This window comes from Tuber melanosporum, assembly GCF_000151645.1.
Source record: "Tuber melanosporum whole genome shotgun sequence assembly, scaffold_15, strain Mel28".
NCBI classification, from domain to species: domain Eukaryota; kingdom Fungi; phylum Ascomycota; class Pezizomycetes; order Pezizales; family Tuberaceae; genus Tuber; species Tuber melanosporum.
Window position 1 is genome coordinate 436,490 of NW_003298808.1, and position 72,089 is coordinate 508,578.

Consider the following 72,089-nt stretch of genomic DNA (forward strand, 5'->3'; position numbering starts at 1 on the left):
CTCTGCCTCACATCACGCCCACCGGAGTCTACTTACCAAATTTATACACTCCTCCATAGGTACGATGTATTCGCTATCTGCAATCCTGGCCACCACAGAATCCCAAAATCTGTGTGCCTGGCCAGGCAAATCAACAATGTTCGGGAGTGGGTCCTCAAAAAGAATGTACCGTAGCATGATGGACTTTGCATACTCTACTATGCCTTACTCAGGATCTGACACCATGTTTCGGCGAGTGTTTCTGGCTATCCAGCACTCTTGCTGTAGTGTGCTCATTTGATCGGCTGGACTAGAGCTCCTTTTGTCAGATGCAGTAGTACTTAAGCTGCTCAGTGGAGATAAAAAACCTGGCACACTAGATGATGGAAATATGGGAGGACTGTAGGGTTTGCCACTAATAATTCGCCCTCAAGGCGCAGGCATCTGCCGCTTATGATCAGCCAGTTGTGATCAAGAGCAAGTGGAAGTTCAGACAGCAGCCGCGGGGTTCTTTCGGTGCTTGGCCACTTGGGACCTGGGAATTCGTCGTGGTATAGGAGTATCTGGAACATCAATATCTTCTGGATCAGATTCGGTGTCTGATTCTGTTGTGTCCGATCCGTGCAAGTATTGGTATTCTTCGCCACTATCGTCGCTTCGATAGTCCATTTCTATATGTTCTTGCACTTCGAGTTCTGTTACGTCTTGGGCATACACTATCGCCTGCATCGTACTCAGTAGTAGGTACTTTGCAGGTTTTCAGAGGTCACTGCTCGCGGTGGGTGGTGGAGAACAGTTCGCTGTGACAACTGATGGTTTAATAGTGGACTAGAAGAGCTGTCCAGTTCGTTGGGCTGTTTTCCTGATCTTGACATCCCCGATCCAATGGTGTTGGGTCCTGCATCACATTGACGCCAGTTTAAATTTCCAACCCTGGGTGTCACCTCGATCATACTCCGAGAAGTGTCTCAACATGACGACTCGTGGTTTGATAGTGTACTCAGTGAACTGTCAGGTTCATTGGGTTGTGTTGCAGGTGTCGACATTCCTGATCCAATGGGGTCAAGTCTGACATTATGCCTACGACTGTGCATATTATCTACTCGCAGAGCGGGCTGACAGTGTGAATCGACCTGTTGCCCTGTATAGTATAATAGGTTAGTGACAGTCAAGTAAGTGAGGATTGAGGATGTAGCCAAACCATATAATTCTCACATGTGCTGAAGATGACGGATTTTTGTCATTGCATTTTGAAAAATTGGACGTGTCAAATCTTATATATCCGTGAGGACGTCCGGTGTCAGGGGTGACGAAATCACATACTATCACTCTGTTTCGATTTCCTTGATTTGACAGCCAAACACTGGCCGATGAAAGTCCAATATTACATCCATGGTCTAAACATACTGTTCTTGAGCATCTCTATCACAGGCCTTGGTCTCAGATATCAAATTTGAGTGGAGATATAGTCTAGGTTAGTGTCTGACTATTGAATGTTCTTTTATGAAAATGCAACAATAGATTCATGGTCCAAACTTGAACATACATTTCTCAATTACAGAACCTGAGCTTTTACATGAAATGAAAGTAGAAACAGTCAAACCCCACTATCCCAGACCCCGATGATGCAGATACCTTGCGGTTCCATATAAAATACTATGAATTCAAAAATTCTTTACTGCAAAACTAGACCCATTGTCCCGGATACCCCATGGTCCTGGATGAATTGTGTGAAATCTGACGATCCGGGATAGCGGGGTGCGACTGAACTTTGGGACAGTTAGGATTAGTGACATTGTTTCGCACTATGACTATTGTAGTTATTCAGTCACACCCTCCTTAAGTCTTACATGACACGAGGCTGTATATGGACTATGCGTACAAGACTCGTCGACTGGAGATAGGGCTTATATTATTCTAGCAGAATGTGGTTAAGAGAATACGAGATGTGGGCGCAAGGGGTGGGTAGAAATGCTTAACGTTAAATAGGAGACCCAAAATCTAAGAATACAGGACGCTAAAGCGGGCAAGGAATCTAAGAATACTAGTATAAGATGCCAACGTGAGCAAAGAAATTAAGAATACAAGACGGCCAAGTGAGCAAAAAAATCTGAGAATATAACAGGCAAAAGCGAGCAAACACTACAGGCACGAGACGGATGGAAATGTGAAACAAGGCGCCAAAGGGAACAAATGCCAGGAGCAATCAAGTACTGTAGATAAAAAAAAAAAACACACTAGACCGAAGATGGAAAAAAAAAAGGTTATACAAGACAGGAAATCAGGCAAATGCTAGTACCAATACACAAGATAAAAAAAAAAAGAAATACCTTGACTGAAGACAGAATGAAAAATTGAGACAAGATGTAAAGGTGAGAAAACACTAGTAGCAATACTGTAATGAGAAAAAGGCCCACAAACTGAAGACTGAAGAAATGTGATAAAGCTGGTATAAAAATGGTAAAATGATGATGTGCAAGGGACTATCAGCAACACCCCGCCTGGTGCTTCTTTCTAGTGCCTTGCCTAAGCGTTCCCTTTGAGGTTGGGGCAACAGGGGAACTAGGAACTAACAAGGTATTAGGTGGTGAAGGTGTCGCGGGAAGGGGGGCTGCGCTAGTGCTAAGCGTGAGGGAGGAACGGGGGAGAGGCAGAACAGGGTCGAGCACAGGGGCCATCGGAGGCGGCGGAAAAGTATTGGGGGTGGTGGGTGTGCACCAGGCAAGATGGACAGTGGCAGGTTCAGTCGCGCCACTTACGGCTCGACTGTCAAAGGTGTTGTTGTTGCCTTGGCCATTGTCAGCTAGTGAAGTGTCAAGCCTGGAGGTTGCAGAGTGTTGGCCCCCGAAGTAGGATGCCAGCCATGGCATGCCCTTGATAACACTCCTCGCCTGTCTTTCTTTTTCTTCATTGGACCCTGCGGAATGTCCTGAGTCTAATTCTGCTTCTCGTCTTCGAGAACGGCCCTGGGGTTCCTGGCGAAGAGGCTCCTCTCTGGGACTTGTGGTGGCATCTGGTCTTGGTTGGTAGATTAGGTGGTGGGTAGAGGTGGACGAGTCTAGGGCTCTAACCCTCGCCGATTGCCGGAGCCTGCCTCGTGTCGGTGCAATAGATGAGTCAGGTGCAGAGGGAGGGACGCAGGTCCAAGATTCACCAGACGTAGTTTTGGATGGGCGGGGCGAAGGTGTACCAACTCATGTTACACGATTATCATCATCGACGATAATCGATCCGGGGGGCTGAAGGCCCCACAGAATCCCCCGCGTCAGCATCCTCATCGATGTCCAGGTTCTCGTTTCCACTGTTCTCGTCCTTGCTTATCTCCTCCTCAGAAATGTTTTCCTGATCGCCGTATCCCCAGACATCCTGATCAAGAAACGGATATTTGCCCCACTCAGGCTCCAGCAACTTCCCCAGGTCATCCCCCCCATCTTGGCATGACTCCAGGAGAAGAAGATCTAGAGTGTCTTGGCCCTCCTGCATGTTTGCCAGCAGCCATGCACGGATGTCATTGTCGTCGTTCAAGAATATCATATCAGCGAAGAGGAGAAGAGCAAGGCACTGGTGATGTAAACTCTGCGCGCCGTCACGAGTTGCACCAATCAGGTATCGTGGGTATTGAATTTCAGACACCACTCTTTGTGCTTTGATTGTGCGGAGTAGGTGGTGCATATCGGGAGACTCCAGAACACCCCAAGCCATGCCTTAGTCTGGGTCGCTTGGCAAACAGGGAATTTTCAGGAAGGCGTGTTCCATGCCCTGTGCCCCCATTCTCCAAACAACATGAATCGTTATCACCTGCGGGCAAAAAGGAGACGTCCAATCCATTTTGACTACGAAAATCTATTATTACGATGATACATGAACTTTGGAGGACAGAATGCGTACTCATACTCTCCAGATACACTCCAACACTCTAGGGATCTGCTTTGCGACGTTCAATCATCCATTGAAGTGTTTTTCCTATGTCTTTTACCAAGATTTGCAAGTGACAGTCAAGCTCGTCAAGGTCAGTTCTCTAGTACATTGATTTTAATAGCTTGAGCTGGGTGGTGAGATGAGGAATTGAACGGGCAAATTGGAGGACGGATGTAAATTCGTCCGGGGTCAGGGTCGCAGGGTCCCAAGCTCTTTCTGTGATGTATGATTTGACCTCGTGGCACCAATTCGTATACTGCACAGAGACCTTTTGAGGGTTGGGAATGCTACACTAGCTTTTTGCATAGGTGATATCACTGTACGGCCCCCTATCAAATGCAAGTTAGCTTGATTTTGTTTTTAAAAAAATGAAAAATAGACCCATCTTTCACTCACTGATAATCTTCTAGCACAGGTGTGAATTCAGGTTTGTGGTGCTTATGACTAGTATAAATGTTAGCTAGGTGTGCCAGGACGTATGGTGAACAGGACAGTTAGGTTTAAAAAGATTACGTATGGCTTTTCAACAGTCACGGCAACTGTGACCGCATGAGACAGAGATTTTCTGCCTGTACTCCCAGGATGATCTCCCATCTGTACATTGGCGGCTCGACGCCTAAGAAATCAAGAGTTAAGATTGGTCCCATTTTTGAACTTGGAGATTGTGTATACTTACTTTGTCACGAGGCCTTTATATCTTCTTGAGGTAGACCATTTGTCATATGCCAGCGTGGGTTTAGGAAAGAACGAAAAAGCAAAGGAAAAATGCCTGGAGGCCGAACTGAAAAAGATGGAAAGGAAAAACGCCTGTAGACCGAATCGAAAAACATGGAAAAGAAAAACACCTGCAGACCAAACCGAAAGGGAAGGAAAAGACGAATGCCCTTCAGGTGCAGGGGTTCTCGAAGTCGATACTGCTAACGTAGACAAGACACAAAGGATATCGAGACTTTGTTGTTAAAGGCACTTGTGCGTTCCAGAAGGGGAGAGCAGGGGTGGAGGTGGATGTTTGGAGGAGGCTAGAGTGTGGAGAAAGCTTGTTTATACTCCTGAGTCACTTGCGATCATGGGATGTCGTATGCGCATTTCCAATTTAGGTCTAGGGTACTGTACACAATGTGTCCTAACAGGTCATTCTAGAAATTTTGACGTTTGAACAATTTGCACAAATCAAGTAACAATCTGTGCAGCGATCGTGATGAATACGGATCAAGAGAACACTCTGAATTTAGTGAATATCGATTGGCCGTTTTAAACGTTATCATGGTGGATCCCCACAATTAACTACACTTTCTCTTTGAGTTTACAAAATAAGCTTTTAAGCTGCAACTAGTGTCTTAACACCAAGAGACAAACTATACGGCAATATCAGTACATGTAGATACGGAGGATAAACTAAACTCACAACAGCCCTCATCGCTTGCCAGCACACTATCTCCACAGCCCTAGGTCAGCCCACCCATGTAATACCCTAGGTTTGGCTCCGTAAGATATATAGGAAAAATGAGAAGACAACTGATACATATGAAAAGTGGTAGGCAGGGCTGATTCACCATATCCTTCACTGTGCTAGCGCAAATCGATAACACAAGCGATCTAGGCAGATAAAGGGTTGAAGCTCGGATCAGTACCCTATTCTGAAACCTGATTGTCATCATGATAGTCGTGCCTCCTCAATTTCGGAGTGTCGGGTGCCAGATCCTCTGTGTCATGGTAACCATAAACCAAGAGCTTTAGTGGGTCCTGGAAAACTCAATTTGAGAGCAGCCAGGCACGCAGTGATTCATCGTTTTCAATCCAAATTGTGTTAAACTGACTTAGCGGTTCTTGGAGATACCTGTTGAGAAACCGAGTTCCTTCACCAGTAGCACCTAGGATATAACGAATTCGTTGAAAAGGGACCCATCTCAAGATCATGGTGCATAATCCACAGATATCATAGGAATCTAACTCACCAAATTGTAATTCAGTGGTGCGCGGTAGACGCGAAATAAGCTGCTCAGAGTCGGGGTGATTAGGAAAATTTACCTTTTTATCGCTTAGCACATTGGCGTAACTTATTGATGGTCAGACCCATGTGATATGCACTGCACGGGGATGTGCAAGTAATGCATCCCAATCTAGAGTTTCTTTGTCAGTAAGTGAAAGCTCCAATCCTAGAGCTTGTAGGTAATTGAACTAACTTCATCGAATATTTGTTTGCTGGGGGTGGGCCATTGCAGGTTCTTGAGCAAGATTCTCGCCACCCTTAGGCCGGGCTGGCTGTTTGGCATTCTAGGTGATTTCGTGGTTGTCGGCAGTGGGCAGAACAACCTTGGGAGGGGCAGGCTGCTTGGCATTCGGGGCGATTTCATAGTCATCCTCAGAGGGTGGAACAACCTTGGATGGGGCAGCTTGCTTGGCTGGGGCTAGCGGATTATTTACACCTCACAGAGGTGGCCCATTGGGGGGCAGTAAAAGCATGTCAATCATGACATGTGCAGGTACAACTCCCCCAGCACCCAGCACTTGCGCTTTGCTTAGAAGAGTAGCTCTCAACTTGCTCGAGCAGTTTCTAACAAGATTTGCAATGCCCTGGTCTATATCCCAAATCCTCCCAAAGTCATTAGCAGTGTCTGCTCCCACAAGGGTATCGCATGCAGGGCACAATCTCCTCAAGTTGTTAATGATTTCGCGGAAATCTGCACTCTGGAGTACTTGTTGAGGGGTGAAGCCCATTGCTGACATCTGACTTTTGGAATATCATAGAGATAGCAGTCATACTCTACAAAGTTAAGGATAGTCTTGTACATATTAATTCCTAGATTGCCAGTGCTTGAGTGGTCAAAATCTGTGGCGAAACCTATAGCTGGAAGATGGTATACTCATCCTTCAGGAACTGCGGGGGCATTCTTTCCCTTTTTGGAATTCCGCTCTGGGCTGGCGTAGTGCAAGTTGCTGTTATATTGGGCCATGTTGTCTCAATTGATGAGGATGTTGATATTGTGAGCGTCGTGTAAGCAGTGGATATTTTTTTGGTATGAGTCTCCTTCGGTCATGATCGATTCACCTTTTATATCCCAATCCCTGACATTCTAGACTTCCTGAATATTATTGAAGAGATTTTCTGAATTCAGACGGCGAAGACCTCCAGTGTCCTTACGCTATTCAAGTTGAAAATAGAACACCATATACACACTGATCTAGACACTACATCGAAGATGTTCAAGTGCAGATAAAACACAATATCCGGAAGGAAAGATATTTGATCTCGCATGACATATAGATACTATGTGCTTAACCTCTTCGACTATTGGATTGGCTACACCCATAAGCGTCCAAAATCAGTGGCCCCGGAATATGTCCACATATGCAAACACAAATATTATTCTCGCATATCACAATACACACAGGTTTCTCAAAATTGACTTTACATACTCCACAATGCCGATCAAGTGCTGATTTTGTCACTTTAAGGACACTCATGCGTGCCCGTATGAGAAACACCTAAGAACGGCGCAAGCTGATCCGTGTAATCTTTGCACATCTTGCAGAAAGCATCCTCCTCCCAGTGATCATATTCAGTACAAAGAATCCCAGGTATTGCGCCAAGACGCACTGTCGTACGAGATGGAACACCAGGATTCCAACTATGAATCAGACCTTGATCCTAGTTGTTCTGAACATAACGCTCTAAATGGGATTACATCCGATTCTGATGCAGCAGAACCGAATATTATCATGAAGTCTTGTGCGCCTAGTGGCCCGATCTACTATCCAGGTTCTGGGGAATCTATTGGGGACATGAAGGGATTTCCCGAAAAACACAGAAATCTGTGTGAGGAGCTATCGGCACCATTTGCCAACAAGTAAGGTTTCAAACTGGCATCTTGGTTCATTGAAGGCAAGGTTTCTAAGGGGCGGATTAATGAATACTTCACCAATGGCCTTGGCCATTCCACAGATATTGGCTATAGCTCAATGCATACACTCGAGAAACATCTCCACGAGATGGATCCGTATGGCCAATATCTGTAATAGTGCGAGGGCCAAGTGGACGACAGAGCACGAATTTTACCTTTCTTCTACCTCAACATTCTGGACTGTGTTCGATATCTTCTCTGCCAGATCGCCTACCGAGATGATTTTGTTTACGCACCAGGATGTGAATATGATCACCAGGGAGAGAGGATATACGCGGAAATGCATACGGAGAACTGTTGGTGAGATATTCAAGTATAGTGCCAAACGGCTTATCCACTCCTCTGTGATAAAACCACAGGCTAAGTGATGACAGCAAACACTTCCATATGGTGCGACCTTGGTCCCAATTATTGGGATGTCAGATCAGACCCATCTCACCAACTGCTCCGGTGATAAGAAGGTGGCGCTGGTGTATATTACAATTTGAAATCTTCCCTCGTCCAAGCGCAATAGACCTGGGTCAATGGCAGTGCTCCTTCTTGCACTATTACCTGTCCCACTCAAGCACTCACAGACCTTTTCTGCAAACAAGACTCAGAGAGAAATCACTACCGGCAGGCTACAAGGTGTATCCAATCTCATCATTAATCCATTACAAGAGGAAGCACGTTGTAACAATCCCTGCTTGGATAGTTAGTTCTTGGCGATGGGGAACCATACTTCTCTTTCTGTCTTCCTCTTCCTTCGTCTTACGATAGCTGTAGGCCTCTGCCTACCTTACTGATAGTACAAGACCTTTGTCTTCTATCGGGAACGCCTATCATAAGCTTTCTCTAACTCTTCTTCTTAAAGCCCTTTCCTTGGCATAACGATAACGTTGCAATAAAGATAAAGGTCGTAAAGATGTTTTATATTTGTTAAAGTAATAAGTAGGAAAAGTACTTAGAAGTCAATCTAATTTTATTTAAACTCGTACCGCCAACACTGGCATACGATGAGCCCTAGGGCCGGGCCCCCAGGTTGTCGCATCCCGGATACCACTAACTACGAACTAACTAAACCTGCAGCCCCACACCTCAAACATGCCCGCGCCATACCCTAACACTAACACTAAGTACAAAACCATCATTGGTAAAGAAAATCCTCCTCAGCTCAACATACGCGCCAGCCATGTTGCCCATACAAAATACAAAAGTTCCACTACCGCCACCTAAATGTGACCCCAAGATAACCCCCTCCAGAGTAGAAACCCTCCCGAATGCCCCCACTCAATGATCTCGGGACATCCCTGCCAACTGCCAGGCACCCTCTCCTAATCCCAAACAAAAGAAACATGCAAAACCAAAGCGCCTAAACCAAAAAGGAAAGCCGACTTACAGGGTGAGGGCTCCCTAGCCAAGGGGGTACGAACCATCGTAGAGAAGCAGGGGGTAACCACACCTGCAGCACAGCCCAAAAACCGCCGCAGAAGCAGCCAGGACGAGATAGTCCCCAAGCCGCCGGCACTTGACCGAACAAGCCCATGTATTGAATTGTTCCTCTAACTCCACAGCCCACTCCGCAGGCGGCAAACCCGCCGCGGACTCTGTAGCAGCCAGTTTGCGATAGCGAACTGGCGAAGGCGATGACCCTTCCGAGTCGGGAACAAGTGGCACAGGTGAGGTCTGGTGTTACTTGACCCAGCGCTTCTTGTTTCTCTTCCTCTTGCCACCCCAGGGCACTGGTCTAGCAACAGGAGTGGACGGGCCACCCTCATCGCCACCCACCACCACAGGAGGGACGCCACTAGAGGCGCTTCCCTGACCAGCCATGGGCTCAGCCACAGAGGACTCAGACACCTGCCCCTGCGAAGGGGGTGATACCACCGTAGCCGGTGTCACCACACCAGGATCCACCCTACCCACACCAGGAGCAAGCGCCTCCTCCAATCCTGACGAATCAGTAACAGGAGTACGCACAGCAGCATCCACAACCGTAGCTGTGGGGGGTGCAGGGATAACCGCTGGCACAACACTCTCCCGAGGGTGCTCCTCCACCTGACCCGGAGAATTCTCAGGGTCTAGCCCACCCCCCCCAACCACACCACCATAGTAACCGAAGTGACCAAGGGGACAGCGGAAGAGGGGATAACCGTAGGAGCCTCAGCCACCAAAATTATTACCAAACAGTGAACAGTATCGCATTCAGAGGCAAGGGCAGCCGACAAGGTGGATATCTCTTTCTCAGCGCGATGAAACCACGGAGAAAGCACGGAGACGTGATGCCTAAGGCAAGAGACTTCGGCCTCCAGGGCAAAGTTCTTCTCGATGGCACGAGACCGAACCACTGACGAACATAGTGCGGACATGGCGGAAGGGACGGAGGTTCGCTTAGCCATTGCGCCCGTGAGGAGGCGACCTAAACGAACAAACGTAAAGATGGGTAGATGGAAGAAAGAACTTCCAGCAATCGTAAGGGAGGGATTAACAACGATGCCCCCAAAAGGTGATCGAGGTTAAACACTTGAAGCCTATGATGAGATAGAAATCAAGGGCTCTGATTGGACAGACACCGAACCTTCACGTTCCGACACGGGATGAAAGAAGGAGGAAAAGTACTTAGAATTCAATCTATTTTTATTTAAACTTGTACCGCCAACACTGGCATACGACGAGCCCCCGCCGGCACAGGGATACCGCTAACAGGTATACCACTAACCCTAAGCTAACTAAGTCTATGGTCCAGCACCTGCCATCCCTGAGTCATGCCCGCACAAGAACTAATTACAAGACCATCAAACAACCCAGCGCCCGCCCCGGTCCAAGTCCGCAGCCCCTCTGGTATGAAGCCAACCAGCACTAAGCGTAGCCGAAGCCAAGCAAAAGACCAACCCAACCAGGTTCCTCGTCCAACAAAAAAATATAAAACCACTACCGCCTGGTCTAAACACCGTCCCGCAAAACCTCCTACACAATAGAAAACCAACAAAACCACACATATAAACTACAGGCGACACGAGGGCAGAGAGGAGGTGACCAACATGTCCACCTCTCCCATCCGCATGCCAGGCCGTCGACCCTATGAACCCACTTTACCAAGTGTCTCCGAAGAGCGTAATGGTGAGGAGGACTTGTACCCGCTACCTGTCCCCCACAAAAAACAAAACCCATAAACAAAGGAAATACATAGAGGTTGTGACAGGCCGAAATAGTCCGTGGGGCATATCTTCCACCTGTGGTGCCTTGTCCCTGCCAGCTATGCCCACTGCCAAACCAAAGAAACCAAACAAAGCCCAGAAAGCCCAGCACGCAAGACCGAAACAAGTCCAACCAGGTGGTTGCAACCCACTATCCGCACAGGTGGCCATCAGCCAAGCAGTCCGCCAGGGAGCTTTACAGGACTCAGCAGCTTTGCCCAGCAGCCCAAACCGGTCCAGAAACACTTAATTAGACATCGCCCAACCTGACGCATGCCCGACCGGTGCTCGCAGGTGCCTCTCCCTCCCCAATCAGCCCCCCCCAATCCCCACACACCAGGCGCCACAGAGTCCATCCAACCCCCTCAGCTCCTCAGACAGATCAACCATCCGACAGCCCCAGGACAGCTATACCTAACCCCATCAGGCAGCCAATGGTCTTGGCCACACCAACAGAGCCACAACCCTCGACTCCATATAGCCGAGAGGAGCCCACCTGCTGAAGCCGGGAGCCACAGAGGAGGCAGCACCAATACCCGAAGGTACCAGCACCAGCCACACCATCTGACCCAGCCGAACCAAAGTCCAATCGAGCCGGGAAAAGGTATGCAGGGCCAGCAAAAGCCAGTCCCACAGGTCCGGCAATAGGCACGGACCAAACAACAGGCAAGAGGCATCCCCAACTGACGCGACAAGGAGGGGGAGGATGAAAGAACAGAAGCAGACAAACGGAAGGTAGGCCCCACTTGCAATGGGTGAAGCCGCCAACCACAGACCACAACCGAACCACCCAAACGCACAGAGAACGCGAGTGCCTGGCAGCCAATCGTCCCACACCACCCCAGGTAGCAATGAAAAACCACGCCAGGGGGTAAGATTTTGAGGGTCAAAGCCGTCACCACAAAGGAGAGGAGGAGACACCTGACTGAATCGCCGTAAATGCCGCAAGGACAAAACTCCAAGGGAATGGCGATAAACAACATTGTAGGATTCCAACCGTAGAAACGTATAGTAACAAGGCAGGGAGTGATGCGGCCGGTACGACGTGTTGATACTTGGGAAGGTCATCAGTCTAACCCAAGCGCGTTTTATATCGCGAGAACTAAGAACTCCGTTAAAACCCAACAAGAGACATGAGCTGGTCCAAAGAATGACATGGGTGATCCCCCCAAACGCAATGTTCAATCCCCACAAATGAACGCGAAACCTGCGAATAGACGATAGACAGGAAGCCGTAGACATTTTACCGTGAGGGGCTCGGAAGCAACCGTAATGAGTGCTCGAAGTGCTAGCATCATGAGATAATCAACCCAACAAAACGAGACGCAAACAAGTTATCTGCGATGCAACACCTAACAGACCTGAACACCAAAGACCCCAGGAACTACTGAGCCAACTCAGATATCTCCCCCAGAATCCAAGGCATCAAGGCCTACCATGATGGCGAAAGAAACACTCGGGGCGAAGTGACGGCAAGGACAAGGAAAAGTACTTAGAACAAAGGGTGAAGAACCTAGCCTCCTCGGCCGCATCGGCCTCCTTATATAGCATTCATCCTGCCCGTAGTCATGTGACCTAAAGTGGTCACATGTGCAAAACCAAATCATAACAACTTAGTCATGTGACCAAAGTGATCACATGCTCAAAACCCATAACCTCATAGCGAGATCATGTACAAAACTCATAAACCAATCATAACCCAATAAACAAGTCATATGACTCGACTGAGTCATATGCGCGAAACCTTTGACCTCATAACCAGGTCATGAGCGAAACATAAATCATATGCACAAGGCTTACCTGCAAGCACACTTGCAAGGCATACTTACCAGGCGCACGTCCCATGACTCATATTTGAGCCATGTACGAAAGCATCACAAATCCCACACATAACAAATCATCTGACCCAAATGTGTCATATGTGTAAAACAATAATGTACCTGTGACTCATAACCATGCGTCACATGAAAACCGCTTTCATGGCAAGCCACGTTCATGACACACGTGAAGGCATATCGATTGACTGTGCGGATGGGAAAGTCCACTTGTGTTTCTCTATCCTGGCGGTGTGGATTGCTGACCATATGGAAAACATTGCATTACATGAAGAGGAACTCTGGCATCAGTCAGGAGAGTCCCACTGGCATGATGTCCAACTATGTTTGACGCTCTTGGTGTCAAGATTGGGCGTGATGTATTTTATGGTCTTCAACGTGTATCGGTACCCGATCTGCGCAAGCCCGATTTACACCATACTGTTTATCTCAGGTTATTCGAACACATGATAGATTGGGTTCACCCAATTCTCAAGAAGCACGCATGGCTGCAAGCATTTGATGACGCCTGGAAGGCCCTACCACCGTACCCGGGATTCTTTGTCACCAGGAAAGCCTACCGTGAGGTCACGCAATGGCAAGGAACGGAGATGAGAAATCTGGAGCGAGGTCTTTCAGGAGTTCTTGCAGTGGCATTGAGGCAGCCAGACAGTACTCAAGTGCTACTTTTTAAACGTGCTCTCACCTTCATCCGATCATTACTTGATTTCAGTTTGATAGCCCAATACTGAAGTCATACATCCGAGACTATACATTATATAGGACAATATCTTGATCAGTTTCACTCGACAAAGGATATCTTCCTAGAATTTCATGTGTCTAAACAGACACTTGCAAAGGTTGACAACCAGTAGAGGGAGCTACAATAACAGAGAGCGGATGTGCATCAAACCCTCACTGGAACTAAGCGACGTCGTGTGTATCCACAGGATCGAGACGAAGAGAATTACCAATGCATGGAATTGATCCAAACAAAATCTTATTTCAATTTTATAAACATGCATCTACTAAGTGACTTTCGCGATCATATATACCAGTTTGGCAACATTCCAATGTATTCTACTGCGTTTAATGAGCTGGCAGATCAGGAGCAGATCAAGGATGGATGGCAGTAATGGAATAAAAATGATGCTGCAAGACAGATTCTGTAGAGCTACAAGCGACAACACACACTCCGGATGTGACTACTGAACCTGGATTCCTTGCAACCTCGCGGGGCTCAAATCGCGACGGATGCCCCTCCAATATCTGATATGCCAAGAACTGAAACTGAGCCAAAAACATGCCAGAGGCACCTTAAGGAACATCATCTTGACGTTCCAAACCTTCTTGATGTTTGTAACATCTTGGACATCTCAAGTAAGACAATAAATGTGGAATTGATCAGATATAGCCATCTGAGCCTAGCCATGGAGCGCTGCCTTCCTGAAAACTCTGCTATAATTCAACATCTTCCTGTTGAACTAATGACGCACCTTGAAATGCCAGTTCTAGCGTTCCAAGAGGACTCTGTTTACACCATCCACCGGGAAAAATCAACAGGCACCAGCCTCTTCCAGAATCAGGCGCGTTGCAATGATTGGGTTTGGGTACAGATTGGTGGCGAAGAAATGTACGGTGCACTCTGGGGCCAGCTTCCTGGAAAGCTCATATCAGTCCTAAAATTGCGAGACTACCGGGACGCCAGCAGAATCTGCTGACTTGCATCTATTCACATGTTGAATGCTCTGAATTCTGGACTCCCATCAGAGTTTGATGATCTTGTCACTGTCCAGCTGAGGCCAGATGGACAAAGGTTTATAATTGTCGACATTGGCACAATTCTCGGCCTTGCCCACCTGATTCCAGAGGGTGACCAATGATGACTCATCAATAGTCAGATTGATTTAAGGACTTTCAAGGAAATTTATTGACGAACCCATGAATCTCAGACAGTGGGTATATGTGTTAATATCTGTTCAATCACCACCCTGCTCATCAGAAGGTTGGATGACATGCCAAACACCTGACGAGATGCACTTAGAGCCAACACTATTACTAGATAGCAAGTCGAATGTAGAAATAATAGAATGGTAATAATTAAGAATTTGTCTAGCGATTGTAAGAACTTGTGATATCAAGAACATGACGAGCACAGCAAGTGTGTCGGCTCAGAACCGATGGCCAAGGAAGCATAGTAGGATGGCATTCCTATGTCGGAGGGACTGAACCGATAACGAGGAAGGGAAGAATGTCTGCAGCATCATGTGACCTTATAGGACGACCTGAGATATCATGATACCCAGGAGACGGAAGGCGGCGGTACGCGCAGCGGGATGAGGAAGTAATGGAGGAGAGCCTGTAAGATGAAGTCCTGACGGTGCGCGGATAAACGTGATGAACCAGATGCAAGAGGGCCATGGGCACCACACCCAGCGTACACACAGAGGGCAGAAGACAAGGGATAACCTTCAGGATGTGGGAGAGACACAGGGTGTAGATCACAGAATAGAGAGAGAAAATTAAGGTGAATACTTGGTTCAGAAGTTGTTTGGATGTCATCGCAAGGATCCGAACTAATGAGATGCAAGGGAGTAACCAGTGGCAAGCCCAGGTGCATAGGATGCAAGGTGGCATTAGGGGGCAACCTTGCATACTGAGGATGCAAAATTGCTTTGCAACCCTACCCCGGATGCACTGGACGCCAGGGGGCATCACAACGCCACTCAGGATGCACAGGACGCACAGGACGCAGAGTAGGGGCTGCACGCCTCAGGAAGGAGCACCCAGGCATCAGACACAAGATAATCTTTTGCCGATGCATATCTCAACATCATGGCTGACAACCAACATGTATCATAGGAATCTATCACAGTCAACTTGGTGCCATGTGTGTGAGGTGAATGACAAGGAATCATGGGATAATAAGTGAATGCAATGTGTTCATAGTAACAGCATGAAGACCTGACCCGGACCATATGAAAACCATGCTGCTGCTCAAGCATGGTACTACAATCTCTATAGATTCCGCCAGTAAAATAAAATGTTAATTGACCTAATTATTCGAAATGCGATGATCATGTTGGCAAGGGGTTAGGTACCAAGTGATTTGCTAGAGCGCCTGCCACTGGCTCCTGTTCAATGTGATTCAGTTAGACATGATTCAATTCTATGTGATCTGCTGCATTATCATCCTTTTCAACATCTTCCCATTCAACATCTTCCAGCACGTGGGCCTCTAGTTTGACTTCTTCATCTTTGATGTTTTTGTATGATGCAGGGATGACTGGACAAGGTATTGAAGAGGTCTAGTCAGCTGGAGTACCGTGTTATCTTCGCATTGGTTCAGGGATCACATACCTAGTGATGACTTCTAGCACCTATTGTGGCAGTGCCTCGGCAAGATAATAAGCAAGTAAGTCTCTCAAGTTCCTACCACAGTCTTTGATTCTTACAATGACTCCCTCATCAGCATCGTGCTTGTAAGGCATATTATTCAAAGCAGATATATTGATTAGAGAGTTGCAGAGAGGGTATAATCTCCTGACACCCTCAAAGATCTCTAGAAAATCTTCATTAGGGAGAACATTGACAGTGGTAAAGTTTCTAGCTAATATCTGATTTTTCACAGGTGTCATCAATTGCTTGTACTGATTGTTGTCAACTGGGATCAATGTCAAGCCCATGGATAACATATGTGGACTAAGTGTGTGAAGATTAGTGTGCCTCATATCAGGATTCGCCTGCAGAGTGTTTAGAAAAACCTGACTGACTTGTCTGGACACAGCATTTGCCTTTGCTGTGTTTGGCATGCCTATGTAGTTTGGTTCATTGATATTTTGCACCATGTGGATGGGATGCTTGGGTATCTCCCTATTTGTGTTATGGAGATTCAACTCACCTTAGCTATACAGTAGATGTTGTTGATGTCGTTAATGTTGTGGCTATATTAGATCTATATGAACTCTTGGTATGGGCTCCTTTCTTCATGGTTAATTGGCATTATACATCCAACTCATAGGCTATCAGGAGCATATGAAAGAATTGTCAATATTTCTCAGGATCTACTTGACTTTCAAACGCGCAAAGAATGTTCCATAGCTGATGCACATTAATGTACAAATCATCTCTGAAATGAGATCATTGCTATGGTGGTTTTTAAAACAAGCTTGAGGTAACACCATGTGACATTGGTTTGTTAGGTGCCAATCGTTTTTAACCTGTAGGTACTATTGGAACTGGATAAGCACCTTGAATGTACATTCTGTCTAGAGCAGTTGAAACAACATCATGCAGGTAGCTTCTACTCTACATACTCGAGCCTGCGAGATTGACTTAAGTGACTCCCACTGAGTATACCAAATGTCCATTCTCGTGTCAAAAATCAACTCTTGCAGAGACATATGAGAAACACCTATGAACTGTGTAAGCAAAACCTGGACATTGTCCACATGTCCCTTGTTAGGCTTACATCACATGTGAATTGTATTACTAATGTGGATGAAACATTATCTTACAACTCTACACCAAGCCAGAACTCAGATTCAGACTACCAATTCCATCCAGACTCCAATGAGTAGGCATACAAGGAATTTCCTCACACCATCGTGCACATGTCTGATACTAAACCATCTGAAGACATTTTGGTCACACTATCCAACAAGACAATGGATTATAATGGTGCCGGGGAAGCAACTTGCAAATTCAACACATTTGATAAAGAACTCAGTGACCTGTATGAGGACACATAGGCAGCATAGACTAGTGCACACAGTTTCTAACATCTATCATAGCTCATTAAGTGTAAAGTCCAGAAGTTACAGCTTAATGAATACTTTACAAGTGTACTCGGTAATTCTATATCAGTCAGCTATGGCTGCATGTATATCTTGGAGAACCACCTCTAATCATGAAACCCATACAATCTATATCTAAAATGGTTCAAACAATGGATTGACAATGGTATGAGATCTTTACACTTCTTCTATCATAGTATTCTAGATTGTATCAGACATATCCTTTAACAGATTGCCTACAGAGTTGACCTTGTCTACATGGCACAGTGTGAATATGATAGTGTGGAACATCAGGTATATTCAGAAATACATACAGCTGACTGGTGGTAGGATGTTCATGAACAATGTCTAAACATTGTATAAATATGGTAGTTAACTATCAATACAGGAGACACTTCTACCTGAGGAGATAATTGTCCTAATCGTTAGAATATTTGATATGATGCATTTCAGCAACCTCTCTGCTGGCAAGAATGTATGACCGAACTATATCACTCGCTGATATCCTCGGATAATCAGACATGATTAACCCGGGTGAATGGCTGTCCTGCTTCTTGCATTATTGTCCTTTCCATCCGAAGTCTTGTAATACTCAGCAGTAGACAAGCTGGGAAGACAAATCAATGAAGTTATGCTCCATATTTTATTTGAACTAATATTTGAGCCAATACAAGAAATGGCTTGGGATTATATCCTACATGAGTATGTGGAAGAGAAGGTTTTGAGAAGCCTTCTGATCTTGTTCTCCAGGATTGCTGACAATACTGACAATGTGGCCCTGCAACCAATAAAATCAAACATTTGTCCTAAATGTGTATTACCACAAGGGGAATAATGAATGGACACCAGTACAAAGCATCAGACATGTAACTCTATAACATTTTACGAACAAGGAACTGGACCTTGGTCACCAACCTCCAAGCCAAGTAAATCACTTATCCCATTAGACATCCAGTACTACCACAGGGCGAGATGTTTTTCACAGAATTTATCTACTTTCAGTTCCTCTTCTGTACAAGTCAGATATGCCAACACTGTCTATGGTGCATTATTTGGGTATATAACAGACTGGATGGAAGTATTTCTCAAAAAGAATGCCCAAGAATACAGGCATTTAATGGTACTTTGAAGTCTTTACGAAGATAGTGGGACTCATTTACCAAAACAGGATTACCACGAGATTATATTCTGGCAAGGAAAGAATATGAGAACTTTAGGACTTTGTCTTTTGAGAGTACTTGCAGTTTTCCTGTGGCAGCCAGACAGTACGCAAGCTGTATTATTCAAAGGTGCTCTCAGCTGCATCTGGATACTGGTGGACTTTACTATGGTGGTACAATACTGCAGCCATCCACCTGAGACATTGACTTATATGGAGAAATGTCTAAACTAGTTTCCCGGGATGAAAGAGAGATTGTTGTAGTAGTGAATATAAAAGCACATTCAGGCCAAGGTTAATTAGAAATGATAGAGGTTGCAACGTCAGAAAGTCTAAATAAATCAGCCAGTCACCACCACCAAGTGGTGTCATGTCCACGAATTCAATAACACTAAAGTGAATAATCATTGTATGAACTTGATCCATACTCAATCCTACTTGAAATCTATCAAGATGCATCTGCTTAGTTACTTTGACCAACAGGTGTTTAGGTATTGCAATAATCTGATATATTGAGAAGCATTTGGTGTCCTTGCATATAAAGATCAAATCAAGGACTAGTGGAGAGGTCAAAATAAAAATGATGGGGAGTGACAGCTCTTGCACATCTCTCGTCATCAGATTGATATTCAAATGAGAATGCTGAACTTAGATTCCATATGAGATTGTTCAGTTGACTGCCCAGCTCATATTTTGGACCATGTAGGTAAAGCCAGCCTGAGTACCATATCTGGGCCGGGGCCCTGCTGCAGGATCCTAAAAGGAGGCTACTATAATGTGTCTTTGGCTATGGATTTTTGCAAGGCTTGATTAGTCTGCTTCTCAAACATGTTCTATCAATTGACACAACGTAGATAGAAAAGCCTACCCGCTGTGCAGTTTTTTCTTCAACCTCCAGAAATACTTGCATCACACTCTCTCAAACTACTAATGTTACTTGACATCCCTGGTCATCCGCTGCAAGATCATGATGTTTATCATATTACCAGGCACTATGCACTACTACTTTACTCCTCCTAAATCTGGCAAGTTGCACTAATCGGGTTTGGGTACAAGTTGGTTCGCAAGAGATGTATAGTATGCTAAAGGGTTAGCTCCAGGCACAGCTCAGGGCACTCTTCAACATTAGTGACTACACATGCAGGGGTACAGTACAGCATCTAGCTAGTATTCCAATGTTAACCACATCCAACTCAGGATGCATATTGGATATAAATAGCCTTGTCACAGTAAATCCAAGCAAACATACAAGAGAATTCAGGATTGTTGATATTGGAACAATTGTTGGCCGGGTGAAGAGTCATATCCATTTAATAATTGTACTCCTGCACTGTAACCACACAACACCATTAGCCACTCATCCCATGGGTGACTATAGCTCCCCCTCACTCTTCCCAAGTAAATGAAGATCAGAATAATGAAATTTATGCCCTGTATAAGCATACAGATATGGGGTATAATAAAATAGCAAAGGCTATTGGGATCTGTAAGGCTACTCTTCAAAAGGTTGTCACTTGAGCCAACAGAAGAGGTAGAGATAAACATTATACTTTCAAGAAGTACCAATCTGCCAAGATTACCAAAACTAAAAGTAGAGCAGTAGAGGCTATTATCGATTCTGAGCCTCATTTAGTGCTATGTGAAATTACCCAAAAGGAAAAGATTGGCCTTAGCAAGACTACTATTGGCAAGATCATTTCAGAAGCTAGTTTTGATAATTATGATACCAAGGAAAAAGCCTTTTTGGAGGAAAGGACAGAAGGAGAAGAGAAAGGAGTTTGATAGGAGAAGGAGGAACTGGAGAGAGACATGGAATTGGGTGGTTTATGTTGATGAAGCAACTATCATCTGTGATCCAAATCCTGTTAGGAGAAAGGTCAGGATAAGAGCTGGTGAAGAGCTGGAACAAAAGAACTTGAAGCCTAGCTTTAAGTCAGGAAGAACTAGCATTGGTATCTATGCTGCAATAATGAAGGGTGGGAGGACTGAGTCAATTCTTGTGAGAACGAGGGGAGAGGAGAAAAGGACTAGTAAAAGAGACAAACTTGGACCCAATTCCTACCAATATGCAACTGCGATCCACCAGCCATACATGATCCCTTTTATAGAAGGTCTGGAGAGACCTTCTGACAACATCTACCTAGCTGCAGACAATGCTTCCTGGCATTGTAGTGAGTAAAATCGAAAATTGCAGGCAGACTGGGGTTACAAAAAACTCCCTTGGCCATCCAACTCTCCAGATCTCAAACCTATTGAGAACACATGGGCACCACTCAAAAGAGCTCTCAGAAAGTGATTCTCCAGATTGGAAAGATGGCTCTATAGTCCTGTTGAATTATTTCAGGCAGCAAAGGAGGAGTGGGAATTGATTCCCCAAGAGACATTTGATGCTTGGATAGAAAAAATGCCTGAGAGAATTCAGGCTGTTTTGGATGCAGATGGAGGTCATACAAAATGGTAATTGGATTTCTTTAAAGCTTAGGTCATGTACTTTCATGTATTGCATAATTGGTTTTGTATCTTGATTTGTTGTACAATTGAATTCATTAAGTGTTATGGTTGTAGTTGCCAGGCAGGGGTAGCATTATTAAACAGATATGACTGCACATGATCCCTGAGATAGACCCACACTGGTTTGTCAATAGCGAGATTGTTTTCAGAACAGAAAATGCCATTTACTGAGGAATCTGGAAATTATAGGATAGGGACTTACTTATACCCATGGGGGAGTATCCTAATATTGTCACTACATTGTAGACAAGAACTATTGGATACTCAATCCACCACCTACATTGCTGTGGAGTGTAAAGAATAAAGAATTATATATGAGGAATGGACTCCTGTGATGTGGTAAACTTGGGAAATAAGTACTAAAGTTGAGGTCACTAGGGGCTGAGGAACTGGATGTAATGGTGTAAATTTTTTCTAAAAGTAATAGGTTGTATGAACACTGTGAGTGAAATTCATCTGGAAATAGGAGAATAAAAGCAATGAACTGGTAAGTGTGTCAGGCTGTCTCACAATACACCAACTGAAGATAAAGGTCACATTACATCGGAGCAGGTACCAGCCCCCAAGGAAATACACAGGAGAGAACTAGTGACGATAAGGACTCTAGCATGAGGTAAGGTGAAGGTGTAAGTATCAAATAGCAGCAGTAGCAGAGGAGGATAACTCAGACAGATCTTAGGGTGGGTAGGATGTAACATCACATCAGCATATGACAGATATTGGCATTGTAGCACTAGATGCCCTTTGGAGGAAATCAGTCATGGTAAGCAAACTATTGATGCAGGTAAGGGACAAGCAGAAGTAGTGGGTATCACGATGAGAAAGTAATCAGAAGAATAACCCATGTATGGGCCAGATATGAGAGAGATTTGTCATCATATCTAGATGCAATGGAGTGTTCAGAGGCAATTTCATACCCTCTGGATGCCTGCAGATGTTGCAACTGATGTCTTGGTGCACTGGTGGCTCGAAACACAGGAAGTATGTCACTTGCCTTAGTGCACAATGGTGATGGATCAGATACTGGGTATTTTGTTGCTGATTTTCCATGTAGCAAGGAATCGATCAGGGCATCCATGTTCTTATGAGGGGGCAGAGCAGACCAGGGATTCTGGATGGTTGCTGATGGGAGAATGGTATGTACTGTGGTGCTGGTGTAGGAGTGGTGTTTGCGCTCTCAGTGCTGTTTGCATGCACCGGTGAGGACAGGTGTCTTGCACCCTAACATGCACGTGACGGTGCCTAGGAGTTTAGATATACTCAGTCATCTAGGGCCTCCCATTGAGCAGCTTGTGGATAGATCTGCACTTGTCCAGGTCTGAAAGCTGTAAGGGCCTAGGGACCAGAGCAGTGTGGCAGGAGAGGATTGAAGTGCACCAGAGGGCAAATTGGTCCTCTGGCAAGATTGGTGAATGGCTACATTGTCTTCTAATAGAATGAAAGTTGTTCTAAGAAACATACATGTTCAGGAATTTGGACAGATGTGTGCTGTGCAACAGTCTCCGTGGGAGTTAGTATCAACTCCTCTGTCCTATATGTAATATTAGCTAAGGAGTTCAGTTCAATATTCTAATTGCAATCAAGAGGCTTAAGAACTTACAAGATAAGAAACAGTACATGCTGCATTGACCAGAATTGCAGCATCCTCTATGGGGGCTTGTTGTCGAGCTCTGTGGTATCCTTTACCCACTCCTCAGGCAACCCATCCCCCCCCAATGACCACTAACTTTCCCCCTCCCACCGCTCCACCCCACCTCCCCCTCCTCCGCCTCCTATGCCTCTATCAAGTCCCCTCCAATATCTCGTACTGGCTAACCACGATCTCACACTGTGGGGTTGAACAAAGAGTATCTGCTATTGACAGGCACCTTCATCTAGTCACTGTCCTCCCTACGCAGATGTGGCTCCAGGACTATCAGGTATAGGGGATCATTGCTGTTGTTGGCAAGGACCCAAACCTGGACGTCATCATCTTTATATAAAAGGATGAGCCTGAGGAGTCGGTGTGACATGATGGATTGAACCATTAGAACACATGTGTCAAGACCAGACACTCTATGAGATATTGAAAAAACCTAATTTGCTCCTCCACATGTTGTCTTTTGATCCCCTGCTACACATTTTCAATACTCGTTGATTCCTATATCCTGAATGCCACCACCAAGCCACTGTCATTGGCACAATAGATGTAGTAAAGAAATGGGTATCCATCAATTGGTGCACCTATGAGGCAGATGATCTGGATCTGAATTGCCTTTGAACAATAGTGGGAGGACCAATTAGGTTGGGTGACTAACAAAATATATTAGTCGGAGAGTTCTATACTGAGATAGACAGAAATACATACTTGGAGGTCGCTCTGCCTTTGCCATCATGGCCACCTTTGTGAAAGTTGGCTCATTATTGGTCTGAAATTTCTTGGCATTATCCCTGACCACAACTTTCATATACTAGTATGGATGGACTTCACATCAATCATTTGCCTGGTCCTTGCTCAGAACAAACCTTATCCTGTATGAGACTTGGGGAGAGGTGCAGGCCTCCACTAGAACTAACAGAATTCATAAATCAGTCAGCCTGGCATCTTAGGAGCAGGCTACAATGTAGGACTAGATCTACTCACACCAGGCTCTAGATAGAGCAATGGTGGCATGTGTCTTCTAGAATACATAGTAGCTTTTGGCTTCTGCGATGTTGCCATAGTACCTCCTGAGGCAAGCAGAATAGGGTAGTTGATGAGTCTGCACTTACTCGAGATAGGGAGTAATTTTCAATCACTGAGAGCCCTTAACAACATGCTTAGTGGGCATGTTAACATGCCATCCTCAAGTATAACCTGGTGTTTGGTTTGATGGATGTCCTTCTTGCTGCAGTGTGCTACTGGCTGTTTGCTACTGCTCACATCACTTTTGTAAGCTGTGAGGGCCGTTTGGCTAAGTAAAATTGGTTTGTGAATATGCATATGAGGTAAACATCAGAACAGAGTTTCCCTTGTGAGTGGCACGGGTGGTCTCTGAGACCTATAACACTCCTAGTTACTTTTGTTGTTATTTTTATTGAATTTTCATTTCTTAGGTCAGAGGGCAGTAGGGGGAAGAAGTCTACTATGGATCTGTTGATGTAGATTCAGAAATTGTGAGGACAATTAAGTGGTGGTGATGTGTCATGATTGTGGTCAGAGCCCAAAGGGGGGAGAATTTCGATGTTGGGTTGACAGTTGTTGAGAAGGAAGGGGAGACAACCAGGGCTAAAAGGATAAGTAAGAGATGACAATAAGGATAAGGTGATAAGGAAGAGATGACAGCTATCGCTGGATATGCTTCTTCTAATACAGACAAGCAACAGGAATGGAGATAAGAAGGGAAAAATATGAGGATGTGTTTACACTATCACTGTTGTCCAACCTCTCTCTGCCCTCTAATGGCATAACAATATAGTAACTTATTCCTAACAAATAAAATTCTTTTCTAACCATCATGATGTAATCTAAGTTCCCAGTGTAGCATCATGGGATTTTCGCACTAACAGCTTTGAGATAACCTTTGTGGCCTAACTCCAATGCAGACACCAAGAGATATCATCTCAGATACATATTTTTGAGCCACATAGGAGCCCTGACACTCAGAGACATCTACAAAGCCACATAATACAGTTCTTCCACCCAATCATGTTCACTGATGACTGAGTAGATGAAATTCATGAACATTACACTCTTGACTAATGGCTGCTGAAAAAGTACTTCTAATCATAGTAAATTTTTCATGCATATACAATTAAATTAATAACACATATGATATGTATCCTGATAATAACCTTTTAAGCTGCGCCCTAGTTTGTCTAGGTAGTAGGCAAGACTACATTGAACTGCATCTGTCCAACAGCTATCACTCCAGATCCTGATCATTTCCAGGAGTATTAGTCCCTGCAATTGGCACAAGTACTCTAGTCTACACCCTACCTGATATTGGATCAGTATTATAAGCTAGATTTGCAATACCATACTGCTCATTACAGGACTGTCCTATGCAGGGTAGCATTTCCTGCTTGTGGTCATATTAATCACAGTAACAATATACTGCGAGATCTAGCAGGTCCGGCTTCACTGGATTTGAAAGCAACTACACTCAAACAGATTTACTACCTTCTATGAATATAAACTTCCAACAAGACAGATTGTCGTTATATGGGATGCCAGTGGATTATGTGGCCTCCATCATCCTTGATACCCTGCACATAGTGAGTTTTGAGTACAGGTATGTGGCTCAAAAGCATGGCAAACAATCTGTGACGATGAGAGGAACTTAGTACACTAAATTGAACTCCAGATATCTGAGCTGGTTGTCAGTAAACACTACAATAGTTGAGTGTGGCTTCTGCAAACAACCTTTCTTAACCACTAATACGGGAACCACTAATTGTCTGCTCAACTCTAGGTATATATATGATGTATTCCAACCTACATTTTCTGTGTTAGCAACTAGAAACTCAAATTTAAACACTTGTACGAAAATGAACTGAGTTGTCTGATTACCCACCTGGTGGTGAACTACTTCTTCGGCCAATTCAGGCACCCAATATTTTCTATTTGCAGGATACCAATTGCAGTCTCCACTATCACAGGTCTTCTTAGAAATGTGACATCTTCAGCTGCAGGCTCTATGGCCTCAGCTGATTTGACTAGCTGCAAGGAGGAGGTGAATAGAGATCCACATTATCTGTAATCTCTTCAGCAGCTGTAACATTTTTGGCTATTTGTTCCTTGACCTAATGTCTATTTGTGGGTGGAGCTTGAGTACTATCCCCACTACCTGGCTCATCCTAGTCATCATGGTCATCCTGATTGTCATCCAGGTCATTTTCCAGGTTGTATTTTGGGTTGTCATCCTGGTTGTTACCCCGATCTTCCTTGTTGTCCCAGACATCTTGATTGACATCCAGTTTATCCTCCAGGTCATCTTCCTGGTTGTCATGCTGGTTGTCATGCTGGTTGTCATAGAGGTTATCATCCAGGTCATCCTACCTATCGTCATCAGCAGATTCATTTTCCTGCTCAGGAGTTTGGGGTTTATATTGTCACCCTTGAGCCAGCACACCTAGAGGCAGGAACATCTGTTCAATAAAGCTATACACTCAGAAGATTACATGGGTAAGTGTTACTGGTTAAGATGTACCTTTAGTTAGAAGAGTGTCAGTTAAGCTCTTACCACAGTTCTTAATAAGAGTAACAATGGCCTCTTCGTTCTGCCTCTTCTACACTATGTTATTTGCCCATGCTATCATGAGGACTTTGCATGCTCAGTACAATCTCCTCTTATCTTGAAAAATATTACAGAAATATTCTGCACAGAACACGTTGATATTTATATAGATCCTTGCTAACATCTGGTTTTTGACAGTGTTTTGTGAGGTAGCATCAAGTTGCCTCCCTGGATTATGTGGCATGAACTATGGCCATATCTTGTAAAAGGTATTCCTTTGACTGCCAGGCAGGGCCACAGTAAGAGTGCCAGCCATATTCATACCTGGAAGCTGGTACACATGTCCCATTGGAGCTAAATATCCTTTAAGTATAATTAGTATATGGACATAACTGAGGTTGTTATTTTATGCCATGCTATCCTCTTTGTTGCCAGTTTGAATATTGCCTGTACCATGGATGTTTTGAATATTGTATACAGAGTGAATATTATTCTTATTATGACCCGCTTTTGATAGTGATCAATGTAGTTTAAATAATATATTCCCTAGTGTTCACAGCAATTTGAAGGTTCAATAAGACACCCCAGCATTTATATCTTGAGACATCTAAGAGAGCTTACATGATCCGCTACACCAGATTGACTAGTCAAGTCAGAAGTGTCTCAGATTAGTTGAAGCTGTACTCTGGGAATGCAGGAGTCCATACATGTGCACAAGAATATTCTCCTTATGCCTCATAGTACCCAAGTATACACAAGCATTTAAAGAATCCAGTAATTTCATTTGGAGCCTGCTGGGTGTTGATTTTATTTGTGCAAATATACCTTTGCCAGGCAATATTAGAAATACATATTCCAGGCACATGCTTATCTCTGCGCTCTTCTCAATTCAGACATACAGTATACTTAGTCCTCAAAGAATTTACACAATAGAGTGTTGAGCAGATTGCGCTATGACACTCAGCACCACAATAGCGATATGCCAGATTCCTACAATGAATCTGACACTAAGCTGCTTAGCAGCCAACTGGATACAATAAAGGATATAATACCTGAGTTTAACAAAGGATATATCGAAATGTCTAACAGGTCTTTGATATCACACATAACTGAGTATTAACCAGGTGCTAGGGAACATATTGGAGAAGTAAATTCATATGTGGAATGACAGTAAAATCAGTGCTATGATTTAGGTTCTCCCTTTGGCAGTGGATGGGATTTAAAACTTACCTTTTAGTTTACATAAAGCAAAATAAGGAAGATATTCATTAATGAATACTTTTCCAATAAGCCTGGGAATTTTGTAGATATTGGCTATAGTATAATATATATACTAGAGAAACACCTAGGCTCACTTGATTTGTATAGTCGGTATTTATAATAGTTCAAAGGTAAAGATAAGAATTCTGGGAAGTATATTTGTGGCAATAAAGAATAGGTTTAAGCAGGTATTCAGGGTACAAGAAGAGCAGCACAAAGAATATAATAACAATTTTGAGGTAATAGGCTTAGAGCTCAAGGGCATGATCACCAAGCAGCTGCCATGTGCGCCTGTACGCCAGCGAACTAATATACATACCTCAGGCTTAATCCAATGATAGCAACACGGATATGATTCCCAGGAGACAGACACCTTTTTTGATTATAGCCAGATGCTGCTTGCTCGGGCTCTGGCAATTGTTGAATCAGAATACTCTGGTTAAGATGATACACACCAGCTGACTCTAGGACCAATATTGCCCAGCCTCATGAGTACCTCATTATCTCTTTACCTGTAGCTTAGCCTAGAGGAATCTCATGAATGCACTACATTGCCAGCAGTGATTTCTGATCCTCAGTCAAATGTTAACGAGTAGGTGGCTAATGGGAGCTCAAGTGAAGCAAATTGGGTGGAAAATTGTGTGTTGACATGCAACATGTAAATATAAGCATTAACTCTCGTAAAGATTTCAAGAATCGTGATATGAACGTCATATGTAGGAGTACAAAATAATGAATGAAAGGAAGCGATCAGGAAGAGATCTGGGCTACCTGTTAGGCAGAGACAATTTGATAGACTTCAAGGTTGTCTAGGCCAATCGAGATTCATTTCTGGAGACAGAGATTGTCTAGGAAGGCTCAGACTTTACTCGTTTCGTTTATGACTACTAGGAGCGAAGTAAAATAGGTAAAGTAGGGTAGAATCGTAAAAACAATATTATGTTGTTAAGGTCTCTTCTCCGTTGCTTGATGATGTCTAAAGCTTGGGAGGCACTTCGATATTTATATTCCACGTCTGAGTGTTCGCGGACTACATCTATTTCTCATACAACTATGTACTTCTTCAATCGTAATTCGCAATGTTGAGTTTTCTTCCAAGGTGCGAACACCTATGCACCCTGAAAACCATCACACTCTCTTCAGTAATTACAATATTTCTTCTTAGGAAACGTACTGTCCCCAATAGTAATATCCCGATTAGCAGGGTCTTTAGACTTATGGCCTAGTTCTTATGTCGAACTGAGTTGGCTCCAATTGTCTTCGCCATTGATAAAATGATCAGTTTTATCCGCAGCTATATCTGCAAAGGTGGTCATCATGACAACCATTGTAGGTCATCTAACTCCGATCCTTTGTAACTCCATACCCAACCAATAGATTTTCTCTGGAAGACTTCCTATTAACTCGCAGGAAGCTATTCCACCAGATTGGTAATTAATCCCTCTGTCGGCAACTCTTGGTTGCTCTCTGGATAGTAGGTTTCAGTAACCATTGTAGTATTGAGAATCACCCCATGGTTACGACATGTTCTGAAACCCAGTTGCAATACTCCGTGAAGTTTGTTGGCTTCTTTGGTAGTGTCTTTTGGAGTTCTAGACTCTTCTGGTGGATGTAAATGTATTGGTCTCTAGTAGAGATCCTTTACCATTTGATACCATCTCTTTGTGCGAAATCGTCTTGTTACTTACGGCTCATGACCAAGGTGTTATGTCTTTGAAGCCAAGTATGTCTCTGAGTAGTTGACGGAATCACTCTGTTCCACTTCTCACACCTAGCCGAAGGTGCCCTTTCACTTATCCTACGAACAGGATCCAGTTAGAAGGACAGCGACGACGTATATGGTGTTAATTTAACAACTTCAATTCTACAGTAATATAGTCACAGGACCCAACTATGATTGATATATATGACGACATGCGGGCCCCGTAAGGGAGCCGGAGGGGGGTGTTGGAGACCAGAGATGCCGATTCCAAGTGGGGTTACCCTACTTAGGGTGGTTCCTAGGTATCGGGTTCTGGTATTCCTAACACTACCACTATATAAGGAGCATAGTCTGTGGACAGAATTGGGACTATTTCATTGTATGTCTGATCAAAAACCCTTCCGATCTCTAGATGCCAGATGGACCATGAAGAATGAGTGAAGTAGGTAAAAGTACAATCTGGAGATGATAGTAATACCAAGTGAGGCTCATTACACCGGGAATACTAGGTAGTGTGAATCAGAACACTGATGGTTCGATACAGTGAGACGTCCAAAACAGTGGCTTATTGCACCCAAGAATTGTGATGCCATATTCCATGTGCTCAGGTTATCTGTACATGGGCAGGGAGGGCAGTAATGTTCAGGTGTAGCATTCAAGTCAAATGCTTAGTCAAGTTAAGGAGAGAGGAAGAGAGTATCATCTTGGTGGAATAGGAGTTGGTTAGATTGATAGTCTAAGACTTTTCCTATCTCCCTAGTCTCTTGACTCTGGTATGTATCTAGGTCTGGCCTTCTGTAACAGCTGCTATTCATAAAGGTTTTTAAAGTCTTCCAAACCAAAACAAGACAAAAAGAAAAATGTCAGAATTGCTTAAAGGCGTGATAATTGCCTTCTTTTAGTGCTTTTTTAATTATTCTTTAATTGAAAGACTAGTGTAAGGATCAGAAAGTACCGTCCAAATATTTCTAAGGCAGTTATCAGAACACAACTATATTTTTTTCAACCTTCCTTATTCTCGACAGCTCCCAAAACTATGTTGACATAATACAAGTTCAATTCACTATTCTTGGAAGAAGGATTTGTTTCCATCTCAAGAGGAGGTATGTACTATATAGTTTATCCATATAGACTGTAAATTTTTATTTCTATTTGCTAATTAACAAGTATAGCTTCGCCAATCTATCTGTCTCCATGTCAATATGTTACCCTTTAATTACTTCCTGCAAAGTCAGAACCTGTTCAGATTGCTAGCTCGGTACTAAGTAAGCTTACTAAGAAGCCTTCAGTTAAAAGCCTCTAATGGACAAACCAGAACTAGAATTGGAACTTAACTGATTGATATCGGATTGTGTGACATAATGAGTGTACTGTAGACAAGCAAGGGGTAGCTAAGCAGTAGCGAGTATTTCACTACCCATAGAAGGGGGCTACCCGAGTGTTATCATTGTAAGCAAAAGTACAAAAGTGTCTCATTAATGGTTTGGACTTGTTTCCGTAAATTGGAGTGTGGAGAGCTTGATTGTCTAGACAATAAAAAGACTTTAAATGCAGAACATTACATTAACATATTATCGAAACAGCTACTTTCCTTTTGGCAATACCTATTTGGTATAGAGTTTGATCCACTTTTCACACAAGATGGCATATGAGTCCAGACAGTAAAGATATCCATGGACTTCTTTGAGGATCATGGTATCATCCTGTACAAATATCTTCTAAACTCCCCTGATGCAAACCCAATTGAACACATTTGTGTATACATGAAGTTTGTACTACATAAGATTTATCCTGATGTAGTAAAACTGGTATATCCACAGACAATTCAGAATTGATTGGCTGAAATCTTGCCTAAGGTGTGGGAGGAGATCCTTGAGGGGTATTTTGTAGCAATACTTGATACTATGCCTGACAGGATACTGGCAGTTATTAAAGCAAAAGGGTGGTACACAAAATACTAGTGATAGCATCTCTTTAGACTTTTGATCACATGGCTTCGGTGGGTCACTAGGATGGTATATTTCTGATTATGTAATTAGGCTTGGCATTGAGACCTGCTTGCGAAGACTTTTGACAGGTGACTGGAGCACTTGGTGTTAAGGCATTCCCAAATAGGAAATCAAGAGCAGTAGTTGCAACAGACACGGAGCATGTTCGTATCATACGTTGGTTTCTCATAATACTATCATACCTTCTTGCTGTCTAAGCCACTCATGAGCAGTCCCGCATTCTTATCAATCATGACACATCACAACATACTCCTCAAGCTGCTTCACTCCTCTCTCTTTACATTTAATCGCTACCAGCAGCTCTAAACACATGAGATTGTTACAGTCAACCATCGAGATACGACATGTAATTAAATAAATAAAAAAATCCTAGGAAGAGTAATTAACTGACCAAGAACCCTTACAGCAGCGGCTTGTATGACAAGCAACAAATAAACCGCTTTAGTTGGAACAGTCTCGGAGTATGTTCCGCCTCCTAGGGCTTGTATATAGTAGAAGAACCACTCTATAACTATTGAGGCTACAAGGGCCATAATCTTCGGCTCCCAAGCCCGCATTCTCCATCATGTGCATCAGGAATCCGCCCCATATCCCATCCAAGCCTCGATGATCAGAGTTCCTCCACTCAACCCGCTGGTACCTCCCCCAACATACGACCTCCTGAAAACACTGCTCCTTACCACTCCCCCCCCTGCACGTTCCAGTCATCTACGAAGCAAACGAGTTCGTTGTTATCAAAACAACACCCGAAAAACACTCCAGTCTCGTGCGCTCAGCCCGAATTCCACTATTTTGGATCCGCAGAGGCAGAATTAAACAACTGCGAGTAGATATTCTCGCGAAGCGCTCCTATTTGGAAAACCTAGCAGGGGCAAGGACATCCAAGTAGAAATTTCCCATGAACTCCTCGCAAACAGATCCACCGATCACGAAATGGAAAAAGACTAGACCGAAAACAGGGTCGCATGTGGTCCGGTATGACGTGCCAAATCACCCGAGATGCACTGGAGTATCCAACTCAAAGGTTTTTCCCGACAACCCCGTCATCCCCCGCAAATGGGGAGGTACTAGAAACCAAGACTCAGAAACCAAATAAGCTTGTCCCGAGTCCCATCCTCGGAAAACGAAAATGTCCGGGCGAGTGACAATTCATGAAGACGACCATCACACGCGCCCCCCCCAGCATTCAAATGCCCAACCCTGCCAGCACGAGCCCTGTACACATACGCTCTTCACTTTTTCCACCCGAGCCACGCAACTACCGACAGATGGATGCCCTACAGCGTGCACGAGAGAAAATATCGCAAGGCGGAACCCGGAGTCAGGTTGGGAGAGTGAGATTAGGGGTGTGAAGATACAGCCCTGGGGGGAGAGAATATATGATGTGACACGATATGTTTTGGTGGCATTCAGCAGCAGAAGCGTGGCTTACAACCGGCGACTAACAGGAGCAAGGCGGTGCAACACTCAGAAGGGGCACTAGACAGAAGGGAAAGAAACCAAGAGAACACGCAGGGAATGTTATATCTATCTACTTCCCCTCATCTCATCGCAATAAGCCACCAATTGACCTACTCGACACACACTCATCTCGGAAACAAGGAACGGGAACCGGAAGCGTAGGCGTGCGTAGAATGGCAATTGGAAAATTGGAAAATTGAAACAAACTACGATAGCATACAATACAGGCTACTCTGGCCCGAAGGAAGGGAATAAGGGAAGGAAAAGTAAAGAACAGCAACAGCGAGAACTAACCAGGTGATGCAGGTTTGTTGTTGGTATTCCGTCCATGTTCTTGCCTTCCAAACAACCCCCCGCTCAGCGTCACTAGGAATTAAGATAAGAACGATTTGCCTTGGCGTGAAATTGGTCTCCAGAAATTCTCTCGACGCCGAATTCGGTAGTTGTCATCGCAATCGTCCGCCAAATCATGTCATATCCTGTCTACCTATCTCCAGTCGTAGTAGATAATCCGCTATCGCACAGGTTTCTCTGGTCTTGGTTTCATGACTAACCTAGCGTACCTTGACCCATTCCCTCACGAACTCTTCCCTGAATCCGATCCGACTGGTTGTGATCGATTAATTGTCGTTCGTGATCGTTCGCTCAGTCGTAAAACGTGCATGTGTGAGGAGGAAAGTATGATATGATGCGCGCAGAAAAAAGGAAACAAAACTAACAAAAAACCAGACCAAACGACAACAAAACAGGACATTGCAACACTTAAGAAAGACTACGACTGACCGCCATTAGGTTTTTGCATTTTGCGTTTCTTTTCATTTCTTTTTCTACTCGGTCTCTTCTCATCTCGTCGGTGGGTAGACAGTTGTAGAGTGATAACGAATGAGATGCCTGGTCGATAAGATAAAAAGGAGTTTTTGAAACAATTGTTACTCGCCGTTGTGTGTCCCGAAGCCGTAGGGCATAACGGAGGTCGGGGGAAGAAGCGAGGAAAAATGGTAAACGCCGAATAAAACCCCAAGAACAATATGGTGAAAATAAGCCACAGGCCTCCACACTCACTTTCTCTCAATTTCAATTCCCCCCGCCGGTAAGGTAAGGTAAGGTAAGGTGCTCACGCAACTAATTCGAAACCTCAACCGTCTTGGGAGGATGATACTCGTACCTCGGTAGCATTGCTCTCTTTTCATCCTATAGCGACAAATGCTCGTTAGCCATAGCACTTGAAAAGAATTAGAAGAGTTTGCGGGGGAGGGAAAATTCACGGGACTGATCTCATTATCCGCATACACCATTTTAGTCTCCCTCTTAGGCTTCTCCCTCTCGCCCTTTTTCTTTTCGGCAGGTTGGGCGTCGGGAAGACGACTCTGGGTAGTTTCCAGCGCGGGCTTGTTTTCCTCGGTGATGGGACCCCCGCCTCTGCCGTGCGCGTGACCGTGGCCGTTGGTGTTGTGTGGCTGATAACTATGGCTCACGAGCTGCGGTTGCTGCTGCTGTTGTGGATAAGATGGTTGGTTATATGATTGCGGTAGAGGGCCGTTTGGTGTGTAACCCCCCGCTCCGGCGAAACTAGAGTTAGCTCCACCGGTTTGAGGGTACATTTGACCTTGTCCTTGTTGCTGCTGTTGGTTCCAACCTCCGCCCCCGCGGCCAAAGCCGGGATTGTTCATGGGTGCACCGCTGAAATTAGGTCGGGGTGGGAGTCCAGGCGCGTTGGGCCGTGGGGGAAGGCCAGGAATTTGGTGGGGCTGAGGGAGGGAAGATGGAGCACGTGGAATATGTTGTTGCGGGGGCGGTGGTCCCTGCTGGGATTGGAACTGATTGTGCGGATTTGGGTTATACCCGGGTCCACCATTTGGACCAAAAGGAGGTTGTGCAGCATGAGGACCCGAAGGTTGAAAGTTGGTGTATCCCGGACCAGGTGGAACGGGAGCTCCTCGACCAAAAGATGCCGGGGGTTGCTGGAAGGGTGGTTGATGATAAGGTGCTGGATAAGTTGCCTGGCCCTGCGGAGAATAGACTGGTGCAGCAGGGTATGCAGGTGCCTGCGGAACTGGATACGCACCCTGTTGAAAAGGGGCCGGGGCCGGATTTTGCTATACAATAAGATTAGCCACCACTCAGCTCAACCGCTACCATGAAATGCAGGGAGACAACATACAAATCCAGCAGCCGGTGGCTGCTGCTGCTCATACCCGCCCGCTTTCCCTGGACTCGCACTTCTCCCACCCACAGCTGACACTGGGCTCACACCCCCCGGCCCAGCGCCCGCAACTCCACTGCCTGCAGCCGCAGCAGCCATGGCCTTCTTATGCGCCTCCAACTTCTTCTTAATATTCTCTGGGTCCAAGTCCCTGCTAATGTCGACCTTTGGCCTCTTGGGCGTATTCCCAGATTGCCCGCTCGCCGCCCGGCGATCGGCTTCTCTCTGCGCTACGGCAGCTAGAATTCTCTGATTGTGCGCATTCACCTCATTCTCCGGTATCCCCTCTGTCCCGAATATCTCCAGGTCTATCGATTCCCGACCTGCTAGGGCGTTATCCACGGCTTCAAGTTGCTCCTTGTGCACTTGTTCCATGTGGACGCGCAGTCCTTCGTTCACATCAGCTGGGCACTAGGAGGGTGAAATAGGATAAGGAGAGTGAAGGAGTATTAGATACCGCCTGCTGTATTTAACCGCCGTCCGCATCGCTCACACTTGTAATGCTTTGCTTTTTGATGTGCGATTAGTATTTTCAAGTCGTCAAAGTCACGTTCGCAGTAGTAGCACCATGGCCGGGCGAGGAGGTCCTCAGCTTCAGGATTTTGCCTCTTCTTCTTTTTCGTCATGGTTGGCGATGGTTGACGACGGGTGCTCAAGAAGGGAGATGAATTATTATTTTTCCCCACAGAAATTAATAAGGGAGGAGAGGAGAGTGAAGGACCAGAAAGGTGTGGGAAAATCGAAGTGGTTGGTCAGGTGAGATGGTGCTGTGCTAATTACCCTAATTGGGGGATTTGTTGGCTTTTTTTTCCCCTTTTTGTTCTAATTTGTGTGTTTGCGCCTCGGGGTTTTAAACCTCTCGGCTAGGAAAAGAAAACAATAATAATAATATTATTATACCACAATACCGGTATGAGTAGATACCCTTCTGTATGGGAACACACCTCAAACATCCTCATCACCCTCACATACAGCAACAACGACAGCCTTTCTAAAATGTCATTATCTCAAATTTGTATGGTATCATACATAATATTATACAAAAATCCATTCTGCATTTGCCCTCCCCACCATCCCCTTCCTGAGCCCAAGCCCTACTACTCACACCGCAACGCAAGCACCCTCAGCCGCTTTCCTGCTCAAAGCTTTCCAACCGTACCGTTACGTGAAGAAAACCACTTCTTCGCCACCGCGTCCTGCGGTAGAAGGTCTGTGGGGGCCGGGGTTGGTGCTCTTTTCTTGTATTCGTTGCTAGAGCGAAAATACTCCTTAACCGGGAGGGACCTTCATAGTTCATGCCTGGGCTTGTTTGCTTACTTGGGCGCGACTCCGTGTGTTCGACATTTTTCTATACCATCAAGTTTCTCAGTATGATAGGAGTTGCGTCTACGAGTAACAGATTGATAAAAACTACGATACGTGCAATTGGTGTGCCGTGTGATGCTTGTAAATCGAGGTTCGTGTATGTGAGAATTATTTCTGATACATGAGGAGCACAGTGTAGGTAGTCTATCTACCAAAGATAGACCACTTGCAAGTACTATTAGGCTATAAAAGTTGTGCAATTAGCAAGAGGAAAAGAAGACAAAAGATAAAACCCAAAACCAATAGTCCTTCTAAGTAAGCCCAAGGCAATTCCGCCTTGATATAGTAACAGAAAAGAAATGTAACCTAAGAGACAACTACCGGAGGGCGTCACACTCCCTCCAGAAACCAACTCGTATATACACACCTCACTCACTCACTAACAGAATGGAAATAATGCCCACCCAAAACGATAACAACTATCACAATAACAGGAACAAATAACACCCAAGCTCCCCTACATAATAACACACCCCATCTTATCCCCCGCTTGCTCCTCAACCGCCCTCCTTTGCCCCCTCCTCTTCTTCCTCTCACGAACGTTCGCAGCGGCGCTCCTTTCCGGCCGACTCGAGCTCCTCCTAATGCTCCCGCAAACTCCCCGGCCTACGCGAATACTTCCTGCACCGGCACTACCACCACCAGTATTCCTCACGCTGCCGCTTCTCGAGCTTGGACCCCGCCTATGTCCGCTCTCGCTAGGCACGAGTAATGAAGAATTCGGCGCATAAGATTCTTGGAGGTTTACCCTACGCCCACTGGAGGGCGAGCGGCCTGGACTTGGTCTGCGGGTGGGCATTGGGCGGTATTGGGCCGAGTTGCGTCTGTTGGTTGGGGATCGTGGTTGTGGCGGCAATCGGTCCGGGAGGAGGCTGTTGCCGTAGTATGCCTGTGGTGGCTGAGGTAGTGGTGGCAGGGGGGTTGGTAAGGGTGTGTAGTGACCTGCAGGGTCGTTGTGACTTTGTCGTGGTAGTGGCGCCGAAGACTCGCGATACATGCCTGGCACTGAGCCAGCTGCTGGCGGACTGGTGAGGATGTCACTGGCACTGCCACGCCGGCTATATTGGTTGTGCTGTTGCGTCGCCATATATACTGGTTCCTCAGTTCTTGCAAAAATACCCATGTGCACTGCACCAGGGTTTCCCACAGCGGGACTAACAGGAGCGGAACGTGAGTGGGAGATATCGGCGTAGGAGTGAGTGGGTTGAACGCTGAGGTTGGGCTGGTTATTTGTGGAGATGCGGAAGACACTAGGTCGGCGCACTATCGCCCCAAAAGTACTCCGTGTACGACTGAGAGCACTAGAAGCACGCGGTGGCTCCTCGGATGCATCGGCAAGGCTGTTGAAGCGTGGGGGGCCCTGTAGGCTCTGAAGAAGGTGTGGGGGTAGAGGGCGTTCGTTGTCGTTCTTTGGGGTATAGGGTGGCGGCGGAGGAACCCAATCTTCCTCTTCACGGAAGCCTGGCATCGTCTGGTTCTGTAGGGGCCTGCCATCCGGGCCCACCACCCGTAGATAGCGAGCACTTGTAGCAGTTTGGGGTACATTTCTCGCCGCTGATGCCGCTCGCTGTAGGGTGCCCCGAGAGCGTGGGTCACCGTGATAGTAAGGAATTGCGTCCATACCCTCATATCCAGCATCGTTCTCATCAAAAGACGAAAGCCTAGAGATAGCAGAAGCAGATGATGGGCGCGGAGGAGACGGTTGAGGCTGTCTCGAAACCGGTGGCAGAGGTGGACTAACACTACTAGTATCACTCCTAGCATATCGCAGTGCCGACTGTCGTTGGTCACCTTTTCTCTGCTGCGCAACCGTCCTACGCCGAACGAGGTCTACTTCTACCTCGATGTCGTTCTGTTGCTCCTCCAATGTCTCCACAGGTCCTTGAATCCCATCTCCAATTTCCAGCGTCATAACCGTCGTCTCACCCACTCCCGGCCGCCTTCCAAAATCATAGAGCATGACCCTCCCACCACCAATAGCCAAAAACTCCTCTTCCCCTACCTCCCCAAGTAGACCATCAACCCCGCCCCCAGCCACTGCGACCAAACGTTCCGTACCATTCGCACACTGAACAAACCTCAACCCAGCTAACGAATGGACCTCACTGATCTCTCGTCCTCGAATGAAGACATTCCTCATTTTGTCGCAAAGAACCTGCCACTGCGGAACATTAATGGCCCCCAGTTGACCCCTTTCCCATGTCAACCCCCCCGCTCCACTACCAGTTCCACCATTCCCTGCAGTACTATTGCTTCGTTCGGGTGTTGCCGACACGCTATTCACACTGCCCCCCTCAGACCCCTCAGGGGGTAAATCCAACTTTCCCGGAATTCCATAAACCCACACTTTCCCGCCAAATCCTGCGGCAACCATCCGACCATCTCTGGTCGGCGCAGGCAGCGTAGTTGGCGGAACAATTCCCAGGCTCTCACTTGAAGGTCCGGTAAAGTACGTATGCCCATTGCGAAGGTCATCGACTCTAACAGCGCGGAAAGTCTCATACACACGGTCGTAGGTAAAGGTCCAGGTGTTTTCATCCTCTGCATGACTCCCCTGCAGCAAGCTAGCATGGCTACTATCACGGGAGCTCCTAGGGAATAAGACTTGGGTGGTCCATAGTTGCGCCAATCCCTCCATAGGCAAATCTGTGGAAAAGTGCTGTGCTGAGACAATTACCGTAGTCGGCGACCTGGAATTAAGCGTCGTCCCCAGTAAAATGGTCCCATCAGATGAGAAGGCCAAAGAATCGACAGTATCACAATTTACTGCCCGGCGATCTGAAGCGACGGCATCCGGGAGTAAGGAATAGACTTCTATCCCCCCGTTGTACGCCGCACCCAGTACTTCGGCTCCTGGTGAAAGAGCGATGGTCCTTGGCTCGTTCTCCAGAAGGATCGCCTTCAAAATGCGCGCCTTGTCCCGGGTGAGATCATATAAGGTAACGTGATGATTACTAGAGAGAACAGCAATAGCGGTCCCGTCGTCGACAATAGCGGCAGATACCGGTCTTTTACCAATCTTTAGCTCCCGCTTAACATCCACCTCCGGCTTAGATAGGTCAAGCACAAAGATCCGACTCGAGCTAAACGCCAGAAGATGTCTCCCTCTCGGCGAAAACTCAAACCTGAATGGCTCACCACCGGGGAATGCAGCAGCTGACGAAGAGGCCTCGCAAATGAGCTGGATTTCGGTGATCTGTGGGTGTAGGATAGTTTCAAAGAGCTCCCGCCGGGCCTTTGCCGAAAAACGTTGAATGAGGTTGGGGAGTGAGTCCTCGCTCGGCTCATCCGGAACATCTACTGCACCGGACTTTCGCAACTGGTGGGCGTAGAGAAGTGGAGTTCGTGATGCTTTGTGCCATGTTGAATTGACAAGGGTTAGAGAATCGAAGGTATTAGGATCAGCTGCATACAATATTCTACTCTCTATTAGCCTTCGGAACTGGGGAAAGCACCCAACTAAACTTGTAGAAACAGTAGAACAGACTGTTGTATAATTTCTCTCGGCAGCCTCTCGAAACCCGATCCACATTCCTTCTCCTTTCCCTTCCCCTTCCCCTTTCCCTTCCCCTTCCCCTTGAAATCAACATTTTGGGGAGACAGCGGTAGTCTCACCGGCAGCGGCTTCTTTCGCACAGGAGACGCCATGGTTGAGCTTTTTTTTTGAAGAAAGAAAGAAAGCACAGGAAACTTTTCTATCTTATCTCGGTGGGTGAGAAGTTATCAAGGTATGATTTTTTAAAAAAATAATAATAATAAAGAATTCAGCGACAAAAGGATGGATGGAATACAACAAAAGGGAAAGAGGGAAAGAATAAAACAAGAACGAGTGGCCAAGATAAAAAACAAAACCAGAAACCAATAAGCAGGGGGTGAGTATCAATAAAAAGAGAGCTAAAACAGTAAGAGTGCTATTAGTGAAACAATGACCGCCAACTGTACGAGTAGAGGGCGCAGGCCAGAATAACGCGATGTATATCTCGAACTTCACCTCCAGCGGAGCTTGCCAGAGACGGGGTCCTCTTTTGCAAGCTCTTGTCTGCCAAGGATGGAAGGAGGACAGGTTATGGAGCACTGAAGGAGGGTGGTGGGTGATGGAGATCGCAAGGAGGGGTGGGGGAGGGTTAGAGAGGAAGGCACGAGGTTGTAAGAGCACTAGTCAACGGGTACGAGTACCGTACTCGAGTACTCGTACCATCCGGTTCGTACTCGTACAGTGCACTCCCGAGATAGGATAGTTTATCAAGCAAATTTCAGCCCTTCACCACCTCAAGAAAAAATGTGTAGCACACTAAACATGGCTCAAGACATCCCCTTACATGGGGAAAGCACCCAGGGGGTAGACCCAAGGTGATACAAGTATAAAAATTAATGTAGAGTAGAGAACCGCCGCACCTACGAGTAATTCTTCTTACAGGTCAAACGACCGGACTAATAGCTTACCCCAGGTGAGCAAGTTCAAACTTATCATCAAGGAATTAACCTACCCTAGACTACCTTTCCAACCAGCCAACCCACCCTGGTTTACCCATCCATCCTAGGCTGTACGAGTACAGTAACTCTAACACAGCCCTACCGGTACTGGGGCTTGAACTTCAGTATCGTCCTGTGCTCCTATGATGACACCATCAACACCAACACCAGCACTGCGTCAGCCTCCTCCTCCACCGCCCTGCGAATGATCATCTCCATCCATCCCTCAGAGCGAGAACGGAAGGGAGTACCGGTATGGATTAGCGAGGCGAAAGAAATATGAGCCCCTAGTTGAACCGAGTCTTCAAGGAATTTTACCGATGACACATCATTTTTCACAGCGTTACAACGAGGGTTTTATTCTTCTTCCCAACTCTTGCTCCTCTTGCTCCTCTTTCATGAAACCATTTTTTTGTTAAATGAGCCAACCAGAAGCCCCACAACTTAAGGATCATTGCTGTGAGGGAAAAAGTCACTTGCCAGAAGCTTATATTTATATTGCACTCTCACTACGTCTTACTCTCCATATGTTCCCCACATCCTATTCCTACCAAGGAGGTCTAAGGAACTCTCCAAGCACCCTCCTTGCAGGCCCCTCCGGTCCTGGAGTCTCCTTGAGGTCTGTTCTTCCCACATTTTTTTAGCCCGCGTCTGGTCGCCACGCCACACTGTCATTACTAAGTACTTGTATTCTTTCGAGAGTGGGAAAAGGACTGTGTATTTGCAGTGCTTTTTTTTTACTCCCGTTCCAAAGAAGGGAATTTTCAACTTGATAGTATAACATTCAATTATTCAATTTTCTATAGTATGTTATTTTCGAGTGGAGTGTCACCAAAACTCAGTAGTTGGAACTATGACAAAAATGACAAAATCATCCAACCCATACTTTATAAACCTTCATTTTAGATCAGGGGACATGAACATGGATGCAACTGTATTGTTGAGAATGGTAGCGCTTCTGGAATGCAACTGGCAGATGTAGGATGATACAAGTATCAAGAAACTAGTACTGAAGGGATTATATATAATAGGCAGTAGGGTATACTGTAGTAAAAGAGTACCTTAGTTACATATTCTAGCATAACATGAAGCATAACATGTTCTTCCTTGCTAAAAGGTACAAGAGTAGTTGGTAGGAAGGTAACTTAGGTTAGACTACTAGGTAAATCAAGCACCTAAGTTGTCTTAGAAGATAGAATACTGGGAGTTTCTCAATATTACCTTACTGTAGAGTGATCCTGCTTGATAGAGTAACTCCAAATACAGTTACACTACTTTTGAGCAAGAGTTATGTTTCCTTAGTCTACAGGTTATCTAACAATGAAGTGAACTTATCCTACTATAAAGGTAACATATTACACAGAACAGTAGAGTGTAATAGGAGCTCCTGGAGGAAGAGGAATCTTAAGAGTACAACCAATCATGAAATAAACTCTTCAGAGGATAAATATAAATAGTCTTCATTATGGGGGCCAGTTTCTCAGGAGTGGGGAAAAAAGAACCTCAGTTAATCTCATTAACTGGGAAAAAAAAGTCTGTCAAAATGGACTAAAACTGATGGAGCTAGAGCTATTTGAAGTTATTTAACTTCAAAGTACTATAACTCACTCAGTTTTGGTCCGATTTGGATGATTTCTTTTTTAACTTGAAGTTAATAACCTGATCTTGGCGCCCCACTCGTCGGAAATGAGGGCCCGCAATGAACACTAAATATAAATAAAAGTCTCAATGTTTTGACAGTAGTGTTAAAGAAACAAACAGTAAAACTTAATATCATTAAGCTAGTAGCATTATATAATATATTCCTTAGTTTCAGAAGGTATTAGATTTCAAAAGTAGTGGATAACTTACATAGACTTAAATAGATATCATATACTACTAGTTACTCCCAGTTACTACCAATCGACAGTTTCTGCTACATCTCTAGTGATTGTAACTTATTTTCTATTTGTCAATACTACAACTTTTCTCATGACTTTTTATATCTGGTTCCTCCCTTACTGGGGAGACTAGGCCATCACTTCTTAGCCTCCAATTGCCTTGGGAAACTCCTCTTAACTTCTCTCTTAAGGTCTACTCTCTTGAGGCCTTTCTCCCTTCCACCCAACATCTCAAGATATTGATTTTTTTTCTACCCTGCTTTTGCTCTAGTATTGCTTAATATCAGCACAGTTGGATTTTCACTTTTTCCTTACAACAGACACCTGGGAATACAGTTTACAGTATGCTATTACTGTAGATTTCTTCTATTTCTCCTCGGAGTTACTTTATTCTTATCAACTAACCAGAGTTGATTCTGGCACCCTCATCCTCTCTACCCTCTTTAAGTAGTAGTATCTTGTCTACTAAGTGACACTATCTCTATCGGTACAAGAGACTATGTGAGAGATGCAGTAATACACCACTAGACAAAGAAGACTTATGGAGGCCATCTAGTCAAGATACAAATATGTTTCTAATAGTTGTTTTTGCATTTCAGTCTACTCCTCCTCTCTTCTCTCCTACTTTTTGATTGACTAGGATCCACTTACCTCCTACTTTTCACCTACGGCTGGTACCAACTCAACTGCCAAATATTATCTTCTCCTCCTAGGTGGTATCCTACTACTGACTAGCATCCTATTGCCCTTCTTTTCTCCTCTCTGAGCCTTGTACTCTTCATTCTAGCCTAACTTAAAGGCTAGCCTGAGTTTCTTTGGACTGCTATGTACTCATGACTTGGTTTTCAAGAGAGTTTTCTACTTAATTCCTGGCTTTCTTGCATACCTGTTGCAAAACTATATATCAATAGATCCCTTTATTCAGCTTAGTGTATGGGATTGGCTATTGGATTTCTGATAATGCTTGAATCCAGTCACCTAAGCTACACGGTTTTGCACTGAGATTTATAGGTTATGATGCTTCCTCTCTTCATGCATTCTTCTTTCATGTATGTTGAGGGGTGTCATCTGTTAGGGTCGCAGATTTCCTTAGTTTTGATTACCTGAGTGTAGTTTTCTGATAGTGTACACTGTGACTTGCTGATTTGGGAAGTCTTTTCCACCTACTTGCTTTCCTAGGAGAGTTTTTCTTTCATCTGCCAGAATCTGAACAGAGGTTGAAGTTTTGTGACTACAAGCCCATAGGTGACATGACCCTTGCATCTTAGCTAGTCTTAGAATATGAATAAAGAACTGGATATATGATATATGAAACAAATAAGAGAAAAAAAAGTAAAGGAAAAAAACTCAGAGTTACCACCCACCTGCTCTATCTCTGCTACAACCACAGTGTAGGCAAAAACTACAATATATTTTTCACCAAGAACTTTTCTCATTAGCTGAAATACCTGTCTCACTGCCTTGTCTTTATTCCATGCTTATGGAAAAAGACCTTTTCCTCATATGATCTCTTTGAGTCTGAAGGAGATAAGTACACATTCCAACCTACCTCTACAGAGGACTCATACTCCACCAATAAGTATATCTGTCCTCTTTGGCGGCCAGTCTACCCTATCATCTATCTTTGAGCCTCCATGGCTCTTAGGAATTTCTACACTTAAACAAGCACAAAGCAACACCAAATTATTCCTCTTGCTGATTCTAGATATTTATAAACAAGGAGCATGTACTGATACCAACTACTTCCAACATCATGTTATTAAGACAGGAGTAGACATAGACTTTCGGAGCTAGATCTCTAATAATATATAATCCTGTTCTTGTCAGATACAACAACTGGTATATAACAACTACCGAAAGGCAGTTGATGGGCTCCAACAATAAGTACAAAGCCTCACAAAAGGATTGAAAGTCTATACTAAAAATCCAGTGTGGTTTATAGAGGATTGCTTATGTTATATTTAATATTTGAACCCATGATCTTTTTTGGGATCATGTGGGATATGGTTTTGATTAACAACACATTTAAGCTGTATAATATTATGATTACTGTTTGTACACATGACCTGATTTGGAGTCATATGGGTTTTGCACATAACTTAGATTTTAAGTCATGATCAGTATACTATAGGGAGTTTATTAGTCAGTATTAGGCAGAGACAACCTGATAAACCTCAGAGTTGTCTAGGTCAACCAAGATTCATTTCTGTAGACAGAAAGTATCTAAAAAGGAACCAGTTCAGTTGTTTCATTTATGACTACTAAGAGTGAAGCAAAATCAGTAAAGTAAAATAGAATTTGAAAAATAATATTATATTGTTAAGGTCTCTGCTTGGTTGCTTGATGATGTTTAAAAGCTTGGGAGGCACTTTGATATTTATATTCCGCATCTGACTACTTCTATTTATCATAAAACTATATATCTCTCCGATTATAACTCACAATATCCAGTATTCTTAAAAGGTGTGAACCACTGGAGACCCTAAAAATCACCAAATCCTCTTCCGCAATTATGATATAACTAACTAGGAACAATATTGTTTCCAATAGTAATTATCCGATCATTAGAGTCTTTAAACTTATGGCCTTGTTCTCAAGTTGAATTGAGTTGGCCCCAATTGTCTCCATCATTAATGAAATGTTCAGTTTCATCTGTGGGTTGTATCTATGAAGGTTGTTGTAATCATCACCGTTCTAGGTTGCCTGACTTCAAACCTTCATAACTTCTTACCCCACCAGTAGATATCTTCCGGAGGACTTCCTACTGATTTGGAGGAAGCTATTCCACAAGATTGATAAATAATCCTGCAGTTGACAATCTTAGTTGCTTTGGGATGCAGGATTTCAATTACTGTTGTAGTATTAGGAATCATCACAACAGGTACAACTTGTTCTGAAACTTAGTTGTAACACTCCATGAAGTCTATTGGCTTCTATAGTAGTTTCTCTTGGAGGTCTAGACTATTCTGGTTATTGTAGTGTAGAAGCAAATGTATTAGTATCTTGTTGAGTTCCTTTATCATTTGATACTATCTCTTTGTGCGAAAACCTCCAATAACCTGCAGCTCATACTAAAGACATCATATCTTTGAAGCCTAGTAACTCTCTGAGTGGTTGATGGATTTGCTCTGTTCCACTTCCCAGACCTAGCCAGGGGTGCCCTCTCATATGTCCCATCAACAGGATCCGATAGGATAGACAGCGGCGACATATACGGTATTCTTCAGACACCTTCAATCCGGTGGCATTATAGTCACCCGATGCGAATGAGGTTGATACACATAACAACATGTGGGCCCTATAAGGATGCTGGAGCAGCATGTTGGAGGCTAGGGATTCCAAATCGGAGTGAGGATACCCTATGTAGTGTGATTCCTAGGTATCGGATCCTGGTATTCCTAATAGTCGGATATGAGTAAGCCTTATCAGGATTACTTGCATTTTTGCACACATGAACTGCTTAGGTGTCCTAGGAGGCTATACTGATAACCTGAGTGGAGGCCATGAGAACAAAGATTAAGGTAATAGGTTCAGCCTTGGAGATAGATCTTTACACAACTATCTAGCAAGTTATTTCCCAACATATATCTTTATGAATATTGCATCATATTTACACCTCAAATGTTACACTTACCGGAAACCCATGCGAACCATAGTGAATGATAGTTCCAGTTAGACTATGGAAGAAAATATGAGTATTGTCTTAAGCAAAAGGAGACAATTGCGAGACAGTCAGTTTATCGAAGAAGAAGCAAATAATAATGTGTACTACTTCCATGACAAGACCCATTACATTTTGTTAAATATATCTTGGAAGTGATTGAGGAGAAATCTTAACAGTCTACGAAGAGATCACTGTTTTAACACATGTATCTATAACTGCACTCACCACCAAGCCTGCCATGACAGCCATTCTCCCTCCTCTGACAGAGTCTATCTTGACATCTATACCTTAACCAGTTCCCTCCAGTTGCCCTCTACCTATCCCTGCTAGTACTTCTACTTTGGCAACTGTGGTCTGAAAGTTGAAACCGAGGGGCACTAAACTCAAACTCACGCCTCGTGCTATAGTTTCAGCATCCAAGAAGTGTATAGCCATGAGTCAGAGAAAGCTTATCATCAAGCTGGATGTTGCTCTTCTCTCACCCAGTATTATCAAACTCTCCAATAATCTGAACCAAGTTCTTTCAGCCATTCTTGTCCTGATAGTTACCTTCACTAGTGACAATGTTCAAATCTCTACCATTGAAAATGTCAAAGCAATAACCTTGAATGACAAGGTTTCTGCCTTTATCCACATTGTTCCAGGTACCACCTCTGTCTACCTGGACATGCCACCTACCCAGATAGGTGGGTATACTCTAACCACCTCCCAGTCACTTGCTACAATTGTGAAAGAACTCACCACCTGCAACTCTGGACTTGCTTTTACTTACCAACCCATATAGCTCACCTTCAATGTTGCAAGGTGCAACAAACATGCCTCCTCTATTATTATCTTTATCACCGACTCCAAGGCACCACTCTTTGTTGACAAGAGACTGGCTGCCTTCTCCACTTTCAGAATTGAATATTAGCTATAATTCAACAACTATACACAATGTTCTAACTTCTAGTTAAAACAATATAACAACTAGCACAGCTCAGCACCTCCTTATTGCTGGTGCATACTTCCTCATGCAACAGGAGACCATGCCTGCCCCACTGCTGCCAGTTGTCTCTTCAGCTACTCCTCGACACACTCCACCCTGAAGTATATCAACTATGATGGTCCTCCTGATTCTCACATCACACCCTGCCCCACTTGCCCTCAACATGGAGAACTAGTTCCAGAATCTATGGAGAATGAAAATATGGTTGATACTATTGACACTTAGGCTGTAGGCCTCATCTCCCCTTTCTTTCAAACAGCCTCAAGACTACCCCTTCCCCTATAACAACATCCCGAGTTGGATAACACTTGTAATTGTTTCTGTTTTCTTTGACCCCTAATAATGTAGTGCTATTATTTGGAATACTTTTGTATTGTGAGCCTCAGCATAGTTACTCACAGGTAACTTTCTCCAATGTTACTAAAAGAGCATGATTGGAAACCAATCATTTACTTTACTTTTTTTGTTTGGAAGTCAGATTTTCTTGATACTATAGCTTACATTGCACGCAAGATACTTGTACCTTAATTAACAATTACATGACATAGAAAAAGAAAAAGAAAAAGAGAAAAAGTAAAGCTTCCCATTACTACCATGCTCTCTATTTATCTCATTTTTGCAAATTTACTGTATTTGGCCAAAACTCCAAGTTTCTGGGTGGGAACCATATCAATACACTAATTTCTTCTTCTTGCTTAGGTTGCACCTATAAGTAAACTCTTCCCAACCTGGATATACAGCCCATCAGCTATGGGTTAGACCTCTGTTAAGGCCTCTTGTGCTGGTACACCCTCTACCTCCTTGTGCAGACATCTCTATGGCTCATGCACTAGTACTGCCATACACCTTACAGAGCCCTCTTCCTTCCTAAAAGGAGGTGGTCTCTAACCCACCTACTCTAACACCACAGCCCCTATCAATCCCTGCCTTTGAAAAACATATACTGGTACTACGAAATCACCCCCAGTATCCTGGAATTCAATCCTGCCACTCATCCCATCTTGGATGATACTGACCTCTCCAATTACCTTATAGGAGAGAACTTTCTGATCTGGCTCATCTGTACTATGCTTCATAGCTTACTAGTAGTCACTCAAAGGTTTGTCAGTCTCAAGACTGTGGATTGCTCTGTTCTATCACAGTTGGTAGCCAGCCTTAAGTAGTATCTAAAAGATCTCACAGGCATTGAGTTTGCCTAATTTTCTGCCCACCCTGTAGCAAGCATTACTCCCTCCTACCCTAACCCTCAACCTGCGAGGAAGTCTGCTTCTGCTCTACCCAAGCAAGAAAGCTGTCCTGCTTCCCAGGCTAATGTCAACTTGGAGGCTGGCAAACTACATGTCAACTCGTCTACCAATGCTTGGTACACTATCTCTGCCCCCGATGCGGTTTTCTTTAGCAACTTGTTCAATGCCATATACTGTAGAGCGTGGCTGTACAATAAGTACATGTTTGTCACCACATACGCCAAGCCAACCAGTCACTAGCAGGCCTCCTGCTCAACCCAAAACTAAGTTCATGTTGCCACTGCCTCCTCCAGTGATCTATGGTATGGAAGTAAGGGCAAGAATGGTGCATTGACCCGGCAAGTGGTAGTGTCTGCTGGTGACTCAATGTTCAAAAGGTATGCACTCCTGCCACTTGCAGACCAATGATTCTTTACTACATACTCTGAACAGCTCCCACATGTGGATGCTACCCACATAGCCCTCACTGACTCCAATTTTGTAGCCACTGTTCGATGTGAGACCAACTGCCCTCACCCACTCACTTTTACCAAAATATTCAACACTCCTAGTGTACTCTCTCTTCCCACGCACAACCTACACACCCCGGCTACTACCACCAAGATCAACCGCACATTTTCCAGATGGGACAATCCAGAGGTGGTCTTATGGCCTGCCCCCAATGAGGACACAGCTGGTGATTCATAACCTGTTCCGACATGACCAAAAATGACTTGTATCCGGAGCTAAGACTGCAGGCTCTGACGCATGTCATGTAACATTTACATCCCCTGCTCCCTGTGTGTCTGGTGATGCATCGCTATAACATATATATCCTGTGTGTCTGGTATTACCACCTTCTCTACAATTGTGTGCTAGTTGTCTCTCTTTTGGCTACACATCCAGCCCTCATTGCATATCTGCTCTGTACCCTTTTCCTCTTCTGCTGGTAGTCTTTAACAACTTGTACCGGTACTAAGTTTAGCCTTGTAGCTTATATCACCTATTGCATCGGCAGGCACCATGAGTATTGATCACTTGCTTATATACATGTTGTTCCATGCTGTATTTATATATGTTCTGATACAAACTGAATTTGCCGAAAAGCTAGTTTCCTGGTCTCCTTTTCCTTGTCTCTTCTGTCCCTCTCACCAGCCTCCTGATATCTTACTGTTGTCTCCTTATACCATTAGACAACTGGCCATGGATACCATGATATTCCTGTGACTTCATACCCCGTCTGGGCATTAGTTGTACCATAGAGCTGGTTGGTAACCTAATACCTTAATTCTAATCCAACTCTGCATATTGTTAGTGGTTATCCTTCTGATGTCACAATAGTACTAGTTAGTCTCTCAACAATTTTTTTAATCTTACTTGGTTTTTATTACTATGATACTATTTCTACATTCTGAGTCTGCTTATTATCTTTTGATCTAAATAGCCACCAGTGCCTTGTCTGATGCATTATCTCAAGCTCATGTAGATTGAAACATCAATGGTTCATCAAGTAGGTAACTGGTACCTCTGATTTGTCAGTAGATCAAACTCAATGTCTGTAAATTAATCTGGCTATTGATGAGCTATTGCTGTTCCACCTTAATACATGATCACAGGAGGCATGCCAATGGCGATACCAGTATCTACAATCATAAACCTTCCCTTATTCTAATTTACCAGCAGCTGTACAGGAACCAGAAGGTGTGAGTCTGATGGCCGTCAAGAGTTAATTACCTTTAACATTTGAAGACTTGCCAGTCTGGATAACCTATCTTGGTTTTGGTAGTTTTGGAACTTTATGAGCACCCAGAGTTTCCCTGGAAGACAGCCCCTCAGTGTACCATATATCTGTTTGACACTGGTTAGTACCCAAACCAATCATTGCAACTTGTCTGGTTTTGGAAGAGCTCAGCGCAAGTACACTATAGCAGGTGGATATCACAGACATCGGTTTCCTGGAATGCTTGAATGGGAATTTCAACCTACAGCATTTACTCCATGAATAGAAATTGCTGAATGCTAGCATTATCTGGAAGGCCATGGTTAATGTGCAGGCTCTGCTGGCTATATTAAATCAATTCAATACACATAGCATCATCTGCGATGCCCAATTCCTTGCAAAGATCTCTAAGGTTGGCCATATTATAAAGATGTACTTCAAGGGTCCTGCAACTCAAGGGTGGTGGAAATTGATTCCTGGTTTTGTCATGAGGATCCAGGTCATCTAACAGAATATTTGCCCCTCAATGTTGTAGAGCATCTAGGTTCAAAAGTCTCATTCCAATCAAGAACTACCGTGGAGAGTTATGATGGATCTGCCTTGTAGTACTATATATATTCAAATGTCACCATCTGTTTCTGATTTATTACTTATGTGCCAGCTCGCTAAACTCAGTTGAGTACTCGGAAATGTTACTAAACTGGTTCACATAATTACAGAAGTGCATGAGTGGATGCATTTTAATAAAGTGGAATTGGTATTCTGCCCTGATCATATGCACAGGTTGGTTGTTCTCTTCCTGTCATTGCTGTTCTTGCATGTAGCACTGTTTCCATTGGCCATGACATAGATTTACTAGTGTGCTCTGCTGTTATGATGCTCTATACTAGTTATGAATCTTTACCTTCATCTCATTTGATATCCTAAATTCCAAGAAGACATCTACCATCCCTTGAAACTCATCAAGATACTGATCCAGATAATGATTGGTGTCAGGTGTGTGGCTTCGGTATTGTACCATCAAATTTAAATTACATGATGAGGATGACAACCTCCAAATGACAACATCCCAAGTTGCTAATCTACTTTCCTGGCTACTTTATAACCTGAGTGTATGTCTTCTTGGGTAAAGAAATCTTAGATACAGTGGCAAAGCTTTCCAGGCCACATCAAATCCATCTAACCATTTGTATTTCCTAAGAAATACTGGAAGACATTCCATCCTGTGCTTGTATATTCTGAGATAAACAGTATGGAGTAAATCACACTGGTCCAGATTGCTAGAGAAAACATGAGGTAGCCCATGAATAATGATTCATCCGGTCTTGGCACAGAAAGCATCCAAGGTGATGTAGACATTGCCCAATGATGACTCCCCCAATATAGAATGTTTTTTTGGGCTAGGTGCTAGTCTTTTGTGATATATTATGTAAGACATGGTACAGGATAAAGGGTTGATATGGGATGAGATAGGCTTATCTGGAAATAACAAGTCATGAGATACCAACAGGGTTGTAACCCTTAAGGGACAAACAGGTATGGGACATTGTATTTATAGGTAGTGCCTATAATCACTATAGTATACATGTTAGTTCACTTAACATAGAAAACCAAATCATTCATCATCCTCCACTGGTTGTCCTTTGACAAGCTATCATTTTGCATAGCGTCTTAGTGGACACTTCTGCTGAGCATTCGATCCCAACATATTTGTAGGTATCTTACATTTAGGAGAGACAGAGGATTTTAATTCAAGTAATGTGATATTTTCTAAATGGTCTGCCATCCATGATGCTATGGTGAGCATACGCCACTGTGCTTTGCCATCAGTATTGTGAATTGGCAAAACCATGAGAGCAGCTTATTCTACAGACTGGCATAGCAGGTTGAATATGCCTTGTCACATGTGTGCATTAATTTGTCTCCGGAGGTGATTGGCACACAAGGACTGTGTGGCCTTGGGTGGCACTGGTAATAGCCAAACAAGCAGGACAGACATCATGCCAGGTTTGTTATGCATAGTTGAGGTAAGATTTACAATTGCGATATATACAGACCATACCTTCTTGTTACTGGAAAAGTAGCTGAGGTGTGTCACATTGGGCATCCCAATAAGTGGACCAACTGTTACACCAGGCACAATGGTTTCCTGCCAGCAGTCAGTCTGTATTTCGTCAAAAGCAGTGCATACTATGTTGCTTCCATACCTAGAAATCTGCACTCCAGTTTTCTCTATATATTTTCCCATATACTGTCAGTCTAACTGGAATCATATTCAGGTTGGGGCCTTTAAACAAAATCACCTTGGAAGGCTATCTGCGAATAAAGATATCAGACACAGCCTAGAACGTTGTGGTAGAAGAAAGGCAAAGTTCTCACCTCCTCTACAACATTACTGTTGAGCAATTCTAAATACAGACCATCAGGATTGAGTAAGTATAAGTAGTTCTCAAATATATGTATTGAGCTATCAGCATTGTCTGCTTGATTCCCAATGCCATTGGAAAAGAATTTATTGATCATCATCTTAGATACTTTGTTGTATATGAACCAATATGCAAGTTTGAAATCCTTGGTGAAGGTAAATAGGACATGTAGGTCCGGCTAAAGCTTGCAGAGTTCATCTACAAATCCCTCCACTTCTCTGATACTCTCTCAGCTACCTCAATAATAGGCTTTCTCGCTTGGGTGTCAATGATGAGTTGACCATGTGGATAGATCCCAGGTCAAACCGATGTTCAATAAAATTCTTTGTGTTGTCTGCTTAATAGCTAAGGAGGTCAGTGTGTGATTTATTGTCGTAATCTGGCAGATCGCTACAGTGGTACTATTCTTCATAATGTAACCCTATTGATTCCCTGTCATGCAGACTCATCACTGAGTGAGTATACTCTATGTGAGATGCAGGAGGAGAGCTGATATCAGCATGTGCATCCTGGATGCCTTTGTGATATCTCGCGGCCCAGGTGTATTTGTGCTGACAAAGTGGACATTTTATAGGCATTTTGGGAGCCAGCTCGCTAGCTTTTTGAGATGCTGGCAAGTACTACCAGGCATAAGAGCAATCATCACCTCTAGTTGTAGAGAATCGAATACTGGCTTGTACCTCATTCAAATAATGTGAAATTTAGCGAATTCCAATTCTGTAATAGTTTCAGTGCAAGGCCTCAGCAGTAGTACGAAAGCGAGGGAGCCTTCTTTGATGTCTCAAGAGTCAATTGCTAGGGAATTTTGAAAAACTTTTAAGTTACGGAGAAAACATGCAAATCTGCTACAGTAGATAAATGGAAATGATTACAATCAAAGGGAGGTAATACCAAGAACAATCTTGACAACTCAGACAATATTCACATGCATAGCACTCACAATATTCACATTGGAAACAAACAGAATGACAAGGCCTAAATTGATAACATCATGCAGTATGTCCACATACCAATTATTCTAAAAGAACATACAGCCCGAACATTGCTCTTATAGGAACAATTAAATTAACAACATCTTGAAATGACAAAATCTGCCTCTCTAAGGCCTGCCTGTACTGCATCGATGATATTCCTGGCAGACAGCTCTAGGGAGTGCATTGAAATACTATCAAAGACAAGATGGTAGCAAGGAAATCTATCACTTTCAATTTACTCCCTGAAAATGATTACAGAGCGATTTTCCTCTCTGTAAGGAGACTATGCCCAGAGTGGTATACCCTTGTAATGGCAGAGTCTAATGACATGTCATACAAGCACCAGATTGAAGCTGCTATCATTTTACTTGTTCAAGACAGTGGGAAGAAGTTACCGCATCTGCTTCTGAAAAAAGATACCTCTTAACCTGTAGATGCTTCTCAACCTGTGCTGGATGACACAGCTGCAATCATTCCTGCACACATGCATGTAGCATCAGTCTTCCTATTCCTGATTGCCTCAGCTCTATCAGGAGTTAACCAGCTCCAAGGTCCTCTGCCAAAAATAATGCCTGGTGGTAAGTGGGCTAAGATGACTAGGATCACCATGATGGCAATTCCGGAGACAGCAATAATGATCCTGAAATACACAGAGGTTTGGTTAAGAGGAAGGCAGTAGAAAATATCATAGGTGCCCTAGGGGATCCAGATGATGCAGACCTCGACAATGTGCCAATGGCTAAAAGTATTTGCGGTTGGAGAATCTGTGACAAACAGCGAGCAGGTTAATGAAATGGATCCTGATAATTCGGATGTTGATAAGGTACCAATACTAACCAAATGTCATGTTCAGGAATCCGAGACAAAGAGAGCTAAGGTGGATGAATAGGATCATGAAGGTGTTGACATGTATGAGGAACCTTTGCTGGAAAGATATCTGACTTGGAAATACAAGGCAAGAGAGGGCGTAGACTTCCAAGGATGAACCAAAAGACATGGACCTTAATGAGGCACATTTATCCAAGAAACAACTGGTTCAGGAATTTGGGACAAGGGGAGCACAGTGAGACAGATTCAGACTTGTGGCAGTCTGGAATAATCGCAAGGAAGATCTACAAGAATATGCCATACCAGGTAGGCCCACAATCAAACCTGTCATCTTCGAGTAAGTACTCTACCCTTTGTGTACTGGCTATAGGATCCTCCCTATCAATCTTAGATAATTCTGTTATAGTCTTTTGTGCACAATGGCGATACTGTGATCTGCATCCACTGTGCTTAGATTGGATCTGAACAATTAGACGTTAGCAGCCATTATATTTAGTCATGTAAATGAGAAGTAGATCATTGATTAAAGGAAACTCACCCGCTCATTAGAGCCAGCTGTAGCATCTGCAAAGTTGGAATAGTCTAACTTGACCATTACATCATTACAACCTGTGGATACCGTTTCGTTCAGGGTAATGTTGTCCTGAAACAGATGTGTGAAAAGTGTCCAACCACACATTGGTTCATGGGTTTTGATCTGAATTGTTAGCTCAATCCCATAGCTGTATGTCATTGGCTGCAGGTGGCCACAGGGGCTGTACTGTTAACTTGTGGAGTTCCCAGTCCTGTGTGATACCGTATGGTGGCTGGTATTCCACATAAATTCTGTCCAGAGTACAAGGTAATGGGCTGCACAGACGTTAAATAATGTTGACTAACTTGCAGTAGTTGTAGTGTTTTTCATCCATGCAACTAATCACCTCCGTTGAGGGAGTTGGGGTAATGGTGATAGTCAATGCTGATCATGGGGATATTAACTGGGGACAAGTTATTGGTCTCCGTGCCTCGCCCACTGCTAATGACTCCTTATCATCCACAAATTTATCAAGTTTACCTACTCACTGCATCTACCCTGACTACTGGTATCCTCCTATTGCCCATCATCTGAGTCCATACTATTATCTGCCACATCCCAACCATGACCTATATCATATTGGTCATCATGATGGGTATTTGAAGTTGGGATGCTGAGCTTTCCTGACTTGTAGAACAAAAGGAACTAGTAGAAGGTACTGTAGAGGGTACTGCAGCCAATCTTCCCATGGATCTGTATTTTCCAACATGTCCACTGCAGACCACCTTCAGTTTTTGTTTAATTTGGTACAAGGGACACAGTCTGTCAGCTTTAAGTTGTGGCTTTTGTAGCATTATGACAAGGTAAACAGATGGATTATTTGATTAAGTATTTGGGAAATATAGATAGCCTGAGTGTCAGGGGATGTTTTTATGTCAACAGCAAAGGCAGTTTTGTGGATGTTGTATTTGATGGACAGAATGAGTCCGGATGCATCTATTCAGAGGCACATTAGCAGGAGTACAATTACGAAATATGAAGTGGGATAGTACTCAGATCATCTATCACTGCATGAGATTGAAGCAGAAATGAAGGGACTCTGCTAATTCATGTAAGCTGGCACATAGACTATAGCAAATAGGGTTAAAAGGTAGCTGTAGGATTTCGACATACTAATCTCAAAGGGTATAGCATATAGTGAAGGCTAAGGCTAAATAAATTGAGCATAGGAAAAATTTCAGAACTGAAAAAGATACCAAGGATCATCTCAAACAACAACAGCCCTGAAAACAATAATTTACAAAACTTCAAAATCAAAAATCAACAACTTGAAATCTAGCAGAAAAAAAAGAATCCTAATGCTCCCCTACCGGGACCTCAACCTCCCACCAATGGCCTGCCCCACATCTCCAATATATGCAACTGATCTCCTCCTCCTACTCCTCCTACTCCTCCTACTGCTCCTGCACTCCCTGCTGGTTCCAAATATTTTGTGGTGATATTTCTGACGATTTGGGGCAGGGATTCCAGCCTCATCACTATTATCATAATGACCACACAAAAGAAGTTGCATTAGTTCATTAACCGGACTGAAACCATACCAGATCCTAATATGCGAGTGTAAGGAGATTAAAACTATCTGTGAGATCTGTGACAGCTCTCCGGGCTCTTCTAGGAGCACATGTGTTCAGTATCTCATTGTGCACACAAGATGGCAAGATTTGACTGCATGTGTTACATCATCCTCAATCTCCCCCAGCAGCTGCTCCCGGTTTGATTTGGCCAGTATAAGGTAGTTGGCAGCTCAACAAGCCTGCCTCAGGAGGTTGTCTAGTGTAAGAGCTAGAGCCTTGCCGGGCAGGACCGCAGAAGGAACATCACGACAGAAGTAGAGAGACACAGTGCCAGCCAAAACTACGAGATTAATATTATTCTATAATTTATAAAAGATTAATCCGCACAATTTTAGAAGACATGGGGTCATTATTGGCTACACAGTAGCAGCCATATAAGTGGTGGAAGGAATGGGATGTATCATTGTTCTAACCTTCTGCCAATGATTTTTCACAAAATCAATATGCCAGTAATCAAGACATTCTGTTAAACATCTGCCCTGTGATGTGCGCTGCCACCAGTATTGGACTCCATGATTGCGGGCAATTGGCTTAACAGTCAGCGTCTATGCCTGGAGCATTGTCTCTAGGGCCGCGTATATGTGCCCGATGGTAGATCATTTCATGCTACATCTCGCATTTAATAGCATGCTACCCGACACGATACTCAGGACTTAATGTCCCTGGGTTTGAAATGTGGCAGAAATGTTTGCATCAGTGGATGTTGCAATCATTTTCATGGCCCTGGCTTCTGGGACAAATGAGTTCCACTTTTGATCAAGGTACTTGATAATTGTTAGTAGGTAGATTTGGCGGCTTTGAGTGTTATGCTTGTTGGAGGAGAGGTGGAACTTTTTAAAAACAATCGTTGTATACTAGTGAGATGGGTTGGCTTTTGAGTAGAGAAAACTTTATGTGTGAAGCAATTTTGAATTGAAGAGAACAAAAATTATTGGGGGAATATACTGAGTATGGGAGTGGAGTGAGTGTGGTAGGCAGAGAGGCTTAAGTGAGGAAGGATCATGAGGATACTGAGGGTTAGAGGAATGGTGTCAATTTTTTTAGATAAAGTTGGTCTTCGGGAAAATAGTATTAGCTTTGAAGAGGCAAAATTTGAAAAGAAAAAAAACAAGCACGAAGGCAAGAGAAAAGAATTAATTGGGAATATACCAGGTATAGAAGTAGAATATGTGTACTTGGTGGGTTGTCTCAAGTAAGGGAGCATTGGGAGGAAGGTGAGTGTTGGAGAGAGGTATTAAATATTTTTAAGAGGAGGTTTGTTCACCAGAAAATTGTGTTAGCCTTGTAGAGAACAAAATTGGATTTAAAACCAAAAGAAAGGTTTGAATGGAAGAGAAGGGAATTGATTGAGAAATATACCAAGAATGAAAGTATAGTGGGTGTAATTGGTAGGGTGAGTCAAGCAGGAGGGAGAATTGGGAGATTTGCAGGAGCATTGATTTTGAAGACAAACTTGTCCATTGGAAAATTGAGTCAGCTTTGGGGTAGACAGAATTTGACAAAAATCAAAGTATTTATGAAAAGAAGAAAAGTGAATTATTCGGGAAATAGACTGAGGGTCAGGGAGCGATCATGCTAGACTCTGAAGATAGCTTTAGTGTGAAAAAAAGAGCAAAGGTATAGTAGGGATGTTGATCAACAAGGCATTTGTACGGTCAGAACAGTGAGGATGGTAGTCGGGGGAAGGTAGGAATCAAGCAAGGGCTTGTATAGGTTGTTCGCAGGTATTTTTCATCATAAGAACAACCTTTACTAGATATAAACATTGACACCTTGAAAATCCATCCTAGGCCAAGAGGATTAGATAGGGACAGAATAGACTTTTAAGCAGCAAATCGACCACTTCTCATCTGAAAAGAACTACGCCAAGCTAATCACTATAACGAGATTCCTAGTAATGCAATACATCTTAAAAGAACTACTATTGTAAGCAATGCTGAGGTCAGCACAAGGCCAGTTTTTGGCTTACGAATGCTGTGGGTGGGTATTTTTGGTATTTAAAATGACTTCAACCTGGTACAAACGTTAAAATCATGAAAAAAGAAAACTTCATTCAAGTGGATTTCATGAGCACTAAATCAGCTTTAAGATGCGAATGAGCAGTATACAATCCGCCAAGACCCAGGCTATCCAACTATGAAAATCTGTGTATCATGCACTTTTGAGCCACAAATGAGCCACATCCTAGCCAGCAGAAACTGCACTAAGGACAGACCCAGAGATTGAGAAATAGTAGTCTGACTGGAAACTAAAGACTGCTGCACCAACAATTCGCACAAGGAGAACTGCTAGCTACTCTACTAGCTTAGTACGAAAGATAGATTCTGATACAGCTGTCAAGGAAATAAGGCTGTCAACTTGAAAGCAGGGATTTGCACTTACCTGTTTCATGCCAAATCTGCTTACGCTTATCTGGTCAGGCATTGTGAAACCTACAAACTGCAGCAGAGCAGTAAGACTTCAAATACTTCAACGTGTTGATATTACAGGCCCATGTCAGTCAAAGCTATAACTACAACATATTTTTCATCACAACAAGTATTCATTAGCTGAAAGGCTTCTCCCACCACCTTGCCTTTATCACTCGCTGCGGGCTAAAGAATGTTTTCATCCCACCATGGCCCCTGGTGTGAAGCATGGAAGAGGGGCAGGGAGCAGTGCCACTCCTCTTCCTTGGAGGACAGTAATCCCACTCGTGATCAGGCATACCACCATTGGCAACAAGTCCACCTAATTACCCCTTTTTGGATCCCCATGGCCTCCAGGCCCATCCACACAAAAGCGCAGGTGGGGCGACACTGCAGTAACACCAGCTGCACCATTCCAGTGATTCCGGATGTCTAAAATCGAGGAACATTGCCTGGCACCAACTACATCCAATATCCTTTCATTCACATGGCAGTAGAACTCAATCTTCAGGAACTAGACCCAGAATAATATCCTATCTTCGGCAAGATGCTACAACATATACTATACCAATACAGGAAAGAGGTTGATGAGCTCCTTGAGGAAGCAAGTAGCCTCACCAATAGACTGAGAGTTTACAAGGACATTACCCTCTCAATACAAGAAACTGTAACAGCACTCAGCATGAAGCCTGCATCTGTAGCCCACGTACTGGCTAAGCTAGTGTCTACTTCTACTCCCACATGCCACACACTCCCTCCTTGGCCCCTCTACGAGTCCTGGCAGATTCCGCTAGTTGTGTGATTGTGGTCAGGTAAGGGAAGCAGACAGTCGCCATGTCTAAGCCCACCATGGTGGCCAAACTATCATACCCTGCAATAGCCCTGGCATGCATGAAGGGCATCTCATAAAGTAGGATGGTATCCCTCTCACTGTCACTACAATGGAACCTTATGATAGAATCAAAAAATCTCTGTCCGCCACCCTAATCTAAACAGTCTCTCTCCAAGGCAACAATGTCCACATCACTATTATGGAAGATGTTAAGGCCACAACCTTAAACAGCAGGGACTGTGCCTTCATCCACTTCATCCCAGTTACCACGTGTGTCCATTTGAATATCCCTGTCACTCAACCAGTTGTCCATGGCCTGCTCACCTCTCAGTCACTTGCAAGCATTGCAACGGAACTCACCACTTTCAACTGTAAGCTTTCTCTCACTCACCACTGCAGGTTACTCACCTCTGATGATGCACGGCACAACAAATCTGCCTCCTCTATTGTCATCTCTATTACTTGTCCCAACACACCCCTCTTTATTAATAAGAGAGTGGCTGTTTTCTCCTGCACCTTCAGAACTGTGTACCAACTACACTTCAACTACAACACCCAATATTCCAACTGCCATGGCTTTATATATTATAACAACAAGTGCACCTCACCACCCTCTGGCAGCTAGTGTAAACTTCCGCATCCCACATGGGACCCTACCTACCCTAACACTGCCTGTCCCCTCAGTGGCTGCCCCTGTACTCCCTTTATCTTCAGTTACATCAACTGTCATGGCACTCATGAGCCACACTTTCCTGCCTGCCCCACTAGCCCCCATCGCCCTGAACTAGTTCCAGGGTCTGTAGAGGATGAGGATGTGGGGGATATGATGAACACATAGGCCCTGTGCCTTCCACTCTCACCCTCCTATACAGCCCTTGGGTTGCTCACTCTCCTATAACAGTAACCACAGTTTGCTAATCCTTGTGGTTGTTTCTATTCATTTTGCAGGCTGGCAATTGAGTACTGTTGCTTGGTATACCTGTCTGTGTGTGAGTTACAGCATGCTTTCTCACATATGATTTTCGCCCCAGATACTGGGAGAGAGGCATCAGGAACTGCAGTTTTCTTTTATTTGTTTGTTTGGAATTAACCTATGTTTACGCCATAGCTCATACTGCATATGAGTTCTTGTATCTTAATAACTAATATATGATATAAACAGAAAAAAAAAAAAAAGAAAAGTAGCAATTGCAGGCACCAGCACGTCCGTGGAACCCGAGCGAGCTGCCCATCCCCTCTTAGATGACTCCAACTAGACCAAGATCTCCTCAGGAGAACATGGCCCCAATGCGTTCAACAGGACTGTCCTTCCTAGCCTAAAGATAACCAATTAAAGGCTGGTCAAAATCAAGGCAGCCGATCAATCAATCCCTTAGCCATCACTGGCTGGCCTTGAGGCTAGGTTGAAGGACATAACCAGCATAGTGTCTACCTACTCCGCTGCTCACCCACTTGCTGCCACTACTGCGCTGCCCTCCAACTGCTCACATCCCAGACAACCTCCTGCTGCGCTGTACAGAGAAGAACATTGCCTCCCTTACCATACTGCTTCCAATTTAGTGGCTAATAGACCTTGCCCCAATAAGGCCACAAACACTGGGTATGGCCACTGCGCTGGCTAAGCTGTCCAATTACCCCACTTGTTCAAAGACCTGTTCTAGCCAGAAGCAGTGTGTAATAACAATGAATTTGTCCCCACTTATGCCAAGTGTCACAAATGTGGCTTGGCAAGGAAAAGGGTTTCACATGACTCAGGATTATGAGTCATAGGTATGTTATTGTTTCACACATATGACTCATTTGGGTCATATGACTTATTATGATAGGATTTGTTATGTTTCGCACATGGCTCAATTATGAGTCGTGAGACATGCACCTGGCAAAGTATGCCTTGCAAGTATGCCTGGCAGGTATGCCTTGCGCATATGATTTATGTTTCACTCATGACCTCATTATGAGGTCAGTGGTCCTGTGCATATGACTCATTTGAGTTATATGACTTATTTATTTTGTTATGATTGGTTTATGAGTTTTCGCATATGACCTCGCTATGAGGTCATGGGTTTTGAGCATGTGACCATTTTAGTCACATGATTAATTTGTTATGATTTGGTTTCGCCCATGTGACCACTTTAGGTCACATGACTATGGGTGGGAAGAACACTATATAAGGAGGCCGATGCGGCTGTGGAGGATAGGTTCTTCATGATTTGTTCTAAGTTCTTTTCCTCCTTCTTTTACACTGTGTCGGACGTAAAGGTTCGGTGACAATCCAATCAAAGCCCTTGATTTCTATCTCACAATAGGCTTCAAGTCATTAACTTCGAACACCTTTCTGGGGCTTCGTTGTTATACCTCCTCCTATGTTTGTGGGAAGTCTTTTCTTCCTTCTACTTATCCTTTCGGTTGTTCACTATGGTCGCCTCCTCACGGTTGCAATGGCTAAGCGAGTGTCCGCCCCCTTGGCCACGTCCGCTCTACCTTTGTCATTGGTTGTGTCCAATGCTGTATAGAAGAACTTCGACATTGAGGCCAAAGTCTCTCACCTTCGGCATCACATCTCCGTCCTTTCTCGGCGATTTCATCCTGCTGGGAAAGAGATATCTACCTTGTCGGCTGCCCTCAAGAATGAACGCGCCATTGATCCCACTTATCTCACGATCTTGGCCACTGAAGTTCCCACAGTTATTTCCTCTTCGCCTGTCCCGTCGGTCACCTAGGCTACTATGATGGTCTCGGTTGGGGGGGTGGGCGAGACCATGAGAATTCTCAGGTTCTAGTGGAGGAGCTCGTCCATGGGAATGTTGCGCCGCTGGTTATCCCGGCCCCTCCTGCAGCTTCAGTTGTGGTTGGTGGTGTGGGTGGACCAGTTCCTGATTCGTTGGAGTTGGTTGAGGCGCTTGCTCCTCGTTTGGGTAGGGTGGATCCTGGTATGGTAACACCAGCTGTGGTAGTATTACCCCCTTTGGGGGAGAATGTGCCTGAGCCCTCTGTGGCTGAGCCTGTGGCTGGTCGGGGTAACCCCTCCAGTGGCATTCCTCCTGTGGCAGTGGGTGGTGATGACGGTAGCCCATTCACTCCTGTTACTAGAGGTGAACCAGGGGGTAGGAAGAGGCAGAAAAACAAGAAGTGCCCGGTCAAACAAGACCAGACCTCACCTGTGCCACTTGTCCCCGACTTGGATGGGTCATCACCTTAACTGGTGCACTACTGCAAACTGGCTACTACAGACTCCGCGGTGGGTTTGCTGCCTGCGGAGCGAGCTGAGGAGGGAGAGGAGGAGCTGAATACCTGAGTATGTTCGGTCAAGTGCCAGCGACTTGGGGACTGTCTCATTCTGGCCGCTTCCGTCAAGGTTTTTGGGCTGCACTGCCGTTGTGGTGTCCCATGAATTCTCTATGACGGTTCGTACCCCCTTTGCTAGAGAGCCTTTTACCCTGTAAGTCAGCTTTCCCTCTGGTCTATGCGCTTGGGAGTTGGATGTTTCTTTTGTTTGAATGGGAATGGGTGCCACGGTGGTCGGCACGGTGTCCAAGGATCATTGATTGGGGGTGCTCGTGTTGGTTTCTACTGTGGAGGAGGTCTTTGCAGGGTCACATTCATGTGGCGGTAGTGGAACTTTTGTATTTTGTACGCGTAACTTGGCTGGCGGGTAGGCTGGGCTGAGGATAACTTTTGCTACCGTTGTTGATTTTGTATTTGGTGTTCGTGTTGGGACATTGTGTAGGCATGTTTGAGGTACGTGATTGGAGGTTTTGTTAGTTCGTAGTTAGTGGTATCCGGGACGCGACAACATGGGGGCCCGGCCTTGAGGCATGTCCTATGCCAGTCTAGGTGGTATGCGTTTAAATCAAATTAGATTGAATTCTAAGTACTTTTCCTACTTATTACTTTAACGAATATAAATACCTTTGTGATCTTTATCTTTTATTGCGACGTTATCGTTACATCAAGGAAAGCTCTTTACGAAGAAGAGTTAGAGAAAGCTTATCATAGGTGTTCCTGATAGAAGACAAAGGTCTTGTACTATCGGTAACATAGGCAGAGGCCTAGTGCTATCATAAGACTAAGGAAAGAGACAGAAAAGGAAGAGAAGTATCATTCCTCGTCGCCAAGAACTAACCACCCAAGGAGGGATCGTTACACCAAGCCTGCTGGCTGCTGTAGGCCTTCTCCACCACCAACACCTTTGCTCATGCAGCTACAGCTTTCTCCAGTGGACCACGGTCTAGTGGGAAGGTCAAGAATGTCACCTTGCTGGCCCAAGTCCCAGTGTCTACTAGAGAGGTGATTCCTAAAAGGCCCACTCATGTGCCTTTAGCTTACCAACATTTCTACGCCGATTGCTCTGAATCCCTCCCTGAAAACAATCCAGCCCACCTAGTAGCTACCACTTCTGACATTATTGCTCCTGTACGGCGAGAGGCCCACTTTCCATACCCACTCCTTTTTACTTTACCACTCAATGTCAGCAGTGTTCTCACCTTGCCAGCAAGAGACTTGCATACCCCAGCCACCACCTACTCCTGGTACAATGTAGTGTTTACTGTTAAGATCAACCTGGCTTTCCCCATAGGCATCAACCCTTACCAGCATTTTTGGTGTGCTCCCAATGATGTGTAACTGGCTATCCAAATCCTGTCCCTCCGCTTTTTGCCCAGCGTAAATTGTGAAAAAACATCCTCGCGTTCTGGCAGCATCAAGCATGCAGACTATCTAACTCTCTTTTCTGTCTGTTCCCTGCCACCTGAGGGTGAGATCAGTGCCACCGTGACAACCACCTTCGTTGTAGTCACAGTGGCTACAGCTGAAATTGCAAGCATTTGTAAGTATATATAAGTCTACTCACAGTCCTGCGAGGTTTCCAAGGCTTACCCCACTTCGAGCTCGACATACTGCTGCAATCGCTGTGAGTTTGGCCACCCCATGCCCATGTGTAAACATGAGCCTGAGTACCACACCAGTCCGCTCTGTTCTGGCTTCCACACCAAGTTAGCATATCAGTCCCTCAACCCCACCTGCCTTTAGGGTGGCCACCCGAATGCCAGTCAGGCCTGATACACTACCTCACAATGGAAGTACACCAACTGCAACAGCCCACATAACACCATTGACTTCAAGTGCCCTGAGAGACCTGCTCCCCCCATCCACCTCCACAGATGGAACCCATGGATGTCCTAGAACTCCTGACCCAATCGGTACTACTCAGGACACTCGGAATGCCTCCACCACTCCGGTACAGCATCAGGTTAATATCTCTGAGGCTAAGACCTGTTGTGCCCCCCATCTTCCCACCTTTCAGCCTGCTGCATTTTTGGCCCCTCATACCAGATGCTTGATTTCCTCACCCCCTTGCACAGACGATAACATCCTGCCTCCTTCTCCTGCCCCATGGAATTAAATATTAAGTATGACCAGGCACCCTTATCCCCCTCTTGTAGCTTATCCCCGCTCTTTCTCAGGAAATGTTTCATTAGGCAACAACATAACTGTTTGGGAAGCTGGGTTGTTTTTCTTTCATTGTTTAATTGTTTTAAGATGTTGAAGGGTTTTCCTAACTCAGTTTTTATTCAAGATCCTCCTGCTTCCAAGAGTCACCTAACTGCTTTTCAAGGGTTTAAGGCTTTTGCCTCCCCTCTTGTTTCAGAAATTCCATTGAGGATTGTTGTTGACGCTTTCCTTAAGTTTATGAATGTTTTTTCTTTGGTGCCTTGTTTATTTGATTAGCCTGATTTGATGGCCATCGATGTTATTTCCCCTGCGGGCTTGTTTGGTTCCGCCTTTACCAGGGTCAGGGTCTACATTACTTACTCTCCCAATGGTACCTCTTCTGATAACAGAACACTATCTCCTGCTTCTTTGTTTCTAGCTTACGATTACACATACCTGGTTGCTAGGGACCTGAATATCCACCATACTGTTTCTGACCCCCTTTCGGTTATCTCCTCCATCAAATACTACATCTGGACCCACTACTTACACTTGGCCAATGAGCTTGACAACCATCTTCTGAACAGTGCCGGTACCTATACCAGCAATTTCCTCAATGCTAGCTCTAGGGGCAGCATGCTGGACAGTTCAATTACTAATTCCATCCTGGCATGCGTTGCCACGAACTGGTCCACTGTCATGCTGGTGACTAACTCCAACCACCTCATTATCTCCATCTATCTCTTGAACCCACGGCTACAAACAAAGAAACCGCACCCCAATTTGACTAAGAGTGACTGGTTTGCCCTCCTACCACTCTTGTAGGACTCCTCCGGTCCTTCCCCAGGTCTGCACACCACAGACAGCGAGCATGATAGGTGGCTGGAGAAGTAACGTTGCTCTCTCTCCACCCTCCAACACTGACACTGACTTACTAAGAGGACATCACCTCACTCCAAGCCCTGGTGGAATACGATGTTGTCTGATCTGCGTATGATTTTTCACACCATTTCCTGGGCTCCCTGACATAACCTCACCATATCATTCCTATCAGACATCCTGGACTACAAGAACAAACATTTCAGGGTGTTCAGACATGCTAACAATCAGTTGTGAAAGCACTTTGTAGAGCAGGTCAGGCCACATTTTATTTTGTGGCCAAGAAGGCTACTGACAATCCAGAGTAACCATGGTTCCCTAATCTTGCCTGAGTCTCGACTCTCCTCAGCTCAACTACATGCTCAATTACAACTTCTTCCCACTGAAACAAGCTCCTCTACCAGCTTACTTCCTCTACAGGCACCCCGATGCACTCTTGGTCTCTACAGAAGAAATTGCCAGGGTATTATATACATCATTCAACACATCAGTACCACGTCCAGACTGCATTCCCTACAGGGTGTGGAAGAGGGTCAATGCCCTTTACCTTGCTATCCTGATACAGCTACTGAGACCAGTTTTGGAGCATAGATACTAGTGATGTGCCCTTAAGAGGGCCAATGTCGTCGTCCTCTCTAAACCCAGCGAGCAAGACTACTCTTCCTCACATCTGTCACGATAGTTGAATTACTTGAGAGAGTGGCCAAACTCCTGAAAAGAATTGTGGCCACCAGGCCTGCACTTGTTGTCCAGTCCATTGGCCTCCTCAATTCCCATTAGTACATCTCTTTAGCTGGCCACTCCATCTTTGAGGCCTCCTCTGTCCTAATTCCACAAGTCAGAATAAGCCAGGCTGCCTGTTCAAGGTCTCCTTCCTCTTCCTTGACTTGAAGAGGATGTTTAACATCATCTCCACCTGCACTTTATCCTTTAAGCTTTGCTCCAGAGATGTTCCAGCCTACCTATTCTGCTGGGGCAGGTCTTTCCTCACTGAGGGTTAGTGCCGCCTGTTCATCCAAGGTACACATAAGCGCTTTTGTTATATTTCTGTTGGCACTCCTCAGGGGTCCCCGCTTTCTCCTTCATTATTTTGAATTCATGCATCAGATTTGCATATTTCCATACCTCAAGGGGTTATATTGTTTTAAGTTGAAGGTTTTTCTGTTAGTGTTTCTACTGGTTCTTACCGGGGGAATATACGGGTTCTTCAGCATGTTTTTTCTTTCCTTTCCCAAAAGGCAGCCAAGGTTGGAGTTTCCTTTTCCATCCCCTAGAAGGAACTCATACACTGGCACACTCTCAAGGATTGGGATCCAGTCTGCAGGTTTCCTATTGCCCTTAACTGTAACCTCTTCAATCCCACTAAGCTCCTAATGTGGCTCAGCTACTGGCTTACCCCATTCTTGAAACAATTACCCATTTTGTCAAGCAACTGGGCATGGACATTACCACCTATATGGCCAGCAGGATTCCCACTGGCTTGCTACTTCTGAACCTCATAGATCAGACTGACCTTTTTATCCTTACTATAACCAGGCTTGATAAGATGTACATGTACTGGAACAGAGTACCCCACCACATTACCAATTTTTTCTGGTTGACTGCAACTTCCAATCTGGCCTGCGAGGCGTGCCTCCCTTACATGGCCATGAACCTGCTGCTTAAAAGGAGAATGGCTGCCCCAAGCTTGGTGCACTCATTCCCACTCATTCATCCCACAGGCAAATGACTTGCACTAGATTTCTCCACTGTAAGAGATTTTGATTTGAGGATCATTGCGAGGAGGCCTACCTGACACAAGTATGACAACTACTTTATACTCAGTTGCAACATGTGCTACTCCTTCCAACCTGGCAGGTGCTCCCCATGCATGGATGTACTCAGCGGCTTTCTCCTTGATCTCTTGAAATCTGTCACCAGCCTCATACTGGTGTACCCTTACCACCTTGCAGACTTGATTACTGACTAAGACCCTGGACCCTCCTCAGACCTATACCTGCTTGAATGCTAGACTCAGACTCTACCTCACTATGGACTGGGCCCTGCATACACTGGCTCACTGCTACTACCTGTATATAATATCGACCAATGCTCATGTATTCATCAGTTTGAACAGATTCACTGTTGGCAGAACACAGTTGATCACATCCAGTGCCAGCTACCTTGACAGTCACTGCACCTGGGACACGGAAGGGGAACTGCCCCTGTGCCCACACAGCATGGAGGAGGATGAGGACCTACACCACGTGCTAATATCTTGTCCTCTTAACGCCAGTTGGAGGCTGCTCCACCTCCTAAGAGTTCTTGATGCTGACCCCAACTCACCCCTGTAGTCCTCAGTCACCCATATTACAGCATTTATCAGCTATATAACTCTTACAGGGACAGGCTTCTTATACAATATGCCTGTACGCTGACCACCCGCTCCTGCCAACCTGTGCGCCTTGGCTACATTCTGTTCGTTCCTAGCTTTCGTGTTTATATTAATGATTATTCTGAGTTCACTGAGGATGTTGCAATTTTCTTTTCTTACTCAGGTGGTTACCATCCAAGCTGTGATAACAGATGTTGCTTGGGAGATACAACAGTCACACAACTAGTTTGGCCTGGTCTACCAACCTCTCGGTCACTTGTAACTATCGCCACTGAGCTCACTACTTTCAACTCTAGGCTTCCTCTCACTTGCCAACCCAGTTGTCTCATGTCTGATGATTCAAGGTGTGCCAAAAAATACCTCCTTAATTGTCAACTGCATTACCAGTTCCAAGGTATCCCTCTTTGTTGACAAAAGACTAGCTGCCTTCACTGTTACCTTTTGAACTAAATGCTGGCTACACTTTAACTGATACACACATTGTTCCAATTGCTATGGCTTTGGATACTACAACAACCAGTACACCTTACAACAAGCTGGCAGGTGATTTACACTTCCTCATGACACTGGGGACCATGCCTGTCCAACTACTGTCTGTCATCACTGCAGCCGCTCTTGTACTCACTCTCCCCTGAGTTGTATCAAATGTGATGGCCCTTATGAGTCCCACTTTCCTGCCAGCCCTACCTGCTCTCAATACTCTGAAGGAGTTTCAGAGTCTGTGGATGATGATGATGTGGTGGATATGGTCAAGAAAAAAGGCCCTCTCCCTTTACCACTCCCCTTCTGCACAATCCACAGGTTGCACCCTCCCCTGTAACTGTAATCCAAGTTTGCTAACTCTGGTGATTGTTTGTCTCCTCTCCACATCTAAGTAATGGAGTGCTGTTACTTGGTATACTTTTCTTTGTATATGTTAGGACATAGTTTCTCATTGTGATTTTCTCCCAACATACTGGAAGTGGAGGAATAGGAGCTGAAGGATTCTTTTGCTTCTTTATTTGGAAATAAGGTTTTCTTTACAGCATAGCTTCACTGCATGCAATATTCCTGTACCTTGACAATAAATTATATGATAAATAAGAGAAACAAAAGTTGTTCTTACAGGTACATCTAGTGTTTCTACTGCAGCTCCCCATATTGAAATTTATATCCTATTTGGGGAGAGCTCAATGCCACAAAACTTCTCAACACTTTTTGCCTCTGGTAACTCCCCTAGGAGGCCAACTAGGCCTTAACTTTCTTTCCTGCCATCTCATTAGGACTCATCTCCTGTTTTCTCTCATGAGGTCTATCCTCTTACAATCCTCATCCTGCCTTTTCCAAAGTCTTACCATCTTGGTTCTTGTTTCTAACTCACCTTTGCTTTAGGCTCACTTAGCATCAGCCAAGTCAGATTTTCCCTTTTTCCCTTTAAAAAATAACTTGAAATATGAGTTGCGATATGCAATTATGATTGATTCCATTTCCTCTTCCCTCCCTATATTTGAAATGCTCCTGACATCTGCCAGGTGTGAAATTCTCCATTGTTTGGACCAGTTTTGGTCTCTTCAACTAGTTATAGTCAATTTCACTATCCTTTTCTCCTCTTTCCACTAAGTGTAGTTTTACTTCATGGACTAAGTGACTATTTCTCCCAGATCACGAAACTCCAAGAAAGACACATCAATAGACATGGTGACATTGCAGACTCTTGGGGCTGCCTAAGTTCAGATCGGAACATGTTTCTGATAGTTGTTTCGACATATAGGTCTACTCCTCCTCTCTTCTCTGCTTGCTTCACTTGGCTGCTAACCTCCTGCCATCCTACTTTTGACCTCCAGCTGGCACACGCTCAACCACCAAAGACTATCTTCCCCTCCTAGCTGGTATACTCCTGCTTGCTAGAATCCTCCTGCCCTTCTTTTCTTGCCCCAGGGCATTGTGCTATTCATTTCGGCCCCCTTGCAGGATGTCCCTGGTCTCTTTACGCTGCCATATACTTGCCACCTCATCTTGGGAGGAGTTTTCTGCTTGTTTCCTGCCTTCCTGTGCTCCCACTGCCAGACTCTAAGTCCACAGATACGTTTATCCAACTTAGCACTGAGATTCTGCTATTCTGTTTCTTGAGTGACATGGATCCAGTCCCCTTAGCCATGTAGATTTGGACTTAGGTCCCAAGGTTTCAGGAATGGTTTTCTTTAGGGGTTTTTCTTTCATGTACGTTGAGGAGTGTCATCTGTCCATGCAGTGGATTTCGATTGTTTTGGTTACTAGTGTGTGGCTTTTGGGTAGTATGTACTGTGGATTGCTGCATGAAAGAGATTGTTCTACCTACATTCTTTGGTTTGAGGGTTTTTTTTCCTGTGGCTGGGGCCTAGACAGGAGTGGCTGTTTATGTCTACATAGGCTTTACCCAGGTAGACAGCATTCAGAGGCAGTGACACATTTGCACATATCGGCAACAAAAACGGCTCTGATTACCAGTCTGAATGTGTGCCCAAGATCAGAGGTTGCAATTCAGTAAGATAATTAGCAGGTAATGATCTGGCACTCAATGCAGATGGGAAGCACATTTTCCCGCCATTGGTCTACGAAACCCCATCAAGTTAGCAGACTATTCTCAGCACTGGTATGGCAATGGGTGATTTTGAGTGATGTGAACACGTCGATCAGGAAATAATGGATATCCAATTGAGGCCTTTTTTATCCACAACAGACCACAACTTGGCCAGCTAGTTCGTCAAGTAGAAGGTGATCAATTTATAAATCAATGATTATTTTGCAAAAGACTTGTTTGGACAGGATGCTGGATCATTTCAATCCCCATTTTTCTCGCAAACACAGCTTGATGTACTAGACCCATTTGGTGAGTATCTTGCTTGGACCAAAGTAACCCTGAAAGATGGGACAGGTGTAATGACTATCAATTATTACAATATCATCAACTGTGTCTGCTATCTAATAGGCCAAGTTGCTGTTGCCCTCATGGGGTGTATGCATATATTCGGGAATATGATTCAGGTGGTAATCGCTTATGTTCTGAGATCCATACAGCACACTGGTGGTGGGAAACCCAAGTATGATATTGGTTTGCAAACATTGCAATAGTTAGTGCCTAGCACAAACTGTCTTTCCCAATAATTGGCAGGAAATGTTAGCACCTGGATTAGGCGTGGTACCAAATATCTGATGGTCGGACGAGACCCATTTTACCAACTTCTCATGTGAGAAAAAACACTGGTGGGTATCTAGTACACTCAGCAATGTCTATCTGCAGACCAGAAACAGTCAAGATACTATACTGATCCTGCTTCTTTGATAGTTTACAGTGCCACCAAAGTTTACAGGAGAATTAGACCACACTGAAAAATCCTAGAGGCAAATAAATGCAGACATTCTAATGA

General features: G+C 44.5%; 3 protein-coding genes; 1 reads left to right on the top strand and 2 right to left on the bottom strand.

Moving 5' to 3' along the window:
* Nucleotides 1–33,552: 33,552 nt before the first annotated feature.
* Nucleotides 33,553–35,784, bottom strand: GSTUM_00004755001 (uncharacterized protein). XM_002836537.2 has 4 exons: nt 35,546–35,784; nt 35,047–35,477; nt 34,151–34,981; nt 33,553–34,076 (listed from the first exon to the last, which is right to left on the bottom strand). Exons 1-4 carry the CDS (start codon nt 35,712–35,714, stop codon nt 34,008–34,010), a joined length of 1,500 nt encoding a protein of 499 aa, XP_002836583.1. The 5' UTR covers nt 35,715–35,784; the 3' UTR covers nt 33,553–34,007.
* A 216-nt stretch (nt 35,785–36,000) lies between these two features.
* On the top strand, nt 36,001–36,462 carry GSTUM_00004756001 (uncharacterized protein; the record flags this gene model as incomplete). The annotated part of the gene is made up of 1 exon (XM_002836538.1): nt 36,001–36,462. The coding sequence occupies one exon, from the start codon at nt 36,001–36,003 to the stop codon at nt 36,460–36,462; it is 462 nt and encodes a 153-aa protein (XP_002836584.1).
* An 83-nt stretch (nt 36,463–36,545) lies between these two features.
* On the bottom strand, nt 36,546–40,516 carry GSTUM_00004757001 (uncharacterized protein). XM_002836539.2 has 2 exons: nt 39,941–40,516; nt 36,546–39,872 (listed from the first exon to the last, which is right to left on the bottom strand). Exons 1-2 carry the CDS (start codon nt 40,099–40,101, stop codon nt 36,911–36,913), a joined length of 3,123 nt encoding a protein of 1,040 aa, XP_002836585.1. The 5' UTR covers nt 40,102–40,516; the 3' UTR covers nt 36,546–36,910.
* Nucleotides 40,517–72,089: the final 31,573 nt, after the last annotated feature.

Excerpts from the sequence above, each read along its gene's own strand:
- GSTUM_00004755001 (XM_002836537.2), bottom strand. The coding sequence starts at position 35,714 with ATGACGAAAAAGAAGAAGAGGCAAAATCCTGAAGCTGAGGACCTCCTC. Across the intron at positions 35,478-35,545 it reads GCGGTTAAATACAGCAGGCG|GACTGCGCGTCCACATGGAA; the intron begins GTATCTAATACT and ends ATGTGAACGAAG. Across the intron at positions 34,077-34,150 it reads CGGATAATGAGATCAGTCCC|GATGAAAAGAGAGCAATGCT; the intron begins GTGAATTTTCCC and ends TTGTCGCTATAG.
- GSTUM_00004757001 (XM_002836539.2), bottom strand. The coding sequence starts at position 40,101 with ATGGCGTCTCCTGTGCGAAAGAAGCCGCTGCCGGTGAGACTACCGCTG. Across the intron at positions 39,873-39,940 it reads CCGAGAGAAATTATACAACA|AATATTGTATGCAGCTGATC; the intron begins GTCTGTTCTACT and ends AATAGAGAGTAG.